This window comes from Megalopta genalis, unplaced genomic scaffold, assembly GCF_051020955.1.
Source record: "Megalopta genalis isolate 19385.01 unplaced genomic scaffold, iyMegGena1_principal scaffold0252, whole genome shotgun sequence".
Taxonomy (NCBI): domain Eukaryota; kingdom Metazoa; phylum Arthropoda; class Insecta; order Hymenoptera; family Halictidae; genus Megalopta; species Megalopta genalis.
The window spans coordinates 2647-74735 of NW_027476321.1; positions in this window are offsets into that span (position 1 = coordinate 2647).

Sequence of the window (72089 nt, forward strand, 5' to 3'; positions counted from 1 at the left end):
AGGATTAGCATCAAATCCATGCGACCGAAATTATTTAGATTCATATACTTGCGATATATGTGATATAGCTTCAAATGAAGGCAAACCAACGAGTTAGCTTCTAATCCATGCAAAACAAATACCTGCGAATATAAGTGATATAGCTTCAAATGCAGGCGAAACAAACCAGTTAGCTTCAAATCGATGCGAAACATATGATTTAGCTTCTAATCAATGCGAAGTAGAAGGCTTAGCTTCAAATCCATGCTAAAAATGAATTAGCTTCAAATACTTGTGATATACATGAGATAGCTTCAACTGCATGCTAAACAAACGAGTTACCTTCAAATCCATGCGAAACACATGATTCAGCTTCAAATCAATGCGAAGTAGAAGCATTAGCATCAAATCCATGCGACACAGATTATTTAGATTCATATACTTGCGATATAAGTGATATAGCTTCAAATGAAGGCAAACCAACGAGTTAGCTTCTAATCCATGCAAAACAAATACCTGCGAATATAAGTGATATAGCTTCAAATGCAGGCGAAACAAACCAGTTAGCTTCAAATCCATGCGAAACACATGATTTAGCTTCAAATTCATTCCAAACACATGGTTTAGCTTAATACTAATGCGAAACACATGGTTTAACATAATATTCATGCGAAACAAACTGTTCAGCTTCAAATACTTGTGATATACATGATTGAGCTTCAACTGCATGTGAAACAGACGTGTTACTTTCAAATCCAAGCGAAACATATGATTTAGCTTCAAATTCATGCGAAGTAGAAGGTTTATCTTCGAAACCATGAGAAACAAATGGTTTAGTTTCAAATAATTTTGATATAAATGATTTAACTTTAAATTCATGCGAAACACATCGTTTAGAATCATATTCATGCGAAGCACATGGTTTAACATAATATTCATGCGAAACAAATTGTTCAGCTTCAAATACTTGTGATATACATGATTGAGCTGCAACTGTATGTGAAACAAACGTGTTAACTACAAATCCAAGCGAAACACATGATTTAGCTTTATATGCATGCGAAACACGTGATTTAGCATCAAATCAATGCGAAGTAGATGGCTTAGCTTCAAATCCATGCGAACAGAATGATTTGGCTTCAAATACTTGCGAATATAAGTGATATTGCTTCAACTGCATGCGAAACACACAAGTGGTGCGACACAAATGTTTTAGCTTCAAATACTTGTGATATACATGATTTAACTTTAACTGCATGCTAAATAAACGAGTTATCTTCAAATCCATACGAAACACATCATTTAGCTTCAAATCAATGCGAAGTAGAAGGATTAGCATCAAATCCATGCGACCGAAATTATTTAGATTCATATACTTGCGATATATGTGATATAGCTTCAAATGAAGGCAAACCAACGAGTTAGCTTCTAATCCATGCAAAACAAATACCTGCGAATATAAGTGATATAGCTTCAAATGCAGGCGAAACAAACCAGTTAGCTTCAAATCGATGCGAAACATATGATTTAGCTTCTAATCAATGCGAAGTAGAAGGCTTAGCTTCAAATCCATGCTAAAAATGAATTAGCTTCAAATACTTGTGATATACATGAGATAGCTTCAACTGCATGCTAAACAAACGAGTTACCTTCAAATCCATGCGAAACACATGATTCAGCTTCAAATCAATGCGAAGTAGAAGCATTAGCATCAAATCCATGCGACACAGATTATTTAGATTCATATACATGCGATATAAGTGATATAGCTTCAAATGAAGGCAAACCAACGAGTTAGCTTCTAATCCATGCAAAACAAATACCTGCGAATATAAGTGATATAGCTTCAAATGCAGGCGAAACAAACCAGTTAGCTTCAAATCCATGCGAAACACATGATTTAGCTTCAAATTCATTCCAAACACATGGTTTAGCTTAATACTCATGCGAAACACATGGTTTAACATAATATTCATGCGAAACAATCTGTTCAGCTTCAAATACTTGTGATATACATGATTGAGCTTCAACTGCATGTGAAACAGACGTGTTACTTTCAAATCCAAGCGAAACATATGATTTAGCTTCAAATTCATGCGAAGTAGAAGGTTTATCTTCGAAACCATGAGAAACAAATGGTTTAGTTTCAAATAATTTTGATATAAATGATTTAACTTTAAATTCATGCGAAACACATCGTTTAGAATCATATTCATGCGAAGCACATGGTTTAACATAATATTCATGCGAAACAAATTGTTCAGCTTCAAATACTTGTGATATACATGATTGAGCTGCAACTGTATGTGAAACAAACGTGTTAACTACAAATCCAAGCGAAACACATGATTTAGCTTTATATGCATGCGAAACACGTGATTTAGCATCAAATCAATGCGAAGTAGATGGCTTAGCTTCAAATCCATGCGAACAGAATGATTTGGCTTCAAATACTTGCGAATATAAGTGATATTGCTTCAACTGCATGCGAAACACACAAGTGGTGCGACACAAATGTTTTAGCTTCAAATACTTGTGATATACATGATTTAACTTTAACTGCATGCTAAATAAACGAGTTATCTTCAAATCCATACGAAACACATCATTTAGCTTCAAATCAATGCGAAGTAGAAGGATTAGCATCAAATCCATGCGACCGAAATTATTTAGATTCATATACTTGCGATATATGTGATATAGCTTCAAATGAAGGCAAACCAACGAGTTAGCTTCTAATCCATGCAAAACAAATACCTGCGAATATAAGTGATATAGCTTCAAATGCAGGCGAAACAAATCAGTTAGCTTCAAATCGATGCGAAACATATGATTTAGCTTCTAATCAATGCGAAGTAGAAGGCTTAGCTTCAAATCCATGCTAAAAATGAATTAGCTTCAAATACTTGTGATATACATGAGATAGCTTCAACTGCATGCTAAACAAACGAGTTACCTTCAAATCCATGCGAAACACATGATTCAGCTTCAAATCAATGCGAAGTAGAAGCATTAGCATCAAATCCATGCGACACAGATTATTTAGATTCATATACTTGCGATATAAGTGATATAGCTTCAAATGCAGGCGAAACAAACGAGTGAAATTCAAATCCAAGCGAATCACATGACCCAGCTTCAAATCAATGCGAAGTAGAAGCATTAGCTTCAAATCCATGCGAAACGAATGATTGACCTATAAATACTTGCGAATATAAGTGATACAGCTTCAAATGCATGCGAAACAAACGAGTTTGCTTCAAATCCATGTAAAACACATGATTTAGCTTCATATCAATGCGAAGTTGGAGACTTAGCTTCAAATCCATGCGAAACAAATGAATTAGCATCAAATACTTGCGATATAAGTGATATATCTTCAAATGCATGCGAAACACATGGTTTAACTTAATATTCATGCGAAACAAATTGTTCAACTTCAAATACTTGTGATACACATGATTGAGCTTCAACTGCATGTGAAATAGACGTGTTACCTTCAAATCCATGCGACACATATGATTTAGTTTCAAATTCATGCGAAGTAGAAGGTTTATCTTCGAAACCATGCAAAACAAATGGTTTAGTTTCATATAATTTTGATATAAATGATTTAACTTTAAATTCATGCGAAACACATCGTTTAGATTCATATTCATGCGAAGCACATGGTTTAACTTAATATTCATGCGAAACAAATTGTTCAGCTTCAAATACTTGTGATATAAATGATTGAGCTTCAACTGTATGTGAAACAAACGTGTTAACTACAAATCCAAGCGAAATTCATGATTTAGCTTCAAATCAATGCGAAGTAGAAGGGTTAGCATCAAATCCAAGTGAATCACATGATTTACATTCAAATCAATGCGAAGTAGAAGGCTTAGCTTCAAATTCACGCGAAACGAATGATTGACCGTCAAATACTTGCGAATATAAGTGATATAGCTTCAAATGCAGGCGAATCAGACGAGTTAGCTTCGAATACATGCGAAACACAAGATTTAGCTTCAAATCAGTGCGAAGTAGAAGGCTTAGCTTTAAATCAATGCAAAACAAATGGTTTTGCTTCAAATACTTGTGATATACATGATTTAGCTTCAAATGCAGGCGAAACAAACGAGTTATCTTCAAATCAATGCGAAACACGTGATTTAGCATCAAATGAATGCGAAGTAGAAGGCTTAGCTTCAAATCCATGCGAAACAAATGGTTCAGCTTCAAATAATTGTGATATACATGATTTAACTTCAACTGCAGGCGAAACAAACGAGTTGACTACAAATCCAAGCGAATACATGATTTAGCTTCAAATCAATACGAAGTAGGAGGCTTAGCTTCAAATCCATGCGACACAAATGATTTAGCTTCAAATACTTGCGATATAAGTGATATAGCTTCAAATGCATGCGAAACAAACGAGTCAGCTTCAATTTATGTGAACCACATCATTTAGTTTCAAATTCATGCGAATCAAATGGTTTTGCTTCCAATACATGTGATAAACATGATTCAGCTTCAACTGCATGCGAAACAATGAGTTAGCTTCAAATCCAAGAGAACACATGATTTAGTTTCAAATCAAAGCGAAGTAGAAGGCTTAGCTTCAAATTCATGCGAAACGAATGATTGACCGTCAAATACTTGCGAATATAAGTGATATAGCTTCAAATGCAGGCGAAACAAACGAGTTAGCTTCGAATACATGCGAAACACACGATTTAGCTTAAAATCAATGCGAAGAAGAAGCTTCAAATACATGTGATATACATTATTTAGATTCAACTGCATCAGAAACAAACGAGTTAGTTTCAAATCCATGCGAAACATATGATTTAGCTTCAAATCAATGCGAACTAGAAGCCTTAGCTTCAAATCCATGCGAAACGAATGATTGAACTTCAAATACTTGCGAATATAAGTGATATAGCTTCGAATTCAAGCAAAACAAACGAGTTATATTCAAATTCATGCGAAACACATGATTTAGCTTCAAGTCAATGCGAAGTAGAAGCCTTAGCTTCAAATCCATGCGAAACGAATGGTTTAGCTTCTAATAATTGTGATATACGTGATTTAGCTTCAACTGCCTGAGAAACAAACGAGCAGATTTCAAATCCAAGCGAAACACATGATTTAGCTACAAATCAATGCGAAGTTGAAGGCTTATCTTCAAATCCATGCGAAGCGAATGGTTTAGCTTCAAATACTTGCGAATACAAGTGATATAGCATCAAATCCATGCGAAACAAACGAGATAGTTTCAATTTCATGCGAAACGCATGATTTAGCTTCGAATCAGTGCGAAATAGGAGGCTTAGCTTCAAATCCATGCGAATCAAATGGATTATCTTCAAATACTTGTGATATTCATGATTTAGCTTCAACTGCATGTGAAACAGACGTGTTACTTTCAAATCCAAGCGAAACATATGATTTAGCTTCAAATTCATGCGAAGTAGAAGGTTTATCTTCGAAACCATGAGAAACAAATGGTTTAGTTTCAAATAATTTTGATATAAATGATTTAACTTTAAATTCATGCGAAACACATCGTTTAGAATCATATTCATGCGAAGCACATGGTTTAACATAATATTCATGCGAAACAAATTGTTCAGCTTCAAATACTTGTGATATACATGATTGAGCTGCAACTGTATGTGAAACAAACGTGTTAACTACAAATCCAAGCGAAACAGATGATTTAGCTTTATATGCATGCGAAACACGTGATTTAGCATCAAATCAATGCGAAGTAGATGGCTTAGCTTCAAATCCATGCGAACAGAATGATTTGGCTTCAAATACTTGCGAATATAAGTGATATTGCTTCAACTGCATGCGAAACACACAAGTGGTGCGACACAAATGTTTTAGCTTCAAATACTTGTGATATACATGATTTAACTTTAACTGCATGCTAAATAAACGAGTTATCTTCAAATCCATACGAAACACATCATTTAGCTTCAAATCAATGCGAAGTAGAAGGATTAGCATCAAATCCATGCGACCGAAATTATTTAGATTCATATACTTGCGATATATGTGATATAGCTTCAAATGAAGGCAAACCAACGAGTTAGCTTCTAATCCATGCAAAACAAATACCTGCGAATATAAGTGATATAGCTTCAAATGCAGGCGAAACAAATCAGTTAGCTTCAAATCGATGCGAAACATATGATTTAGCTTCTAATCAATGCGAAGTAGAAGGCTTAGCTTCAAATCCATGCTAAAAATGAATTAGCTTCAAATACTTGTGATATACATGAGATAGCTTCAACTGCATGCTAAACAAACGAGTTACCTTCAAATCCATGCGAAGTTGGAGACTTAGCTTCAAATCCATGCGAAACAAATGAATTAGCATCAAATACTTGCGATATAAGTGATATATCTTCAAATGCATGCGAAACACATGGTTTAACTTAATATTCATGCGAAACAAATTGTTCAACTTCAAATACTTGTGATACACATGATTGAGCTTCAACTGCATGTGAAATAGACGTGTTACCTTCAAATCCATGCGACACATATGATTTAGTTTCAAATTCATGCGAAGTAGAAGGTTTATCTTCGAAACCATGCAAAACAAATGGTTTAGTTTCATATAATTTTGATATAAATGATTTAACTTTAAATTCATGCGAAACACATCGTTTAGATTCATATTCATGCGAAGCACATGGTTTAACTTAATATTCATGCGAAACAAATTGTTCAGCTTCAAATACTTGTGATATACATGATTGAGCTTCAACTGTATGTGAAACAAACGTGTTAACTACAAATCCAAGCGAAATTCATGATTTAGCTTCAAATCAATGCGAAGTAGAAGGGTTAGCATCAAATCCAAGTGAATCACATGATTTACATTCAAATCAATGCGAAGTAGAAGGCTTAGCTTCAAATTCACGCGAAACGAATGATTGACCGTCAAATACTTGCGAATATAAGTGATATAGCTTCAAATGCAGGCGAATCAGACAAGTTAGCTTCGAATACATGCGAAACACAAGATTTAGCTTCAAATCAATGCGAAGTAGAAGGCTTAGCTTTAAATCAATGCAAAACAAATGGTTTTGCTTCAAATACTTGTGATATACATGATTTAGCTTCAAATGCAGGCGAAACAAACGAGTTATCTTCAAATCAATGCGAAACACGTGATTTAGCATCAAATGAATGCGAAGTAGAAGGCTTTGCTTCAAATCCATGCGAAACAAATGGTTCAGCTTCAAATAATTGTGATATACATGATTTAACTTCAACTGCAGGCGAAACAAACGAGTTGACTACAAATCCAAGCGAATACATGATTTAGCTTCAAATCAATACGAAGTAGGAGGCTTAGCTTCAAATCCATGCGACACAAATGATTTAGCTTCAAATACTTGCGATATAAGTGATATAGCTTCAAATGCATGCGAAACAAACGAGTCAGCTTCAATTTATGTGAACCACATCATTTAGTTTCAAATTCATGCGAATCAAATGGTTTTGCTTCCAATACATGTGATAAACATGATTCAGCTTCAACTGCATGCGAAACAATGAGTTAGCTTCAAATCCAAGAGAACACATGATTTAGTTTCAAATCAAAGCGAAGTAGAAGGCTTAGCTTCAAATTCATGCGAAACGAATGATTGACCGTCAAATACTTGCGAATATAAGTGATATAGCTTCAAATGCAGGCGAAACAAACGAGTTAGCTTCGAATACATGCGAAACACACGATTTAGCTTAAAATCAATGCGAAGAAGAAGCTTCAAATACATGTGATATACATTATTTAGATTCAACTGCATCAGAAACAAACGAGTTAGTTTCAAATCCATGCGAAACATATGATTTAGCTTCAAATCAATGCGAACTAGAAGCCTTAGCTTCAAATCCATGCGAAACGAATGATTGAACTTCAAATACTTGCGAATATAAGTGATATAGCTTCGAATTCAAGCAAAACAAACGAGTTATATTCAAATTCGTGCGAAACACATGATTTAGCTTCAAGTCAATGCGAAGTAGAAGCCTTAGCTTCAAATCCATGCGAAACGAATGGTTTAGCTTCTAATAATTGTGATATACGTGATTTAGCTTCTACTGCCTGAGAAACAAACGAGCAGATTTCAAATCCAAGCGAAACACATGATTTAGCTACAAATCAATGCGAAGTTGAAGGCTTATCTTCAAATCCATGCGAAGCGAATGGTTTAGCTTCAAATACTTGCGAATACAAGTGATATAGCATCAAATCCATGCGAAACAAACGAGATAGTTTCAATTTCATGCGAAACGCATGATTTAGCTTCGAATCAGTGCGAAATAGGAGGCTTAGCTTCAAATCCATGCGAATCAAATGGATTATCTTCAAATACTTGTGATATTCATGAATTAGCTTCAACTGCATGCGAAACAAACGTGTGAGCTTTAAATCCTTGCGAAACTCACGATTTAGCTCCAAATCAAAGCGAAGTAGAAGGCTTAGAATCAAATCCATGCGACACAAATGATTTAGCTTCAAATACTTGCGATATAAGTGATATAGCCTCAAATGCAGGAGAAACAAAGGAGAGAGCTTCAAATCCAATCGTAAGACATGATTTAGCTTCAAATCAATGCGAAGGAGAAGGCTTAGCTTCAAATCCATGCGAAACAAATGGTTTAGCTTCAAATACTTGTGAGATACATGATTGAGCTTCAACTGCATGCGAAACAAACGAGTTAGCTTCAAATCCAAGCGAAACACATGATTTAGCTTCAAATCAATGCGAAGTAGTAGGCTTAGCTCCAAATCCATGGGAATCAAATGGTTTAGCTTCAAATAGTTGTGGTATACATAATTTAGCTTCATCTGCATGCGAAACAAACGAGTTAGCTTTAAATCCATCAGAAACCCATGATTTAGCTTAAAATCACTACGAGGTAGAAGGGTTACCTTCGAATCCATACGAAACAAATGGTTTAGCTTCAAATACTTGTGATATACTAGATTTAGCTTCTTCAGCATGCGAAACAAACGAGTGAGTTTTAAATCCATGCGATAGAAACGAGTTAGCTTCAAATCCATGAGAAACACATGCTTTGGCTTCAAATCAATGCGAAATAGAACTCTGATTTTCGAATCCATGTAAAACAAATGGTTTAGCTTCAAATACTTGTGATATACATGATTTAGCTTCAACTGCATGCGAAATAAAGGAGTTGGCTTCAAATCCATGCGAAACACATGATTTAGCTCCAATTCAATGCGAAGTAGAAGGCTTACTTTCGAATCCATGCGAAACAAATGGTTTAGCTTCAAATATTTGTGATATACATGATTTAGCTTCAAATGCAGGCGAAACAAACGAGTTAGCTTTAAATCCATGCGATAGAAACGTGTTAGCTTCAAATCCATGAGAAACACATGACTTAGCTTCAAATCAATGCGAAGTAGACGGCTTAGCTTCGAAAACATGAGATACAAATGGCTTAGCCCTCAAATAATTGTGATATACATGATGTTGCTTCGAAACAAACGCTTTAGCAAGAAATCCAAGCGAAACACATTACTTAGTTTCAAATCAGTTCGAAGTGGAAGGCTTAGCTTGAAATACATTAGAAACAAATGGTTTAGCTACAAATACTTTCGATATAAGTGATATAGCTTCAAATGCAGGCGAAACAAACGAATCAGCTTCAAATCCCAGCGTAACACATAATTTAACTTCAAATCAATGCGTAGTAGAAGAATTAGGTTCAAATCCAGGCGAAGCAAAGGGTTTAGCTTCAAATACTTGTTTTATATATGATTCAGCTTCAACTGCATGCGAAACAAGCGATTTAGCTGCAAATCCAAGCCAAACACATGATTTTCTTCAAATCAATGCGAACTAGGAGGCTTAGCTTCAAATCCAAGCGAAAATCATGATTTAGCTCCAAATTAATGCGAAGTAGAAGGCTTATTTTCAAATCGATGCGAAACGAATGATTTAGCTTCAAATACTTGCGAACATAAGTGATATATCTTCAACTGCATGCGACACAAACGAGTTTGCTTCATATCCAAACGAAACACTTTATATAGCTTCAAATCAATGCGAAGTAGAAGGCTTAGCATCAAATCCATGCGAATCAAATGGTTTAGCTTCAAATACTTGAGATATACATGATTGAGCTTCAACTGCATGCGAAACAATCGAGTTATCTTGAAATCCAGGCGGAACATATGATTTAGCTACAAATGAATGCGAAGTCGAAGGCTTAACTTCAAATCCATGGGAAACAAATGGTTTAGCTTCAAATATTTGTGATATACATGATTTAGCTTCAAATGCAGGCGAGACAAAGGAGTTAGCTTTAAATCCATGCGATAGAAACGAGTTAGCTTCAAATCCATGAAAAACAAATGATTTAGCTTCAAATCAATGCGAAGTAGAAGGCTTAGCTTCAAATCCATGCGACACAAATGATTTAGCTTCAAATACTTGCGATATAAGTGATATAGCTTCAAATGCAGGAGAAACAAAGGAGAGAGCTTCAAATCCAAGCGTAAGACATGATTTAGCTTCAAATCAATGCGAAGGAGAAGGCTTAGCTTCAAATCCATGCGAAACAAATGGTTTAGATTCAAATACTTGTGAGATACATGATTGAGCTTCAACTGCATGCGAAACAAACGAGTTAGCTTCAAATCCAAGCGAAATACTTAATTTTGCTTCAAATCAATGCGAAGTAGAAAGCTTATCATCAAATACATGCGAATCAAATGGTTTAGCTTCAAATTTATGTGATATACATGATTTAGCTTCACATGCAGGCGAAACAAACGAGTTAGCTTCAAATACATGCAAAACACATGATTTAGCTTCAAATCAATGCGATGTAGAAGGCTTAGCTTCAAATCCATGCGAAACGAGTGGTTAGCGTCAAAAACTTGTGATATACATGATTTTGCTTCATTGCATGCGAAACAAACGAGTTAGCTTCAAATCCATACGAAACTCATAATTTAGCTTCAAATCAATGCGAAATAGAAGGCTTAGCTTCAAAACCAATGCGAGACAAATGGTTTAGCTTCAATTACTTGCGATATACATGATTTATCTTCAAATGCAGGCGAAACAGACGAGTTAGCTTCAAATCCATGCGAAACAAACGAGATAGCTTCAATTCCATTCGAAGCGCATGATTTAGCTCCAAATCCATGCGAAATAGAAGGCTGATTTTCGAATCCATGCGAAACAAATGGTTTAGCTTCAAATACTTGTGATAAATGAATTTGCTTGAACTGCATGCGAAACAAATGAGTTAGCTTCAAATCCATGCGAAACAAACGAGTTAGCTTCAAATACATGCGAAACTCATGATTTAGCTTCAAATCAATGCGAAATAGAAGGCTGATTTTCGAATCCTTGCAAAACAAATGGATTATCTTCAAATACTTGTGATATACATGATTTAGCTCCAACTGCATGCGAAACAAACAAGTTAGCTTCAAATCCAAGCGAAACACATGATTTAGCTTCAAATCAATGCGAAGTAGAAGCATTAGCATCAAATCCATGCTAAAAAATGAATTAGCTTCAAATACTTGTTATATACATGATTTAGCTTCAACTGCATGCGAAACAAACGCGTTAGCTTCAAATCCATGCGAAACACATGATTTAGCTTCAAATTCATTCCAAACACATGGTTTAGCTTAATACTCATGCGAAACACATGGTTTAACATAATATTCATGCGAAACAAACTGTTCAGCTTCAAATACTTGTGATATACATGATTGAGCTTCAACTGCATGTGAAACAGACGTGTTACTTTCAAATCCAAGCGAAACATATGATTTAGCTTCAAATTCATGCGAAGTAGAAGGTTTATCTTCGAAACCATGAGAAACAAATGGTTTAGTTTCAAATAATTTTGATATAAATGATTTAACTTTAAATTCATGCGAAACACATCGTTTAGAATCATATTCATGCGAAGCACATGGTTTAACATAATATTCATGCGAAACAAATTGTTCAGCTTCAAATACTTGTGATATACATGATTGAGCTGCAACTGTATGTGAAACAAACGTGTTAACTACAAATCCAAGCGAAACACATGATTTAGCTTTATATGCATGCGAAACACGTGATTTAGCATCAAATCAATGCGAAGTAGATGGCTTAGCTTCAAATCCATGCGAACAGAATGATTTGGCTTCAAATACTTGCGAATATAAGTGATATTGCTTCAACTGCATGCGAAACACACAAGTGGTGCGATACAAATGTTTTAGCTTCAAATACTTGTGATATACATGATTTAACTTTAACTGCATGCTAAATAAACGAGTTATCTTCAAATCCATACGAAACACATCATTTAGCTTCAAATCAATGCGAAGTAGAAGGATTAGCATCAAATCCATGCGACCGAAATTATTTAGATTCATATACTTGCGATATATGTGATATAGCTTCAAATGAAGGCAAACCAACGAGTTAGCTTCTAATCCATGCAAAACAAATACCTGCGAATATAAGTGATATAGCTTCAAATGCAGGCGAAACAAACCAGTTAGCTTCAAATCGATGCGAAACATATGATTTAGCTTCTAATCAATGCGAAGTAGAAGGCTTAGCTTCAAATCCATGCTAAAAATGAATTAGCTTCAAATACTTGTGATATACATGAGATAGCTTCAACTGCATGCTAAACAAACGAGTTACCTTCAAATCCATGCGAAACACATGATTCAGCTTCAAATCAATGCGAAGTAGAAGCATTAGCATCAAATCCATGCGACACAGATTATTTAGATTCATATACTTGCGATATAAGTGATATAGCTTCAAATGAAGGCAAACCAACGAGTTAGCTTCTAATCCATGCAAAACAAATACCTGCGAATATAAGTGATATAGCTTCAAATGCAGGCGAAACAAACCAGTTAGCTTCAAATCCATGCGAAACACATGATTTAGCTTCAAATTCATTCCAAACACATGGTTTAGCTTAATACTAATGCGAAACACATGGTTTAACATAATATTCATGCGAAACAAACTGTTCAGCTTCAAATACTTGTGATATACATGATTGAGCTTCAACTGCATGTGAAACAGACGTGTTACTTTCAAATCCAAGCGAAACATATGATTTAGCTTCAAATTCATGCGAAGTAGAAGGTTTATCTTCGAAACCATGAGAAACAAATGGTTTAGTTTCAAATAATTTTGATATAAATGATTTAACTTTAAATTCATGCGAAACACATCGTTTAGAATCATATTCATGCGAAGCACATGGTTTAACATAATATTCATGCGAAACAAATTGTTCAGCTTCAAATACTTGTGATATACATGATTGAGCTGCAACTGTATGTGAAACAAACGTGTTAACTACAAATCCAAGCGAAACACATGATTTAGCTTTATATGCATGCGAAACACGTGATTTAGCATCAAATCAATGCGAAGTAGATGGCTTAGCTTCAAATCCATGCGAACAGAATGATTTGGCTTCAAATACTTGCGAATATAAGTGATATTGCTTCAACTGCATGCGAAACACACAAGTGGTGCGACACAAATGTTTTAGCTTCAAATACTTGTGATATACATGATTTAACTTTAACTGCATGCTAAATAAACGAGTTATCTTCAAATCCATACGAAACACATCATTTAGCTTCAAATCAATGCGAAGTAGAAGGATTAGCATCAAATCCATGCGACCGAAATTATTTAGATTCATATACTTGCGATATATGTGATATAGCTTCAAATGAAGGCAAACCAACGAGTTAGCTTCTAATCCATGCAAAACAAATACCTGCGAATATAAGTGATATAGCTTCAAATGCAGGCGAAACAAACCAGTTAGCTTCAAATCGATGCGAAACATATGATTTAGCTTCTAATCAATGCGAAGTAGAAGGCTTAGCTTCAAATCCATGCTAAAAATGAATTAGCTTCAAATACTTGTGATATACATGAGATAGCTTCAACTGCATGCTAAACAAACGAGTTACCTTCAAATCCATGCGAAACACATGATTCAGCTTCAAATCAATGCGAAGTAGAAGCATTAGCATCAAATCCATGCGACACAGATTATTTAGATTCATATACATGCGATATAAGTGATATAGCTTCAAATGAAGGCAAACCAACGAGTTAGCTTCTAATCCATGCAAAACAAATACCTGCGAATATAAGTGATATAGCTTCAAATGCAGGCGAAACAAACCAGTTAGCTTCAAATCCATGCGAAACACATGATTTAGCTTCAAATTCATTCCAAACACATGGTTTAGCTTAATACTCATGCGAAACACATGGTTTAACATAATATTCATGCGAAACAATCTGTTCAGCTTCAAATACTTGTGATATACATGATTGAGCTTCAACTGCATGTGAAACAGACGTGTTACTTTCAAATCCAAGCGAAACATATGATTTAGCTTCAAATTCATGCGAAGTAGAAGGTTTATCTTCGAAACCATGAGAAACAAATGGTTTAGTTTCAAATAATTTTGATATAAATGATTTAACTTTAAATTCATGCGAAACACATCGTTTAGAATCATATTCATGCGAAGCACATGGTTTAACATAATATTCATGCGAAACAAATTGTTCAGCTTCAAATACTTGTGATATACATGATTGAGCTGCAACTGTATGTGAAACAAACGTGTTAACTACAAATCCAAGCGAAACAGATGATTTAGCTTTATATGCATGCGAAACACGTGATTTAGCATCAAATCAATGCGAAGTAGATGGCTTAGCTTCAAATCCATGCGAACAGAATGATTTGGCTTCAAATACTTGCGAATATAAGTGATATTGCTTCAACTGCATGCGAAACACACAAGTGGTGCGACACAAATGTTTTAGCTTCAAATACTTGTGATATACATGATTTAACTTTAACTGCATGCTAAATAAACGAGTTATCTTCAAATCCATACGAAACACATCATTTAGCTTCAAATCAATGCGAAGTAGAAGGATTAGCATCAAATCCATGCGACCGAAATTATTTAGATTCATATACTTGCGATATATGTGATATAGCTTCAAATGAAGGCAAACCAACGAGTTAGCTTCTAATCCATGCAAAACAAATACCTGCGAATATAAGTGATATAGCTTCAAATGCAGGCGAAACAAATCAGTTAGCTTCAAATCGATGCGAAACATATGATTTAGCTTCTAATCAATGCGAAGTAGAAGGCTTAGCTTCAAATCCATGCTAAAAATGAATTAGCTTCAAATACTTGTGATATACATGAGATAGCTTCAACTGCATGCTAAACAAACGAGTTACCTTCAAATCCATGCGAAACACATGATTCAGCTTCAAATCAATGCGAAGTAGAAGCATTAGCATCAAATCCATGCGACACAGATTATTTAGATTCATATACTTGCGATATAAGTGATATAGCTTCAAATGCAGGCGAAACAAAGAAGTGAAATTCAAATCCAAGCGAATCACATGACCCAGCTTCAAATCAATGCGAAGTAGAAGCATTAGCTTCAAATCCATGCGAAACGAATGATTGACCTATAAATACTTGCGAATATAAGTGATACAGCTTCAAATGCATGCGAAACAAACGAGTTTGCTTCAAATCCATGTAAAACACATGATTTAGCTTCAAATCAATGCGAAGTTAGAGACTTAGCTTCAAATCCATGCGAAACAAATGAATTAGCATCAAATACTTGCGATATAAGTGATATATCTTCAAATGCATGCGAAACACATGGTTTAACTTAATATTCATGCGAAACAAATTGTTCAACTTCAAATACTTGTGATACACATGATTGAGCTTCAACTGCATGTGAAATAGACGTGTTACCTTCAAATCCATGCGACACATATGATTTAGTTTCAAATTCATGCGAAGTAGAAGGTTTATCTTCGAAACCATGCAAAACAAATGGTTTAGTTTCATATAATTTTGATATAAATGATTTAACTTTAAATTCATGCGAAACACATCGTTTAGATTCATATTCATGCGAAGCACATGGTTTAACTTAATATTCATGCGAAACAAATTGTTCAGCTTCAAATACTTGTGATATACATGATTGAGCTTCAACTGTATGTGAAACAAACGTGTTAACTACAAATCCAAGCGAAATTCATGATTTAGCTTCAAATCAATGCGAAGTAGAAGGGTTAGCATCAAATCCAAGTGAATCACATGATTTACATTCAAATCAATGCGAAGTAGAAGGCTTAGCTTCAAATTCACGCGAAACGAATGATTGACCGTCAAATACTTGCGAATATAAGTGATATAGCTTCAAATGCAGGCGAATCAGACGAGTTAGCTTCGAATACATGCGAAACACAAGATTTAGCTTCAAATCAATGCGAAGTAGAAGGCTTAGCTTTAAATCAATGCAAAACAAATGGTTTTGCTTCAAATACTTGTGATATACATGATTTAGCTTCAAATGCAGGCGAAACAAACGAGTTATCTTCAAATCAATGCGAAACACGTGATTTAGCATCAAATGAATGCGAAGTAGAAGGCTTTGCTTCAAATCCATGCGAAACAAATGGTTCAGCTTCAAATAATTGTGATATACATGATTTAACTTCAACTGCAGGCGAAACAAACGAGTTGACTACAAATCCAAGCGAATACATGATTTAGCTTCAAATCAATACGAAGTAGGAGGCTTAGCTTCAAATCCATGCGACACAAATGATTTAGCTTCAAATACTTGCGATATAAGTGATATAGCTTCAAATGCATGCGAAACAAACGAGTCAGCTTCAATTTATGTGAACCACATCATTTAGTTTCAAATTCATGCGAATCAAATGGTTTTGCTTCCAATACATGTGATAAACATGATTCAGCTTCAACTGCATGCGAAACAATGAGTTAGCTTCAAATCCAAGAGAACACATGATTTAGTTTCAAATCAAAGCGAAGTAGAAGGCTTAGCTTCAAATTCATGCGAAACGAATGATTGACCGTCAAATACTTGCGAATATAAGTGATATAGCTTCAAATGCAGGCGAAACAAACGAGTTAGCTTCGAATACATGCGAAACACACGATTTAGCTTAAAATCAATGCGAAGAAGAAGCTTCAAATACATGTGATATACATTATTTAGATTCAACTGCATCAGAAACAAACGAGTTAGTTTCAAATCCATGCGAAACATATGATTTAGCTTCAAATCAATGCGAACTAGAAGCCTTAGCTTCAAATCCATGCGAAACGAATGATTGAACTTCAAATACTTGCGAATATAAGTGATATAGCTTCGAATTCAAGCAAAACAAACGAGTTATATTCAAATTCGTGCGAAACACATGATTTAGCTTCAAGTCAATGCGAAGTAGAAGCCTTAGCTTCAAATCCATGCGAAACGAATGGTTTAGCTTCTAATAATTGTGATATACGTGATTTAGCTTCTACTGCCTGAGAAACAAACGAGCAGATTTCAAATCCAAGCGAAACACATGATTTAGCTACAAATCAATGCGAAGTTGAAGGCTTATCTTCAAATCCATGCGAAGCGAATGGTTTAGCTTCAAATACTTGCGAATACAAGTGATATAGCATCAAATCCATGCGAAACAAACGAGATAGTTTCAATTTCATGCGAAACGCATGATTTAGCTTCGAATCAGTGCGAAATAGGAGGCTTAGCTTCAAATCCATGCGAATCAAATGGATTATCTTCAAATACTTGTGATATTCATGATTTAGCTTCAACTGCATGCGAAACAAACGAGTTAGCTTCAAATCCAAGCGAAACACATGATTTAGCTTCAAATCAATGCGAAGTAGTAGGCTTAGCTCCAAATCCATGGGAATCAAATGGTTTAGCTTCAAATAGTTGTGGTATACATAATTTAGCTTCATCTGCATACGAAACAAACGAGTTAGCTTTAAATCCATCAGAAACCCATGATTTAGCTTAAAATCACTACGAGGTAGAGGGGTTACCTTCGAATCCATACGAAACAAATGGTTTAGCTTCAAATACTTGTGATATACTAGATTTAGCTTCTTCAGCATGCGAAACAAACGAGTGAGCTTTAAATCCATGCGATAGAAACGAGTTAGCTTCAAATCCATGAGAAACACATGCTTTGGCTTCAAATCAATGCGAAATAGAACTCTGATTTTCGAATCCATGTAAAACAAATGGTTTAGCTTCAAATACTTGTGATATACATGATTTAGCTTCAACTGCATGCGAAATAAAGGAGTTGGCTTCAAATCCATGCGAAACACATGATTTAGCTCCAATTCAATGCGAAGTAGAAGGCTTACTTTCGAATCCATGCGAAACAAATGGTTTAGCTTCAAATATTTGTGATATACATGATTTAACTTCAAATGCAGGCGAAACAAACGAGTTAGCTTTAAATCGATGCGATAGAAACGTGTTAGCTTCAAATCCATGAGACACATGACTTAGCTTCAAATCAATGCGAAGTAGACGGCTTAGCTTCGAAAACATGAGATACAAATGGCTTAGCCCTCAAATAATTGTGATATACATGATGTTGCTTCAACTGCACTCGAAACAAACGCTTTAGCAAGAAATCCAAGCGAAACACATTACTTAGTTTCAAATCAGTTCGAAGTGGAAGGCTTAGCTTGAAATACATTAGAAACAAATGGTTTAGCTACAAATACTTTCGATATAAGTGATATAGCTTCAAATGCAGGCGAAACAAACGAATGAGCTTCAAATCCCAGCGTAACACATAATTTAACTTCAAATCAATGCGTAGTAGAAGAATTAGGTTCAAATCCAGGCGAAGCAAAGGGTTTAGCTTCAATTACTTGTTTTATATATGATTCAGCTTCAACTGCATGCGAAACAAGCGAGTTATCTTGAAATCCAGGCGGAACATATGATTTAGCTACAAATGAATGCGAAGTCAAAGGCTTAACTTCAAATCCATGGGAAACAAATGGTTTAGCTTCAAATATTTGTGATATACATGATTTAGCTTCAAATGCAGGCGAGACAAAGGAGTTAGCTTTAAATCCATGCGATAGAAACGAGTTAGCTTCAAATCCATGAAAAACAAATGATTTAGCTTCAAATCAATGCGAAGTAGAAGGCTTAGCTTCAAATCCATGCGACACAAATGATTTAGCTTCAAATACTTGCGATATAAGTGATATAGCTTAAAATGCAGGAGAAACAAAGGAGAGAGCTTCAAATCCAAGCGTAAGACATGATTTAGCTTCAAATCAATGCGAAGGAGAAGGCTTAGCTTCAAATCCATGCGAAACAAATGGTTTAGTTTCAAATAATTTTGATATAAATGATTTAACTTTAAATTCATGCGAAACACATCGTTTAGAATCATATTCATGCGAAGCACATGGTTTAACATAATATTCATGCGAAACAAATTGTTCAGCTTCAAATACTTGTGATATACATGATTGAGCTTCAACTGTATGTGAAACAAACGTGTTAACTACAAATCCAAGCGAAACACATGATTTAGCTTCAAATCAATTCGAAGTGGAAGGCTTAGCTTCAATTCCACGCGAAACAGATGGTTTAGCTTCAAATTCTTGTTTTATATATGATTTAGCTTCAACTGCATGCGAAACAAACGAGTTAGCTTCAACTCCATGTGAAACAGACGAGTTAGCTTCAAATCCAAGCAAAACACATTATTTAGCTTTATATGCATGCGAAACACGTGATTTAGCATCAAATCAATGCGAAGTAGATGGCTTAGCTTCAAATCCATGCGAACAGAATGATTTGGCTTCAAATACTTGCGAATATAAGTGATATTGCTTCAACTGCATGCGAAACACACAAGTGGTGCGACACAAATGTTTTAGCTTCAAATACTTGTGATATACATGATTTAACTTTAACTGCATGCTAAATAAACGAGTTATCTTCAAATCCATACGAAACACATCATTTAGCTTCAAATCAATGCGAAGTAGAAGGATTAGCATCAAATCCATGCGACCGAAATTATTTAGATTCATATACTTGCGATATATGTAATATAGCTTCAAATGAAGGCAAACCAACGAGTTAGCTTCTAATCCATGCAAAACAAATACCTGCGAATATAAGTGATATAGCTTCAAATGCAGGCGAAACAAACCAGTTAGCTTCAAATCGATGCGAAACATATGATTTAGCTTCTAATCAATGCGAAGTAGAAGGCTTAGCTTCAAATCTATGCTAAAAATGAATTAGCTTCAAATACTTGTGATATACATGAGATATATTCAACTGCATGCTAAACAAACGAGTTACCTTCAAATCCATGCGAAACACATGATTCAGCTTCAAATCAATGCGAAGTAGAAGCATTAGCATCAAATCCATGCGACACAGATTATTTAGATTCATATACTTGCGATATAAGTGATATAGCTTCAAATGCAGGCGAAACAAACGAGTGAAATTCAAATCCAAGCGAATCACATGACCCAGCTTCAAATCAATGCGAAGTAGAAGCATTAGCTTCAAATCCATGCGAAACGAATGATTGACCTTTAAATACTTGCGAATATAAGTGATACAGCTTCAAATGCATGTGAAACAAACGAGTTTGCTTCAAATCCATGTAAAACACATGATTTAGCTTCAAATCAATGAGAAGTAGAAGGGTTAGCATCAAATCCAAGTGAATCACATGATTTACATTCAAATCAATGCGAAGTAGAAGGCTTAGCTTCAAGTTCACGCGAAACGAATGATTGACCGTCAAATACTTGCGAATATAAGTGATATAGCTTCAAATGCAGGCGAATCAGACGAGTTAGCTTCGAATACATGCGAAACACAAGATTTAGCTTCAAATCAATGCGAAGTAGAAGGCTTAGCTTTAAATCAATGCAAAACAAATGGTTTAACTTCAAATACTTGTGATATACATGATTTTGCTTCAACTGCATGCGAAACAAACGAGTTAGCTTCAAATCCATGCGAAACAAACGAGTTAGCTTCAAATCCATGCGAAACTCATGATTTAGCTTCAAGTCAATGCGAAATAGAAGGCTTAGCTTCAAACCAATGCGAAACAAATGGTTTAGCTTCAAATACTTGAGATATACATGATTGAGCTTCAACTGCATGAGAAACAATCGAGTTATCTTGAAATCCAGGCGGAACATATGATTTAGCTACAAATGAATGCGAAGTCGAAGGCTTAACTTCAAATCCATGGGAAACAAATGGTTTAGCTTCAAATATTTGTGATATACATGATTTTGCTTCAACTGCATGCGAAACAAGCGAGTTAGCTTCAAATCCATGCGAAACAAATGAGTTAGCTTCAAATCCATGAGAAACACATGATTCAGCATCAAATCATTGCGAAATAGAAGACTGATTTTCGAATCCATGCGAAACAAATGGTTTAGCTTCAATTACTTACGATATACATGATTTAGCTTCAAATGCAGGCGAACAGACGAGTTAGCTTCAAATCCATGCGAAACAAACGAGATAGCTTCAATTCCATTCGAAGCGCATGATTTAGCTCCAAATCCATGCGAAATAGAAGGCTGATTTTCGAATCCATGCGAAACAAATGGTTTAGCTTCAAAATACTTGTGATAAATGAATTTGCTTGAACTGCATGCGAAACAAATGAGTTAGCTTCAAATCCATGCGAAACAAACGAGTTAGCTTCAAATACATGCGAAACTCATGATTTAGCTTCAAATCAATGCGAAATAGAAGGCTGATTTTCGAATCCTTGCAAAACAAATGGATTATCTTCAAATACTTGTGATATACATGATTTAGCTCCAACTGCATGCGAAATAAACAAGTTAGCTTCAAATCCAAGCGAAACACATGATTTAGCTTCAAATCAATGCGAAGTAGAAGCATTAGCATCAAATCCATGCTAAAAAATGAATTAGCTTCAAATACTTGTTATATATATGATTTAGCTTCAACTGCATGCGAAACAAACGAGTTAGCTTCAAATCCATACGAAACACATGATTTAGCTTCAATTTCATGCGAAGTAGAAGTCTTAGCTTCAATCCAGGCGAAACAAATGGTTTAGCTTCAAATACTTGTGATATACATGATTTAGCTTCAACTGCATGCGAAACAAACGTGTTAGCTTTAAATCCATGCGAAACAAACGAGTTAGCTTCAAATCCATGCGAAACTCATGATTTAGCTTCAAATCAATGTGAAATAGAAGGCTTAGCTTCAAACCAATGCGAAACAAATGGTTTAGCTTCAAATACTTGAGATATACATGATTGAGCTTCAACTGAATGCGAAACAATCGAGTTATCTTGAAATCCAGGCGGAACACATGATTTAGCTACAAATCAATGCGAAGTAGGAGGCTTAGCTTCAATCCATGCGAATCAAATGGTTTAGCTTCTAATACTTGTGATATACATGATTTTGCTTCAACTGCATGCGAACAAGCGAGTTAGCTTCAAATCCATGCGAACAAATGAGTTAGCTTCAAATCCATGAGAAACACATGATTCAGCATCAAATCATTGCGAAATAGAAGACTGATTTTCGAATCCATGCGAAACAAATGGTTTAGCTTCAAATACTTGTGATATACATGATTTAGCTTCAACTGCATGCGAAACAATCGTGATATGTTTAAATCCATGTGAAACACATGATTTAGCGTCAAATCATGCGAAGTAGAAGGCATAGCTCCAAATCCATGGGTATCAAACGGATTAGCTTCAAATACTTGTGATATACATGATTTAGAATCAACTGCATGCGAAACAAACGAGTTATCTTTAAATCCATGTGAAACACATGATTTAACTTAAAATCAATACGAAGTAGAAGGTTTATCTTCGAATCCATGCAAACAAATGGATTAGCTTCAAATATTAGCGATATACATGATTTAGCTTCAAATGCAGGCGAAACAAACGAGTTAGCTTCGAATACATGCGAAACACACGATTTAGCTAAAATCAATGCGAAGAAGAAGCTTCAAATACATGTGATATACATATTTAGATTCAACTGCATCAGAAACAAACGTGTTAGTTTCAAATCCATGCGAAACATATGATTTAGCTTCAAATCAATGCGAACTAGAAGCCTTAGCTTCAAATCCATGCGAAACGAATGATTGAACTTCAAATACTTGCGAATATAAGTGATATAGCTTCGAATTCAAGCAAAACAAACGAGTTATATTCAAATTCATGCGAAACACATGATTTAGGCTTCAAGTCAATGCGAAGTAGAAGCCTTAGCTTCAAATCCATGCGAAACGAATGGTTTAGCTTCAAATCCATGCGAAACGAATGGTTTAGCTTCAAATAATTGTGATATACGTGATTTAGCTTCAACTGCATACAAAACAAACGAGTTAGATTCAAATCCAAGCGAAACGCATGATTTAGCTTCAAATACTTTTTTTATACACGATTTGGCGTCACATGTATGAACATCAAACAAGTTAGCTTCAAATCCAAGCGAAACACATGATTTAGCATCAAATGAATGCGAAGTTGAAGGCTTAGCTTCAAATCCATGCGAAACAAATGGTTCAGCTTCAAATAATTGTGATATACATGATTTAACTTCAACTGCAGGCGATACAAACGAGTTGGCTACAAATCCAAGCGAATGCATGATTTAGCTTCAAATCAATTCGAAGTAGGAGGCTTAGCTTCAAATCCATGCGACACAAATGATTTAGCTTCAAATACTTGCGATATAAGTGATATAGCTTCAAATGCATGCGAAACAAACGAGTCAGCTTCAATTCATGTGAACCACATCATTTAGTTTCAAATTCATGCGAATCAAATGGTTTTGCTTCCAATACATGTGATAAACATGATTCAGCTTCAACTGCATGCGAAACAAACGAGTTGGCTTCTAATCCAAGCGAATACATGATTTAGCTTCAAATCAATACGAAGTAGGAGGCTTAGCTTCAAATTCATGCGAAACGAATGATTGACCGTCAAATACTTGCGAATATAAGTGATATAGCTTCAAATGCAGGCGAAACAAACGAGTTATCTTTAAATCCATGCGAAACACATGATTTAACTTAAAATCAATACGAAGTAGAAGGTTCATCTTCGAATCCATGCAAACAAATGGATTAGCTTCAAATATTAGCGATATACATGATTTAGCTTCAAATGCAGGCGAAACAAACGAGTTAGCTTCAAATCAATGCGAAACAAACGAGATAGTTTCAATTTCATGCGAAACGCATGATTTAGCTTCGAATCAGTGCGAAATAGGAGGCTTAGCTTCAAATCCATGCGAATCAAATGGATTATCTTCAAATACTTGTGATATTCATGATTTAGCTTCAACTGCATGCGAAACAAACGAGTTAGCTTCAAATCCAAGCGAAACACATGATTTAGCTTCAAATCAATGCGAAGTAGTAGGCTTAGCTCCAAATCCATGGGAATCAAATGGTTTAGCTTCAAATAGTTGTGGTATACATAATTTAGCTTCATCTGCATACGAAACAAACGAGTTAGCTTTAAATCCATCAGAAACCCATGATTTAGCTTAAAATCACTACGAGGTAGAGGGGTTACCTTCGAATCCATACGAAACAAATGGTTTAGTTTCAAATACTTGTGATATACTAGATTTAGCTTCTTCAGCATGCGAAACAAACGAGTGAGCTTTAAATCCATGCGATAGAAACGAGTTAGCTTCAAATCCATGAGAAACACATGCTTTGGCTTCAAATCAATGCGAAATAGAACTCTGATTTTCGAATCCATGTAAAACAAATGGTTTAGCTTCAAATACTTGTGATATACATGATTTAGCTTCAACTGCATGCGAAACAAACGAGTTAGCTTCAAATCAATGCGAAACAAACGAGATAGTTTCAATTTCATGCGAAACGCATGATTTAGCTTCGAATCAGTGCGAAATAGGAGGCTTAGCTTCAAATCCATGCGAATCAAATGGATTATCTTCAAATACTTGTGATATTCATGATTTAGCTTCAACTGCATGCGAAACAAACGAGTTAGCTTCAAATCCATGCGAAACACATGATTTAGCTCCAATTCAATGCGAAGTAGAAGGCTTACTTTCGAATCCATGCGAAACAAATGGTTTAGCTTCAAATATTTGTGATATACATGATTTAACTTCAAATGCAGGCGAAACAAACGAGTTAGCTTTAAATCGATGCGATAGAAACGTGTTAGCTTCAAATCCATGAGAAACACATGACTTAGCTTCAAATCAATGCGAAGTAGACGGCTTAGCTTCGAAAACATGAGATACAAATGGCTTAGCCCTCAAATAATTGTGATATACATGATGTTGCTTCAACTGCACTCGAAACAAACGCTTTAGCAAGAAATCCAAGCGAAACACATTACTTAGTTTCAAATCAGTTCGAAGTGGAAGGCTTAGCTTGAAATACATTAGAAACAAATGGTTTAGCTACAAATACTTTCGATATAAGTGATATAGCTTCAAATGCAGGCGAAACAAACGAATGAGCTTCAAATCCCAGCGTAACACATAATTTAACTTCAAATCAATGCGTAGTAGAAGAATTAGGTTCAAATCCAGGCGAAGCAAAGGGTTTAGCTTCAATTACTTGTTTTATATATGATTCAGCTTCAACTGCATGCGAAACAAGCGAGTTATCTTGAAATCCAGGCGGAACATATGATTTAGCTACAAATGAATGCGAAGTCAAAGGCTTAACTTCAAATCCATGGGAAACAAATGGTTTAGCTTCAAATATTTGTGATATACATGATTTAGCTTCAAATGCAGGCGAGACAAAGGAGTTAGCTTTAAATCCATGCGATAGAAACGAGTTAGCTTCAAATCCATGAAAAACAAATGATTTAGCTTCAAATCAATGCGAAGTAGAAGGCTTAGCTTCAAATCCATGCGACACAAATGATTTAGCTTCAAATACTTGCGATATAAGTGATATAGCTTAAAATGCAGGAGAAACAAAGGAGAGAGCTTCAAATCCAAGCGTAAGACATGATTTAGCTTCAAATCAATGCGAAGGAGAAGGCTTAGCTTCAAATCCATGCGAAACAAATGGTTTAGTTTCAAATAATTTTGATATAAATGATTTAACTTTAAATTCATGCGAAACACATCGTTTAGAATCATATTCATGCGAAGCACATGGTTTAACATAATATTCATGCGAAACAAATTGTTCAGCTTCAAATACTTGTGATATACATGATTGAGCTTCAACTGTATGTGAAACAAACGTGTTAACTACAAATCCAAGCGAAACACATGATTTAGCTTCAAATCAATTCGAAGTGGAAGGCTTAGCTTCAATTCCACGCGAAACAGATGGTTTAGCTTCAAATTCTTGTTTTATATATGATTTAGCTTCAACTGCATGCGAAACAAACGAGTTAGCTTCAACTCCATGTGAAACAGACGAGTTAGCTTCAAATCCAAGCAAAACACATTATTTAGCTTTATATGCATGCGAAACACGTGATTTAGCATCAAATCAATGCGAAGTAGATGGCTTAGCTTCAAATCCATGCGAACAGAATGATTTGGCTTCAAATACTTGCGAATATAAGTGATATTGCTTCAACTGCATGCGAAACACACAAGTGGTGCGACACAAATGTTTTAGCTTCAAATACTTGTGATATACATGATTTAACTTTAACTGCATGCTAAATAAACGAGTTATCTTCAAATCCATACGAAACACATCATTTAGCTTCAAATCAATGCGAAGTAGAAGGATTAGCATCAAATCCATGCGACCGAAATTATTTAGATTCATATACTTGCGATATATGTAATATAGCTTCAAATGAAGGCAAACCAACGAGTTAGCTTCTAATCCATGCAAAACAAATACCTGCGAATATAAGTGATATAGCTTCAAATGCAGGCGAAACAAACCAGTTAGCTTCAAATCGATGCGAAACATATGATTTAGCTTCTAATCAATGCGAAGTAGAAGGCTTAGCTTCAAATCTATGCTAAAAATGAATTAGCTTCAAATACTTGTGATATACATGAGATATATTCAACTGCATGCTAAACAAACGAGTTACCTTCAAATCCATGCGAAACACATGATTCAGCTTCAAATCAATGCGAAGTAGAAGCATTAGCATCAAATCCATGCGACACAGATTATTTAGATTCATATACTTGCGATATAAGTGATATAGCTTTAAATGCAGGCGAAACAAACGAGTGAAATTCAAATCCAAGCGAATCACATGACCCAGCTTCAAATCAATGCGAAGTAGAAGCATTAGCTTCAAATCCATGCGAAACGAATGATTGACCTTTAAATACTTGCGAATATAAGTGATATAGCTTCAAATGCAGGCGAATCAGACGAGTTAGCTTCGAATACATGCGAGACACAAGATTTAGCTTCAAATCAATGCGAAGTAGAAGGCTTAGCTTTAAATCAATGCAAAACAAATGGTTTTGCTTCAAATACTTGTGATATACATGATTTAGCTTCAAATGCATGCGAAACAAAGGAGTTATCTTCAAACCCATGCGAAACACATGATTTAGCTTCAAATCAATGCGAAGTAGAAGGCTTAGCTTCAAATCCATGCGAAACGCATGATTTAGCTTCAAATACTTTTTTTATACACGATTTGACGTCACATGTATGAAACATCAAACAAGTTAGCTTCAAATCCAAGCGAAACACATGATTTAGCTTCAAATCATTGCGAAGTAGAAGGCTTAGCTTCAAATCCATGCGAAACACATGATTTAGCTTGAAATCAATGCGAACTAGAAGGCTTAGCTTCAAATCTATGCGAAACAAATGGTTTAGCTTGAAATACTTGTGATATACATGATTTAGCTTCAACTGCATTCGAAACAAACGAGTTAGCTTCAAATCTATGCGAAACACATGATTTAGCTTCAAATTCATTCCAGACACATGATTTAGCTTAATACTCATGCGAAACACATGGTTTAACTTAATATTCATGCGAAACAAATTGTTCAGCTTCAAATACTTGTGATATACATGATTGAGCTTCAACTGCATGTGAAACAAACGTGTTACCTTCAAATCCAAGCGAAACATATGATTTAGCTTCAAATTCATGCGAAGTAGAAGGCTTATCTTCGAAACCATGCGAAACAAATGGTTTAGTTTCAAATAATCTTGATATAAATGATTTAGCTTTAAATTCATGCGAAACACATCGTTTAGATTCATATTCATGCGAAGCACATGGTTTAACTTAATATTCATGCGAAACAAATTGTTCAGCTTCAAATACTTGTGACATACATGATTGAGCTTCAACTGTATGTGAAACAAACGTGTTAACTACAAATCCAAGCGAAACTCATGATTTAGCTTCACATCAATGCGAAGTAGAAGGGTTAGCATCAAATCCAAGTGAATCATATGATTTAGATTCAAATCAATGCGAAGTAGAAGGCTTAGCTTCAAATTCACGCGAAACGAATGATTGACCGTCAAATACTTGCGAATATAAGTGATATAGCTTCAAATGCAGGCGAAACAAACGAGTTAGCTTCGAATACTTGCGAAACACACGATTTAGCTTCAAATCAATGCGAAGTAGAAGGCTTAGCTTTAAATCAATGCAAAACAAATGGTTTTGCTTCAAATACTTGTGATATACATGATTTAGCTTCAAATGCATGCGAAACAAAGGAGTTATCTTCATACCCATGCGAAACACATGATTTAGCTTCAAATCAATGCGAAGTAGAAGGCTTAGCTTCAAATACATGAGAAACAAATGGTTTAGGTTCAAATACTTGTAAAATACATGATTTAGAATCAAATGCAGGCGAAACAAACGAGTTGGCTTCTAATCCAAGCGAATACATGATTTAGCTTCAAATCAATACGAAGTAGGAGGCTTAGCTTCAAATCCATGCGAAACGAATGATTTATCTTCAAATACTGGCGAATACAAGTGATATTGGTTCAAATGCAGGCGAAACAAACGAGTTATCTTCAAATCAATGCGAAACACGTGATTTAGCATCAAATGAATGCGAAGCAGAAGGCTTAGCTTCAAATCCATGCGAAACAAATGGTTCAGCTTCAAATAATTGTGATATACATGATTTAACTTCAACTGCAGGCGAAACAAACGAGTTGGCTACAAATCCAAGCGAATGCATGATTTAGCTTCAAATCAATACGAAGTAGGAGGCTTAGCTTCAAATCCATGCGACACAAATGATTTAGCTTCAAATACTTGCGATATAAGTGATATAGCTTCAAATGCATGCGAAACAAACGAGTCAGCTTCAATTCATGTGAACCACATCATTTAGTTTCAAATTCATGCGAATCAAATGATTTAGCTTCAAATACTTGCGATATAAGTGATATAGCTTCAAATGCATGCGAAACAAACGAGTCAGCTTGAATTCATGTGAACCACATCATTTAGTTTCAAATTCATGCGAATCAAATGGTTTTGCTTCCAATACATGTGATAAACATGATTCAGCTTCAACTGCATGCGAAACAAACGAGTTGGCTTCTAATCCAAGCGAATACATGATTTAGCTTCAAATCAATACGAAGTAGGAGGCTTAGCTTCAAATTCATGCGAAACGAATGATTGACCGTCAAATACTTGCGAATATAAGTGATATAGCTTCAAATGCAGGCGAAACAAACGAGTTATCTTTAAATCCATGCGAAACACATGATTTAACTTAAAATCAATACGAAGTAGAAGGTTCATCTTCGAATCCATGCAAACAAATGGATTAGCTTCAAATATTAGCGATATACATGATTTAGCTTCAAATGCAGGCGAAACAAACGAGTTAGCTTCAAATCAATGCGAAACAAACGAGATAGTTTCAATTTCATGCGAAACGCATGATTTAGCTTCGAATCAGTGCGAAATAGGAGGCTTAGCTTCAAATCCATGCGAATCAAATGGATTATCTTCAAATACTTGTGATATTCATGATTTAGCTTCAACTGCATGCGAAACAAACGAGTTAGCTTCAAATCCAAGCGAAACACATGATTTAGCTTCAAATCAATGCGAAGTAGTAGGCTTAGCTCCAAATCCATGGGAATCAAATGGTTTAGCTTCAAATAGTTGTGGTATACATAATTTAGCTTCATCTGCATACGAAACAAACGAGTTAGCTTTAAATCCATCAGAAACCCATGATTTAGCTTAAAATCACTACGAGGTAGAGGGGTTACCTTCGAATCCATACGAAACAAATGGTTTAGCTTCAAATACTTGTGATATACTAGATTTAGCTTCTTGAGCATGCGAAACAAACGAGTGAGCTTTAAATCCATGCGATAGAAACGAGTTAGCTTCAAATCCATGAGAAACACATGATTTAGCTCCAATTCAATGCGAAGTAGAAGGCTTACTTTCGAATCCATGCGAAACAAATGGTTTAGCTTCAAATATTTGTGATATACATGATTTAGCTTCAACTGCATGCGAAATAAAGGAGTTGGCTTCAAATCCATGCGAAACACATGATTTAGCTCCAATTCAATGCGAAGTAGAAGGCTTACTTTCGAATCCATGCGAAACAAATGGTTTAGCTTCAAATATTTGTGATATACATGATTTAACTTCAAATGCAGGCGAAACAAACGAGTTAGCTTTAAATCCATGCGATAGAAACGTGTTAGCTTCAAATCCATGAGAAACACATGACTTAGCTTCAAATCAATGCGAAGTAGACGGCTTAGCTTCGAAAACATGAGATACAAATGGCTTAGCCCTCAAATAATTGTGATATACATGATGTTGCTTCAACTGCACTCGAAACAAACGCTTTAGCAAGAAATCCAAGCGAAACACATGATTTAGCTTCAAATCAATGCGAAGTAGAATGGTTAGCATCAAATCCAAGTGAATCACAGGATTCAGATTCAAATCAATGCGAAACACATGATTTAGCTTCGAATCAATGCGACCTAGAAGGCATATCTTCGAAACCATGCGAAACAGATGATTTAGCATCAAATACTTGTGATATACATGATTTTGCTTCAACTGCATGCGAAACAATCGAGTTATCTTGAAATCCAGGCGGAACACATGATTTAGCTTCAAATCAATGCGAAGTAGTAGGCTTAGCTCCAAATCCATGGGAATCAAATGGTTTAGCTTCAAATAGTTGTGGTATACATAATTTAGCTTCATCTGCATGCGAAACAAACGAGTTAGCCTTAAATCCATCAGAAACCCATGATTTAGCTTAAAATCAGTAGGAGGTAGAAGGGTTACCTTCGAATCCATACGAAACAAATGGTTTAGCTACAAATAATTGTGATATACTAGATTTAGCTTCTTCAGCATGCGAAACAAACGAGTGAGCTTTAAATCCATGCGATATAAACGAGTTAGCTTCAAATCCATGAGAAACACATGCTTTGGCTTCAAATCAATGCGAAATAGAACTCTGATTTTCGAATACATGTAAAACAAATGGTTTAGCTTCAAATACTTGTGATATACATGATTTAGCTTCAACTGTATGCGAAACAATCGTGTTATGTTTAAATCCATGTGAAACACATGATTTAGCTCCAAATCAATGCGAAGTAGAAGGCTTAGCTCCAAATCCATGGGAATCAAATGGATTAGCTTCAAATACTTGTGATATACATGATTTAGATTCAACTGCATGCGAAACAAACGAGTTAGATTCAAATCCATGTGAAACAAACGAGTTAGCTTCAAATCCATGAAAAACAAATGATTTAGCTTCAAATCAATGCGAAGTAGAAGGCTTAGCTTCAAATCCATGCGACACAAATGATTTAGCTTCAAATACTTGCGATATAAGTGATATAGCTTCAAATGCTGGAGAAACAAAGGAGAGAGCTTCAAATCCAAGCGTAAGACATGATTTAGCTTCAAATCAATGCGAAGTAGAAGACTTAGCTTCATATCCATGCGAAACGAATTGTTTAGCTTCAAATACTTGTGATATACATTATGTAGCTTGAACTGCATTCGAAACAAACGCTTTAGCTTCAAATCCAAGCGAAACACATGATTTTCTTCAAATCAATGCTAAGTAGGAGGCTTAGCTTCAAATCCAAGCGAAACAAACGAGTTTGCTTCACATCCAAACGAAACACTTGATATAGCTTCAAACCAATGCGAAGTAGAAGGCTTAGCATCAAATCCATGCGAATCAAATGGTTTAACTTCAATTACTTGTTATATACATGATATTGCTTCAACTGCATGCGAAACAAACGAGTTAGCTTCAAATCCATGCGAAACAAACGAATTAGATTCAAATCCATGCGAAACTCATGATTTAGTTTCAAATCAATGCGAAATAGAAGGCTTAGCATCAAAACCAATGCGAAACAAATGGTTTAGATTCAAATACCAATGATTTACATGACTTTGTTTCAACTGCATGCGAAACAAACGAGTTAGCTTCAAATCCAAGCGAAACACATGATTTAGCTTCAAATCAATGCGAAGTAGTAGGCTTAGCTCCAAATCCATGGGAATCAAATGGTTTAGCTTCAAATAGTTGTGGTATACATAATTTAGCTTCATCTGCATGCGAAACAAACGAGTTAGCTTTAAATCCATCAGAAACCCATGATTTAGCTTAAAATCACTACGAGGTAGAAGGGTTACCTTCGAATCCATACGAAACAAATGGTTTAGCTACAAATACTTGTGATATACTTGATTTAGCTTCTTCAGCATGCGAAACAATCGAGTGAGCTTTAAATCCATGCGATAGAAACGAGTTAGCTTCAAATCCATGAGAAACACATGCTTTGGCTTCAAATCAATGCGAAATAGAACTCTGATTTTCGAATCCATGTAAAACAAATGGTTTAGCTTCAAATACTTGTGATATACATGATTTAGCTTCAATTGCATGCGAAATAAAGGAGTTGGCTTCAAATCCATGCGAAACACATGATTTAGCTCCAATTCAATGCGAAGTAGAAGGCTTACTTTCGAATCCATGCGAAACAAATGGTTTAGCCTCAAATATTTGTGATATACATGATTTAGCTTCAACTGCATGCGAAACAATCGTGTTATGTTTAAATCCATGTGAAACACATGATTTAGCACCAAATCAATGCGAAGTAGAAGGCTTAGCTCCAAATCCATGGGAATCAAATGGATTAGCTTCAAATACTTGTGATATACATGATTTAGATTCAACTGCATGCGAAACAAACGAGTTAGCTTCAAATCCATGCGAAACACATGATTTAGCTTAAAATCACTACGAGGTAGAAGGGTTACCTTCGAATCCATACGAAACAAATGGTTTAGCTTCAAATACTTGTGATATACATGATTTAGCTCAACTAAATCGAAACAAACGAATTAGCTTCAATTTCTAACGAAACACATGATTTAGTTTCAAATCAATGCGAAGTAGAAGGCTTATCTTCAAAAACATGCGAAAGAAAAGGTATAGCTTCAAATACTTGTGATTTACATGATTTAGCTTCAACTGCATCGAAACAAACAAATTAGCTTCAAATCCAAGCGAAACACATGATTTAGTGTCAAATCAATGCGAAGTAGAAGGATTATCTTCAAATCCGTGCGAAACAAATGGTATCGCTTCAACTACTTGTGATATACATGATTTAGCTTCAACTGCATGCGAAACAAACGAGTTAGCATCAAATCCATGCGTAACACATGATTTAGCTTCAAATCAATACGAAGTAGAAGGCTTAGGTTCAAATCCATGTTAATCAAATGGTTTAGCTTCAAATACATGTGATATACATGATTTAGCTTCAACTGCATGCGAAACAATCGAGTTAGCTTCAAATCCAAGCGGAAGACATGATTTAGCTTCAAATTCTTGCGAATCACATGATTTAGCTTCAAATTCTTGCGAATCACATGATTTAGCTTCAAATCCTTGCGCAACAAATGGTTTAGCTTCAAATACTTGTGATATATATGATTTAGCTTCAACTGCACGCGAAACAAACGCGTTAGCTTCAAATCCAAGAGAAACACATGATTTAGCTTCAAATAAATGCGAAGTAGAAAGCTTAGCTTTAATTCCATGCGAATCAAATGCTTTAGCTTCAAATACTTGTGTTATACATGATTTAGCTTCAACTGCATCGAAACAAACGAGTTAGTTTCAAATCCAAGCGAAACACATGATTTAGTTTCAAATCAATGCGAAGTAGAAGGCTTAGTTTCAAATTCATACGAAACGAATGATTTATCTTCAGATAATTGCGATATATGTTATATAGCTTCAAATGCACGCGAAACAATCGAGTTAGATTCAAATCCATCCGAAATACATGATTTAGTTTCAAATCAATGCGAAGTGGTAGGCTTAGCACCAAATACATGCGAATAGGATGGTTTAGCTTCAAATACTTGTGATATACATGATTTAGCTTCAACTGCATGCGAAACAAACGAGTTATCTTGAAATCCAAGCGAAGCACATGATTTAGCTTCAAATCAATGCGAAGTTGAAGGCTTAGCTTCGAATACATGCGAAGGGAATGATTAAGTTTCAAATACTTGCGAATAGAAGTGTTATAGCTACAAATGCAGGCGAAACAAACGAGTTAGCTACACATCCATGCGAATCACTTGATTTATCTTCAAATTCATGCGAAACACATGGTTTAGCTTAATATTCATGCGAAACAGATTGTTTAAATTCAGATACTTGTGATAAACATGATTCAGCTTCAACTGCATGCGAAACAATCGAGTTAGTTTCAAATCCATGCGAAACACATGCTTTAGCTTCAAAGCAATGCGAAGTAGAAGGCTTAGCTTCAAATCCATGCGAATCGAATGGTTTAGCTTCAGATACTTGTGATAAACATGATTCAGCTTCAACTGCATGCGAAACAATCGAGTTAGCTTCAAATCCAAGCGGAACACATGATTAAGCTTCAAATTCTTGCGAATCACATGGTTTAGCTTCAAATCCTTGCGAAACAAATAGTTTAGCTTCAAATACTTGTGATATATATGATTTAGCTTCAACTGCACGAGAAACAAACGAGTTAGCTTCAAATCCAAGAGAAACACATGATTTAGCTTCAAATCAATGCGAAGTAGAAGGCTTAGCTTTAAATCCATGCGAATCAAATGCTTTAGCTTCAAAATACTAGTGTTATACATGATTTAGCTTCAACTGCATAGAAACAAACGAGTTAGTTTCAAATCCAAGCGAAACACATGATTTTGTTTCAAATCATTGCGAAGTAGAAGGCTTAGTTTCAAATTCATGCGAAACACATGATTTAGCTTCAAATCAGTACGAAGTAGAAGGCTTAGATTCAAATCCGTGCGAATCAAATGGTTTTGCTTAAAATACTTGTGATATACATGATTTAGCTTCAAAGGCATGCGAAACAAACGAGTTAGCTTCAAATCCATGAGAAACACATGATTTAGCTTCAAAACACTGCGAAGTAGAAGACTGATCTTCGAATCCATGCGAAACAAATGGTTTAGATTCAAATACTTGCGATATAAGTAATATAGCTTCAAATGCTGGAAAAACAAACGCGCGAGCTTCATATCCAAGCGCAACACATGATTTAGCTTCAAATCAATGCGAAGTAGAAGGCTTAGCTTCAAAACCAATGAGAAACAAATGGGTTAGCTTCAAGTACTTGTGATGTACATGATTTTGCTCCAACTGCATGCGAAAGAAACGTGTGAGCTTTAAATCCTTGCGAAACTCACGATTTAGCTCCAAATCAATGCGAAGTAGAAGGCTTAAAATCAAATCCATGCGACACAAATGATTTAGCTTCAAATACTTGCGATATAAGTGATATAGCTTCAAATGCAGGAGAAACAAAGGAGAGAGCTTCAAATCCAAGCGTAAGACATGATTTAGCTTCAAATCAATGCGAAGGAGAAGGCTTAGCTTCAAATCCATGCGAAACAAATGGTTTAGCTTCAAATACTTGTGAGATACATGATTGAGCTTCAACTGCATGCGATACAAACGAGTTAGCTTCAAATCCAAGCGAAACACATGATTTAGCTTAAAATCAATGCGAACTAGAAGGCTTAGCTTCAAATGTATGCGAAACAAATGGTTTAGCTTCAAATACTTGTGATGTATATGATTTAGCTTCAACTGCACGCGAAACAAACGCGTTAGCTTCAAATCCAAGAGAAACACATGATTTAGCTTCAAATAAATGCGAAGTAGAAAGCTTAGCTTTAATTCCATGCGAATCAAATGCTTTAGCTTCAAATACTTGTGTTATACATGATTTAGCTTCAACTGCATCGAAACAAACGAGTTAGTTTCAAATCCAAGCGAAACACATGATTTAGTTTCAAATCAATGCGAAGTAGAAGGCTTAGTTTCAAATTCATACGAAACGAATGATTTATCTTCAGATAATTGCGATATATGTTATATAGCTTCAAATGCACGCGAAACAATCGAGTTAGATTCAAATCCATCCGAAATACATGATTTAGTTTCAAATCAATGCGAAGTGGTAGGCTTAGCACCAAATACATGCGAATAGGATGGTTTAGCTTCAAATACTTGTGATATACATGATTTAGCTTCAACTGCATGCGAAACAAACGAGTTATCTTGAAATCCAAGCGAAGCACATGATTTAGCTTCAAATCAATGCGAAGTTGAAGGCTTAGCTTCGAATACATGCGAAGGGAATGATTAAGTTTCAAATACTTGCGAATAGAAGTGTTATAGCTACAAATGCAGGCGAAACAAACGAGTTAGCTACACATCCATGCGAATCACTTGATTTATCTTCAAATTCATGCGAAACACATGGTTTAGCTTAATATTCATGCGAAACAGATTGTTTAAATTCAGATACTTGTGATAAACATGATTCAGCTTCAACTGCATGCGAAACAATCGAGTTAGTTTCAAATCCATGCGAAACACATGCTTTAGCTTCAAAGCAATGCGAAGTAGAAGGCTTAGCTTCAAATCCATGCGAATCGAATGGTTTAGCTTCAGATACTTGTGATAAACATGATTCAGCTTCAACTGCATGCGAAACAATCGAGTTAGCTTCAAATCCAAGCGGAACACATGATTTAGCTTCAAATTCTTGCGAATCACATGGTTTAGCTTCAAATCCTTGCGAAACAAATAGTTTAGCTTCAAATACTTGTGATATATATGATTTAGCTTCAACTGCACGAGAAACAAACGAGTTAGCTTCAAATCCAAGAGAAACACATGATTTAGCTTCAAATCAATGCGAAGTAGAAGGCTTAGCTTTAAATCCATGCGAATCAAATGCTTTAGCTTCAAAATACTAGTGTTATACATGATTTAGCTTCAACTGCATAGAAACAAACGAGTTAGTTTCAAATCCAAGCGAAACACATGATTTTGTTTCAAATCATTGCGAAGTAGAAGGCTTAGTTTCAAATTCATGCGAAACACATGATTTAGCTTCAAATCAGTACGAAGTAGAAGGCTTAGATTCAAATCCGTGCGAATCAAATGGTTTTGCTTAAAATACTTGTGATATACATGATTTAGCTTCAAAGGCATGCGAAACAAACGAGTTAGCTTCAAATCCATGAGAAACACATGATTTAGCTTCAAAACACTGCGAAGTAGAAGACTGATCTTCGAATCCATGCGAAACAAATGGTTTAGATTCAAATACTTGCGATATAAGTAATATAGCTTCAAATGCTGGAAAAACAAACGCGCGAGCTTCATATCCAAGCGCAACACATGATTTAGCTTCAAATCAATGCGAAGTAGAAGGCTTAGCTTCAAAACCAATGAGAAACAAATGGGTTAGCTTCAAGTACTTGTGATGTACATGATTTTGCTTCAACTGCATGCGAAAGAAACGTGTGAGCTTTAAATCCTTGCGAAACTCACGATTTAGCTCCAAATCAATGCGAAGTAGAAGGCTTAAAATCAAATCCATGCGACACAAATGATTTAGCTTCAAATACTTGCGATATAAGTGATATAGCTTCAAATGCAGGAGAAACAAAGGAGAGAGCTTCAAATCCAAGCGTAAGACATGATTTAGCTTCAAATCAATGCGAAGGAGAAGGCTTAGCTTCAAATCCATGCGAAACAAATGGTTTAGCTTCAAATACTTGTGAGATACATGATTGAGCTTCAACTGCATGCGATACAAACGAGTTAGCTTCAAATCCAAGCGAAACACATGATTTAGCTTCAAATCAATGCGAAGTAGTAGGCTTAGCTCCAAATCCATGGGAATCAAATGGTTTAGCTTCAAATAGTTGTGGTATACATAATTTAGCTTCATCTGCATGCGAAACAAACGAGTTAGCTTTAAATCCATCAGAAACCCATGATTTAGCTTAAAATCACTACGAGGTAGAGGGGTTACCTTCGAATCCATACGAAACAAATGGTTTAGCTTCAAATACTTGTGATATACATGATTTAGCTTCAATTGCATGCGAAACAAACGAGTTAGCTTCAAATCCATGCGAAACAAATGAGTTAGCTTCAAATCCATGAGAAACACATGATTTAGCTCCAATTCAATGCGAAGTAGAAGGCTTACTTTCGAATCCATGCGAAACAAATGGTTTAGCTTCAAATATTTGTGATATACATGATTTAGCTTCAAATGCAGGCGAAACAAACGAGTTAGCTTTAAATCCATGCGATAGAAACGTGTTAGCTTCAAATCCATGAGAAACACATGACTTAGCTTCAAATCAATGCGAAGTAGACGGCTTAGCTTCGAAAACATGAGATACAAATGGCTTAGCCCTCAAATAATTGTGATATACATGATGTTGCTTCAACTGCACTCGAAACAAACGCTTTAGCAAGAAATCCAAGCGAAACACATTACTTAGTTTCAAAGCAGTTCGAAGTGGAAGGCTTAGCTTGAAATACATTAGAAACAAATGGTTTAGCTACAAATACTTTCGATATAAGTGATATAGCTTCAAATGCAGGCGAAACAAACGAATGAGCTTCAAATCCCAGCGTAACACATAATTTAACTTCAGATCAATGCGTAGTAGAAGAATTAGGTTCAAATCCAGGCGAAGCAAAGGGTTTAGCTTCAATTACTTGTTTTATATATGATTCAGCTTCAACTGCATGCGAAACAAGCGAGTTATCTTGAAATCCAGGCGGAACATATGATTTAGCTACAAATGAATGCGAAGTCGAAGGCTTAACTTCAAATCCATGGGAAACAAATGGTTTAGCTTCAAATATTTGTGATATACATGATTTAGCTTCAAATGCAGGCGAGACAAAGGAGTTAGCTTTAAATCCATGCGATAGAAACGAGTTAGCTTCAAATCCATGAAAAACAAATGATTTAGCTTCAAATCAATGCGAAGTAGAAGGCTTAGCTTCAAATCCATGCGACACAAATGATTTAGCTTCAAATACTTGCGATATAAGTGATATAGCTTCAAATGCAGGAGAAACAAAGGAGAGAGCTTCAAATCCAAGCGTAAGACATGATTTAGCTTCAAATCAATGCGAAGGAGAAGGCTTAGCTTCAAATCCATGCGAAACAAATGGTTTAGATTCAAATACTTGTGAGATACATGATTGAGCTTCAACTGCATGCGAAACAAACGAGTTAGCTTCAAATCCAAGCGAAATACTTAATTTTGCTTCAAATCAATGCGAAGTAGAAATCTTATCATCAAATACATGCGAATCAAATGGTTTAGCTTCAAATTTATGTGATATACATGATTTAGCTTCACATGCAGGCGAAACAAACGAGTTAGCTTCAAATACATGCAAAACACATGATTTAGCTTCAAATCAATGCGATGTAGAAGGCTTAGCTTCAAATCCATGCGAAACGAGTGGTTAGCGTCAAAAACTTGTGATATACATGATTTTGCTTCATTGCATGCGAAACAAACGAGTTAGCTTCAAATCCATACGAAACTCATGATTTAGCTTCAAATCAATGCGAAATAGAAGGCTTAGCTTCAAAACCAATGCGAGACAAATGGTTTAGCTTCAATTACTTGCGATATACATGATTTAGCTTCAAATGCAGGCGAAACAGACGAGTTAGCTTCAAATCCATGCGAAACAAACGAGATAGCTTCAATTCCATTCGAAGCGCATGATTTAGCTCCAAATCCATGCGAAATAGAAGGCTGATTTTCGAATCCATGCGAAACAAATGGTTTAGCTTCAAATACTTGTGATAAATGAATTTGCTTGAACTGCATGCGAAACAAATGAGTTAGCTTCAAATCCATGCGAAACAAACGAGTTAGCTTCAAATACATGCGAAACTCATGATTTAGCTTCAAATCAATGCGAAATAGAAGGCTGATTTTCGAATCCTTGCAAAACAAATGGATTATCTTCAAATACTTGTGATATACATGATTTAGCTCCAACTGCATGCGAAACAAACAAGTTAGCTTCAAATCCAAGCGAAACACATGATTTAGCTTCAAATCAATGCGAAGTAGAAGCATTAGCACCAAATCCATGCTAAAAAATGAATTAGCTTCAAATACTTGTTATATACATGATTTAGCTTCAACTGCATGCGAAACAAACGAGTTATCTTCAAATCCATACGAAACACATCATTTAGCTTCAAATCAATGCGAAGTAGAAGGATTAGCATCAAATCCATGCGACCGAAATTATTTAGATTCATATACTTGCAATATATGTGATATAGCTTCAAATGAAGGCAAACCAACGAGTTAGCTTCTAATCCATGCAAAACAAATACCTGCGAATATAAGTGATATAGCTTCAAATGCAGGCGAAAAAAACCAGTTAGCTTCAAATCGATGCGAAACATATGATTTAGCTTCTAATCAATGCGAAGTAGAAGGCTTAGCTTCAAATCCATGCTAAAAATGAATTAGCTTCAAATACTTGTGATATACATGAGATAGCTTCAACTGCATGCTAAACAAACGAGTTACCTTCAAATCCATGCGAAACACATGATTCAGCTTCAAATCAATGCGAAGTAGAAGCATTAGCATCAAATCCATGCGACACAGATTATTTAGATTCATATACTTGCGATATAAGTGATATAGCTTCAAATGCAGGCGAAACAAACGAGTGAAATTCAAATCCAAGCCAATCACATGACCCAGCTTCAAATCAATGCGAAGTAGAAGCATTAGCTTCAAATCCATGCGAAACGAATGATTGACCTTTAAATACTTGCGAATATAAGTGATACAGCTTCAAATGCATGCGAAACAAACGAGTTTGCTTTAAATCCATGTAAAACACATGATTTAGCTTCAAATCAATGCGAAGTTGGAGACTTAGCTTCAAATCCATGCGAAACAAATGAATTAGCATCAAATACTTGCGATATGAGTGATATATCGTCAAATGCATGCGAAACAAACGAGTGAGATTCAATCCATGTGAACCACATCATTTAGCTTCAAATTCATGAGAATCAAATGGTTTGACTTACAATACTTGTGATATACATGATTTAGCTTCAACTGCATGCGAAAGAAACGAGTTAGCTTCAAATCCATGCGAAACACATGATTTAGCTTCAAATCAATGCGAAGTAGAAGGGTTAGCATCAAATCCAAGTGAATCACATGATTTACATTCAAATCAATGCGAAGTAGAAGGCTTAGCTTCAAATTCACGCGAAACGAATGATTGACCGTCAAATACTTGCGAATATAAGTGATATAGCTTCAAATGCAGGCGAATCAGACGAGTTAGCTTCGAATACATGCGAAACACAAGATTTAGCTTCAAATCAATGCGAAGTAGAAGGCTTAGCTTTAAATCAATGCAAAACAAATGGTTTTGCTTCAAATACTTGTGATATACATGATTTAGCTTCAAATGCATGCGAAACAAAGGAGTTATCTTCAAACCCATGCGAAACACATGATTTAGCTTCAAATCAATGCGAAGTAGAAGGCTTAAATTCAAATACATGAGAAACAAATGGTTTAGGTTCAAATACTTGTAAAATACATGATTTAGAATCAAATGCAGGCGAAACAAACGAGTTGGCTTCTAATCCAAGCGAATACATGATTTAGCTTCAAATCAATACGAAGTAGGAGGCTTAGCTTCAAATCCATGCGAAACGAATGATTTATCTTCAAATACTGGCGAATATAAGTGATATTGGTTCAAATGCAGGCGAAACAAACGAGTTATCTTCAAATCAATGCGAAACACGTGATTTAGCATCAAATGAATGCGAAGTAGAAGGCTTAGCTTCAAATCCATGCGAAACAAATGGTTCAGCTTCAAATAATTGTGATATACATGATTTAACTTCAACTGCAGGCGAAACAAACGAGTTGGCTACAAATCCAAGCGAATGCATGATTTAGCTTCAAATCAATACGAAGTAGGAGGCTTAGCTTCAAATCCATGCGACACAAATGATTTAGCTTCAAATACTTGCGATATAAGTGATATAGCTTCAAATGCATGCGAAACAAACGAGTCAGCTCCAATTCATGTGAACCACATCATTTAGTTTCAAATTCATGCGAATCAAATGGTTTTGCTTCCAATACATGTGATAAACATGATTCAGCTTCAACTGCATGCGAAACAATGAGTTAGCTTCAAATCCAAGAGAACACATGATTTAGTTTCAAATCAAAGCGAAGTAGCAGGCTTAGCTTCAAATTCATGCGAAACGAATGATTGAACTTCAAATACTTGCGAATGTAAGTGATATAGCTTCGAATTCAAGCAAAACAAACGAGTTATATTCAAATTCATGCGAAACACATGATTTAGCTTCAACTGCATGCGAAATAAAGGAGTTGGCTTCAAATCCATGCGAAACACATGATTTAGCTCCAATTCAATGCGAAGTAGAAGGCTTACTTTCAAATCCATGCGAAACAAATGGTTTAGCTTCAAATATTTGTGATATACATGATTTAGCTTCAAATGCAGGCGAAACAAACGAGTTAGCTTTAAATCCATGCGATAGAAACGTGTTAGCTTCAAATCCATGAGAAACACATGACTTAGCTTCAAATCAATGCGAAGTGGACGGCTTAGCTTCGAAAACATGAGATACAAATGGCTTAGCCCTCAAATAATTGTGATATACATGATGTTGCTTCAACTGCACTCGAAACAAACGCTTTAGCAAGAAATCCAAGCGAAACACATTACTTAGTTTCAAATCAGTTCGAAGTGGAAGGCTTAGCTTGAAATACATTAGAAACAAATGGTTTAGCTACAAATACTTTCGATATAAGTGATATAGCTTCAAATGCAGGCGAAACAAACGAATGAGCTTCAAATCCCAGCGTAACACATAATTTAACTTCAAATCAATGCGTAGTAGAAGAATTAGGTTCAAATCCAGGCGAAGCAAAGGGTTTAGCTTCAAATACTTGTTTTATATATGATTCAGCTTCAACTGCATGCGAAACAAGCGATTTAGCTGCAAATCCAAGCCAAACACATGATTTTCTTCAAATCAATGCGAACTAGGAGGCTTAGCTTCAAATCCAAGCGAAAATCATGATTTAGCTCCAAATTAATGCGAAGTAGAAAGCTTATTTTCAAATCGATGCGAAACGAATGATTTAGCTTCAAATACTTGCGAACATAAGTGATATATCTTCAACTGCATGCGACACAAACGAGTTTGCTTCATATCCAAACGAAACACTTTATATAGCTTCAAATCAATGCGAAGTAGAAGGCTTAGCATCACATCCATGCGAATCAAATGGTTTAGCTTCAAATACTTGTGATATACATGATTTTGCTTCAACTGCATGCGAAACAAACGAGTTAGCTTCAAATCCATGCGAAACAAACGAGTTAGCTTCAAATCCATGCGAAACTCATGATTTAGCTTCAAATCAATACGAAATAGAAGGCTGATTTTCGAATCCTTGCAAATCAAATGGATTATCTTCAAATACTTGTGATATACATGATTTAGCTCCAACTGCATGCGAAACAATCAAGTTAGCTTCAAATCCAAGCGAAACACATGATTTAGCTTCAAATCAATGCGAAGTAGAAGCATTAGCATAAAATCCATGCTAAAAAATGAATTAGCTTCAAATACTTGTTATATACATGATTTAGCTTCAACTGCATGCGAAACAAACGAGTTAGCTTCAAATCCATGCGATACACATGATTTAGCTTCAATTTCATGCGAAGTAGAAGTCTTAGCTTCAAATCCAGGCGAAACAAATGGTTTACCTTCAAATACTTGTGATATACATGATTTAGCTTCAACTGCATGCGAAACAAACGTGTTAGCTTTAAATCCATGCTAAACAAACGAGTTAGCTTCAAATCCATGCGAAACTCATGATTTAGCTTCAAATCAATGCGAAATAGAAGGCTTAGCTTCAAAACCAATGCGAAACAAATGGTTTAGCTTCAAATACTTGAGATATACATGATTGAGCTTCAACTGAATGCGAAACAATCGAGTTATCTTGAAATCCAGGCGGAACACATGATTTAGCTACAAATCAATGCGAAGTCGAAGGCTTAACTTCAAATCCATGCAAAACAAATGGTTTAGCTTCAAATATCTGTGATAAACATGATTTAGCTTCAAATGCAGTCGAGACAAACGAGTTAGCTTTAAATCCATGCGAAACAAACGAGTTAGCTTTAAATCCATGAGAAACCCATGATTTAGCTTAAAATCAATACGAGGTAGAAGGGTTACCTTCGAATCCATGCGAAACAAATGGTTTAGCTTCAAATACTTGTGATATACACGATTTAGGTTCAACTGCATGCGAAACAAACGTGTCAGCATTAAGTCCATACGAAACACATGATTTAGCTTCAAATCGAAGCGAAATACATGATTAAGCTTCCAATCAATGCGAAGTAGAAGGCTTAGCTTCAAATCCATGCGAAACAAATGGTTTAGCTTCAAATACTTGTGATATACATGATTTAACTTCAAATCCATGCGAAATAGAAGGCTGATTTTCGAATCCATGCGAAACAAATAGTTTAGCTTCAAATACTTGTGATATACATGAATTAGAATCAACTGCATGCGAAACAAACGAGTTATCTTTAAATCCATGTGAAACACATGATTTAACTTAAAATCAATACGAAGTAGAAGGTTTATCTTCGAATCCATGCAAACAAATGGATTAGCTTCAAATATTAGCGATATACATGATTTAGCTTCAAATGCAGGCGAAACAAACGAGTTAGCTTCGAATACATGCGAAACACACGATTTAGCTTAAAATCAATGCGAAGAAGAAGCTTCAAATACATGTGATATACATTATTTAGATTCAACTGCATCAGAAACAAACGTGTTAGTTTCAAATCCATGCGAAACATATGATTTAGCTTCAAATCAATGCGAACTAGAAGCCTTAGCTTCAAATCCATGCGAAACGAATGATTGAACTTCAAATACTTGCGAATATAACTGATATAGCTTCGAATTCAAGCAAAACAAACGAGTTATATTCAAATTCATGCGAAACACATGGTTTAGCTTCAAGTCAATGCGAAGTAGAAGCCTTAGCTTCAAATCCATGCGAAACGAATGGTTTAGCTTCAAATAATTGTGATATACGTGATTTAGCTTCAACTGCCTGAGAAACAAACGAGCAGATTTCAAATCCAAGCGAAACACACGATTTAGCTACAAATCAATGCGAAGTTGAAGGCTTATCTTCAAATCCATGCGAAGCGAATGGTTTAGCTTCAAATACTTTCGAATACAAGTGATATAGCTTCAAATCCATGCGAAACAAATGACTTAGCTTCAAATTCATGCGAAACACATGGTTTAGCTTAATATTCATGGGAAGCAGATGGTTTAGATTCAGATACTTGTGATAAACATGATTTAGCTTCAACTGCATACAAAACAAACGAGTTAGATTCAAATCCAAGCGAAACACATGATTTAGCTTCAAAATCAAGCGAAGTAGAAGGCTTAGCTTCAAATCCAAGCGAAACACGTGATTTAGATTCAAAATCAAGCGAAGTAGAATGCTTAGCTTCAAATCCATGCGAAACGCATGATTTAGCTTCAAATACTTTTTTTATACACGATTTGGCGTCACATGTATGAAACATCAAACAAGTTAGCTTCAAATCCAAGCGAAACACATGATTTAGCTTCAAATCATTGCGAAGTAGAAGGCTTAGCTTCAAATCCATGCGAAACACATGATTTAGCTTGAAATCAATGCGAACTAGAAGGCTTAGCTTCAAATCTATGCGAAACAAATGGTTTAGCTTGAAATACTTGTGATATACATGATTTAGCTTCAACTGCATTCGAAACAAACGAGTTAGCTTCAAATCTATGCGAAACATATGATTTAGATTCAAATCAATGCGAACTAGAAGCCTTAGCTTCAAATCCATGCGAAACGAATGATTGAACTTCAAATACTTGCGAATGTAAGTGATATAGCTTCGAATTCAAGCAAAACAAACGAGTTATATTCAAATTCATGCGAAACACATGATTTAGCTTCAAGTCAATGCGAAGTAGAAGCCTTAGCTTCAAATCCATGCGAAACGAATGGTTTAGCTTCAAATAATTGTGATATACGTGATTTAGCTTCAACTGCCTGAGAAACATACGAGCTGATTTCAAATCCAAGCGAAACACATGATTTAACTACAAATCAATGCGATGATGAAGGCTTATCTTCAAATCCATGCGAAGCGAATGGTTTAGCTTCAAATACTTGCGAATACAAGTGATATAGCTTCAAATCCATGCGAAACAAATGACTTAGCTTCAAATTCATGCGAAACACATGGATTAGCTTAATATTCATGGGAAGCAGATGGTTTAGATTCAGATACTTGTGATAAACATGATTTAGCTTCAACTGCATACAAAACAAACGAGTTAGATTCAAATCCAAGCGAAACACATGATTTAGCTTCAAAATCAAGCGAAGTTGAAGGCTTAGCTTCAAATCCATGCAAAACAAATGATATAACTTCAAATACTTGTAATACTCATTATATAGCTTCAACTGCATGCGAAACAAGCGAGTTAGCTTCAAATTCAAGCGAAACACATGGTTTGGCTTCAAATTCATGCAAAGTAGAAGACTTAGCTTCAAATCCATGCGAAACGCATGATTTAGCTTCAAATACTTTTTTTATACACGATTTGGCGTCACCTGTATGAAACATCAAACAAGTTAGCTTCAAATCCAAGCGAAACACATGATTTAGCTTCAAATCATTGCGAAGTAGAAGGCTTAGCTTCAAATCCATGCGAAACACATGATTTAGCTTGAAATCAATGCGAACTAGAAGGCTTAGCTTCAAATGTATGCGAAACAAATGGTTTAGCTTGAAATACTTGTGATATACATGATTTAGCTTCAACTGCATTCGAAACAAACGAGTTAGCTTCGAATACTTGCGAAACACACGATTTAGCTTCAAATCAATGCGAAGTAGAAGGCTTTGTTTCAAATCCATGCAAATCAAATGGTTTAGCTTCAAATACTTGTGATATACATGATTTAGCTTCAAATAAATGCGAAGCAGAAGGCTTAGCTTGAAGTACATGAGAAACATATGATTTACCTTCAGATAATTGCAATATAAGTGATATAGCTTCAAATGCAGGCGAAATGCGCGAGTTAGCTTCAAATCAATGCGAAGTAGAAGGTTTATCTTCAAATGCATGCGAAACAAATGGTTTAGCTTCAAATACTTGTGATATACATGATTAAGTTTCAAATGCAGGCGAAACAAACGACTTAGCTTCAAATCCATGCGAATCACATGAATTAGATTCAAATCAATGCGAAGTAAAAGGCTTTCCTTATAATCAATGCGAAACAAATGGTTTAGCTTCAAATACGTGTCTTATACATGGTTTAGCTTCAACTGCATGAGAAACAAACGAGTTATCTTCAAATCCAAGCGAAACACATGATTCAGCTTCAAATCAGTGCGAAGTAGAAAGCTTAGCTTCAATTCCATGCGAAACAAATGGTTTAGCTTCAAATACTTGTAGTATACATTATTTAGCTTCAACTGCATCCGAATCAAACGAGTTTTCTTCAAATCCAAGCGAATCACATGATTAAGCTTCCAATTAATGCGAAGTAGAAGGCGTAGCTTCAAATTCATGCGAAACGAATGATTGACCTTCAAATACTTGCGAATATAAGTGATATAGCTGCAAATGCATGCCAAACAAACAAGTTAGCTTCAAATTCATGCGAAACGCATGATGTAGCTTCAAATCAATGCGAAGTAGAAGGCTTATCTTCAAATTCATGCGAAACAAACGAGTTAGTTTCAAATCCATGCGAAACACATGATTTACTTTCAAATTAATGCGAAGTAGAAGGCTTAGCTTCACATCAATGCGAAACAAATGGTTTTTGCTTCAAATACTTGTGATATACATGATTTAGCTCCAAATGCAGGCGATACAAACGAGTTTGCTTCAAATCCATGCGAAACGAAAGGTTTAGCTTCAAATACTTGCGAATATAAGTGATATAGCTTCAAATGCAGGCGAAACAAACGAGTTAAGTTCAAATCCATGCGAAACACATGATTTAACTTCAAATCAATGCGAAGTAGAAGGCTTAGTTTCAAATCCATGCGGATCAAATGGTTTAGCTAAAAATACTTGTGATATACATGATTTAGCTACAAATGCATGCGAAACAATCATGTCGGCTTCAAATCCAAGTGAAACTCATGATTTATCACCGAATAATGCAGGCGAAACGATCGAGTTGTGAATGGAGTGAAGTATAAAAAGTTATTTATGCGATGCGGTTATTGCGTGGATCGGCGAGATTGTTCGTCGACTATGAAAAATGTTGTCGCAAATGGATCGAGATGAAGCGAGCATTGGAATCTGAATTTGCTAAAACTGCAGATAGGTACAAGATACATACAGAGTTGTCACGTAAAATTAAAAGATCGAACGAGTCGTATCAAGAATACATTTATCAAATGTTGAAGATTGCGAAGCAAGCGGACATGGAAGTATCAACAGTTATTAAGTATATTATTGACGGAGTTCAGGATTTCGAGACAAACAAAACGATATTGTACGGTGCTAGAAATATACGTGAGTTGAAAGAAAAATTCGAAATTTACGAAGACATGAAGGAAAAATCAGGAACGAAAAACAGGTGACCTGAGGAGAAGAAGAAGACGACCGTCCATGGAACCTCATCACAAGGTGAATCACAGCAAGTGGCACAGCAAGAAATACGGCGATGTTTTTTGTGTGGAAACCGATACCATACGGCTGCAAACTGCCCGACGAAAGAAAGAGGACCCAAGTGTGTCTGAAGCGTCGAGAAAGAAGCGAGTTAAAGAGGTGCAGGTTGGAAATTGTAAGTTGACAGCGTTAATAGATTCTGGAAGCGAACTGAATTTGATGCGAGCGGATTATTATGTTAAAATTGGTGCTCCTAGATTGAATAATAAGATTTTGCAATTTCGTGGTGTCGGAGCAGAGAACAACCACACATTAGGGGAATTTTCAACAACTATTGCAATAGATCAGATAACATATCGAATAAATATACACGTTCTACCCAATACCTTGTAGTCCCATAGTTTAATAATCGGTACAGAATTTTTAGATTCCGTAGAACTAAGTGCGAAAGGAGGAGAAATTTTTATTAAAAAAATAGATTTGCCGGAAATATTTAATGTCAATGTCGAGGCTATAGTTGACAATGTAGATTTATCACACATTGCGATTCCTGAACATAGAAAACTTATAGAAGATTGTGTTGCAAGTTATAAACCATCTAAAACGAAAGAAGTAGGGATTAAAATGAGCTTGATACTGCAAGACGAGATCCCAGTGTACGAGAGACCGCGAAGATTGTCTCCCGGGGATAAATCTGAAGTTGATAAACAAATAACGTCATGGTTGAAAGATGAAATAATTCGAGAGTCTTGTTCAGATTACGCAAATCGAATTGTACTAGTAAAGAAGAAGGATGGTTCAACTAGAATTTGTGTTGACTACAGATAGCTTAATAAAAATATTGTAAAAGATAGATATCCCCTACCTTTGATACGGGATCAATTGGATTTATTAGAAGGCGCAAAAGTATTTAGTACGTTGGATCTCAGAAATGGATTTTTTCATGTTCCTATTGATGAGAGTAGCAGAAAATACACCGCCTTCGTGACTCCCACCGATCATTATGAATTTCTAAAGGTACCGTTTGGGTTATGTAATTTGCCAGCCGTCTTTCAAAAGTTTATAAATGCAGTGTTCAAAGAGATAATTGCAACCGGGGTCGTTTTGACATACATGGACGATTTAATAGTACCTTCTTCTGATTTCTCACGCGGTATCGAGAATCTCAAATTAATATTAAATGTTGCTAGTGAGAATATGCATTATTGATTAATTGGAGCAAGTGTTGTTTTTTGCAGAAAACAGTAGAATATTTAGGTCACATTGTTGGAAACGGTAGCATTCGACCGTCAGAACGAAAGAGTAGTGCTGTTACGAATTTTCCGAGACCTAGATGTGCTAGAGATGTGCAGAGTTTGCTTGGTTTAGCGGGAAATTTCAGAAAGTTTGTGTACCAATACTCCGTTATTGCGAGACCATCGTCGAATTTATTAAGAAAAGATATCAAGTTCAAGTTTGAAGCGAGTGAACAAGAAGCTTTCGATAGGCTAAGATTAGCTCTAAGCGGAAAATCTGTACTAAAGTTGTATTGTGTGGGTGCAGAGACAGAAGTACATACAGACGCATGTAGTATGGGATATGGTATGATATTGTTGCAGCGCGATAGCGAAGCGAGTGGTAAAACTACTCCAGCCAAAGAAAAGTATACAAGCTACGAGCTTGAAGTTTTGGCAATTGTAAAGGCGTTGATGAAATTTCGTGTTTATCTACTCGGCATTTCATTTAAAATTGTGACGGATTGTCAAACGTTTGCGTTAACGATGAGGAAAAAGGACTTATGTGAGCGTGTGGCCAGGTGGGCGCTTCTCTTGGAAGAGTTCGACTACAGCGTGGAGCATAGAACGGGAAGAAATATGGCACATGTTGACGCGCTATGCCGAAACCCACTACCTACAATTATGCTAGTGGGAGAAAACGAACTGGGGATTATCGCAAATTTGAGAAGAGCGCCGGTACAGGACGACAACTTGAGGAAAATTCGAGATAATATTGAGCGGTTCGAAGGCGATGCGTACCCGTTGCGAAATGATATTCTGTATAGAGAGGTTGATGATACGCCGTTGGTAGTTGTGCTGAGGACAACGCACATCCAGATAGTTCGACAGGCGCACGAGCACGGTCATTTCGGTATTTCCAAAACAGAGGCGCTCGTAAAGAGAGATTACTGGTTTAAGGAGATACGAAAAAAGGAAGCAGCACGATATAGAGAGGGAGTGAAAAGGACACAGGCTCTCTGATCCGGGGTTAAAATTCTACCCGAAGTTTCTTGGACCATACCGTGTGACAAGAATACTGCGGAATGACCGCTACGAAGTGCAGAAGGTGGGTAATAATGAAGGGCCGCAGGAAACATCCACTGCAGCCGATTACATGAAGCTATGTGTACCGACGAAGAGGACGATTTTTCCGGTGAAAGTGAAAGTTCGTACAGTGGCGATGAGAACATCTGTGGGCAGATGTCCGGTCAGGACGAACGAGTGTAGTATCGTAATTTAGTGGGTACGTTTAGGATGAGGAGGAGTGTTAGGCTTAGGAGACCGTAGTTTTAAGACTTTGTATTTATGGTAGGCAATAGAAGAGAAACGTTGGCGAAGGCCGGGTCAGATAGGAAAAACCCTTGGCGACGGAGTGCCGGCGGATGCGATTGTCACGTTTTTGGAAAAGGCAGGCGTTGTGTCGAAGGAGCGTGTATGGAGTGGACAGGGTGTGTTCGAGAGTCGTCGAGAGAGGAGCGTTGCGAGTCGTAGAATTAACTGAAGTAGTTGTAATCCTAATTGTAGATACGGTACGCGATATTTCCTGTTTTCATCACGTTTAGTTCTTTCCTAATCAATACATATTCTATATTGTTTAAATATTGAACAAATTTCTACATTTCAATATTTTCTTCTTCTGAGACCGGAAACGGCGTCTGCTTCGCACAGATTCAAGAAAATTCACGCGTTTTCACCGCCGGTATCCCGCATCTGCATCGCAAATGCGGGTCGATAGACACTTTTCCGTGGCCGCGACACGGCGGTCGATGGAACTCCGATGGCGGCGCTAATTAGTTATCGCTCGAAATATTCGAAATAAGGAACGTCGCCGAGAATTCTCTATTTTCATCGGAAATATTGTTGCGCTTTTATTTTATTCGCACGGTAGAATCTGGATTATCCGAAGCTGCAATATCTGATTATTCTAAATACGACTGCATATTCGAGCCTGCACTACGATTTCTTTCTGCACTGAATTAACACTTCTTCGTTTTCATAATTTGTCTGATAATAATAATCTGTCATTCGTAAACTTTGATCACAGATGAATCAAATTTTGTTTCGATTTGCAAGAAATGAATAGCACAGTGGAGATTCTCTTATCTGAAGGTTTCTGTTTGTAATATTTGCATTTATGACAAAAGCAACTAGGTCGAATACAGCACGTTGTAAATGCAATACAAAAATTCAATAGTATTTATAATAACGTTCTCGTTAATATCAACTGAATGGAACTGTTGAGAATGAAAATAAATTTTTATTTAACTCCTGCTCGCTGCGATCGAGGTGGAGAATTTCTATTTTGCATTAAGATCCGCGGTCTACTCGTAATACAACCGGTGAATTTCCTCTGCGAGCAATCTGTGAGTCTTGACAATAACATTTTCCAGCGTTGCAGAATCTAATTCTAAAGGTCGGTATGCAGGTTGATAGCCATTTCTCCCGGTTTCCGCCGTGAACGCATTACAGTAAAATTTCCCCAATTTTTCATCAGCTTGTGAACAAAAGTGAAGAATTTGGAAGAAGGAGATTCGATTATTCGAGCCTCGTGGCTCGTTTTTGTAACAATAATAATATTTACATAATTATAAAAACGAGGTGCAAGGCTCGAATAATCGTATCTTGCCTTCCCAAATTGTCCATTTTTGTTTACAAGACGAAGGAAAATTAGGGAGAATTTACTGCAATAATCGGACGATCGTCCGCACTTGAATTACGGGAATCAATGAAACGTCATTGGGGCTTTTAATTGGGTGCCATAAAATAGCAAGTACGGGGATAGAATTGCAATATTTTTGTCGGATTTTTATCTGCGATATTTCGGCAAATTAGTCGTTACAATGTCGGGCGTTCTGTTGCGCGTGATGAACGCGGAGACGGATAATGAAACGGGCAACGAACAGTTGCGCAATGTGCACGTTGCGCGATCGTTATCCGCGTTCCTACGAAAATAAAGAAAATTCAGATATGATAGAGCGATTGTTTGAAAAATTTCGCGGGACGTGCGCGTTAATGCTTGTCAGGACTTATCGACACGCGGACGCCGTTGGATCAGCATCGACGTATGCAAATTTATTATATACGGTGTAAATATAAACGCGTCCACTTAACCATAACTGTACAGAGTATCGACACTTCTCAATGTCGTTTCGACAATGCTGAACTTTCCTGGCACGAATGTTTTACCGATAAATCAGCGATTGCATTGAACGCAATGCATTTCGTGCTGCTTGCATTTTGATAATTTATAGCATTGCTATCTACAGTGTTTACACTAGAAGTCAACTTCTACATAAGTCTCACTTCACTGCATAATTAAATCGCTGTATCTTCTTTACTAGATATCAGTTGTTATTAAATATATTAAGGTTTTAATTTCTGTCAAAAATATATAAGTTAAAATTTCAAATTGAACTTCTATTAAAAATTTATTATAATTTAAAATCTCTAATTATATTACCATTGTAAATGTACCAAGATATTAAATTTCTATTAAATTCTATTACAATTTAAATCTATATTAAAAATTCTTTATAATTAAATTTTATATTCGTAATTTATTATAATTCGTATCACCCCTATTTAAAATTAATTATTCTGAATCTGTGTTAAGAAACTAATGAAGCTTAATTTGCGAATTTGATGTGTCTGTGATAAGTACACCGATTGTGTTATTTTACGTTGCCACGCTCGGTTACTACTGGAAGCAAGCGACCACAAATGCATTTGTCGCTCAACGCACTCCTCTTTTTTTCAATTTCGAACCGCCCGTTGTAACATGTGACAACTCGTTTAGATGTTATGAGGATGCTTCCCGTTGTCCCACAGCAATTAAAGTATCGTGAATTTCCTTGCAATACGAGGATCGAAATTTACGGGCTTGTTTTTCCCGAACTGGGAGCACTATACCTGCGAATCGCCCTAACGTATTTACTGTGTATATGAGACTATGCATCATGTGTCTAGGCGTTGCCGGCCCGAGAATAACGCTCGCAGTTTCCCATTGATGTTTTCATGTTCGCACTTTATTTTCTTCTTTTCCATTGTGTGCTTAGCAGCGTCGGAGAACTGCATGTTGACGATTTCCCGAACTCACGGCAGATTTTTCATACCCACTAAATCACGTATACTGCTTCCGGTGCGGTCTTTTTGCATTTCACCGGTCACACAACTCCGTTCGAAATGTTACCCGGCGGATCTGACTTTTGTGAGTTTGTAGCTCGCGGTGCAGCATTATTATGATGCGGTTTTCAAGCAACTGTCACTCAAACACTAACAGCATTATCGAGACCTAAAAATTCGAGAATATAATTTGGACATTCTAGAACATTGTTTTCTTCGTTAAAATTTGATATCCGATATCCAAGTATATTAAATTAATTATTAATTTCTTTCGTTAATATTTACCATTTCGATGGAATATTTCCTACCCTTGATTTATAATTATTGAACAGCGAATATTTGTGCATATTTTCATTATAATTATTTCATGAAAATCGGAAGAAGAAAATTTTCTTTGGGAAAACAGAGAGCACAGAATAATAGAACAGTGCATATTCGTTAATATGCCCGGATTGCGTCATAAATACATAAAGATTCGCCGGCTACCAATTAAATCTCACAGACACAACATAATTATATTTGAGCTTGATATATCTGTTGAGCCGTTGAAGATCGCCGAAAACGTCTGACGACAGCGATGAGTCCGTGCACCTCGAACCAATATTTGCTCCCTTTTACTGGTTTCGCCAGGTATCTTTGCCGAAATATTGGAAGTCGGGACGTGAGATCCAGGCCACCGATACAGACGGTCTAGGTTTATTCGCGGATGTATTCCTACATTCGTATGCCGAATGCTGCATAAGTCTCGCGGTTGAAATTCCCGTGGGATGCCTTTTGGCTATTTTACCGATTTCCTAAAAATCGTGCAAGAATACAGTTTTCGCCGGGTGTAAGTAGACACCGGGCATGAGCATCGGCTGGTTGTCGTTCCAGTATGCAGAAATTGCAATTCGTTTGTGCGAAATCTAAAGCCGGATACCATCAATTTATTCATTTAGAACTGAAGTTTTTTGCGCATTTTTGTCACGTACCGTCGGCGTTGGCATTTTCAGATGATTGATAGGACATCAAGAAACAGTGTAGAAAATGATTGAAAACATTATATTTAGTTTTCATCCAATTTCCTACCCTGAGATATTTTTTATTTTGCACGTGATTTGATTTTGCACCTCTTTCCAGGAGTCTGACATATGGGGTTTGGTTACTTTAAAGTGCTGCAACTTCGCGAGAAAAAAATTAGAGATGAAAGATCAAACTTTACTCTACTCTAAACGGCATCCCCGGAAAAAATTTGACAAAGTCCGTGCACTTCGTCAAACTTGGCAATTTTCAATATGATAAACAGGGATTCAGATTTAAATAGTTACAGTGACGAGAGTGCGTAGAATATAAAATTGAGAAATATCGTCTTAAACTAGAGGTTTCAAGCTTTAATTTGAAATAAAAATCAATGATTTTTCGCGAAGTTATCGTCAGTCAAAGTTGTCCAATTCTCATCCGATATGTGCCTATGCTGTAATCTTTCGGAGCAGTTTATTACCATAAATCTCAGTTATTAGTATCAAATTCTACAAGCCAAAATTCTTGCAATTAGCATAAGTACATAAATACTAATTTCAGAACCTAATATTTCAAGATTGCCCGCCATTATACACACATTATCGCATTTTGTTTCGTGTTTATTTCATCGGGACTTCGGAATCGGTTCTCCCAGCCAACGATTGAATATCGAGTCGGGCAATCGTGGTATCCTTCAAATTTAAATTTGACGCTTAAGATGGGAATCGGGGGTAATAGAGATGGAGTTCGGGTGAAGTATGCGTTATGGAGGGCGGGGGAAGGGAGAAGTACGAGTAGGAAAACTGGCTGATTCATAATCGGGAATGGACTGCGGAACAGCTAATTCCGAAAAGTAGTTGCTCTCGGCGCGGCGGGAGCAATAAAGCTGTTGCGCGCAACTATTCCTCAGTTCTGCTTTACACAGTTGCCTATGCGATAACACGACCACGATAAATAAATGCTGGAATGATCGTTTCTGGGCTTTCGAATTCAGATATAATCGCGGTCTATAAATTCTCTAACTCGCCGCTTCGTTCCGCAGGATCCTTGCCAGAGGAAAAGGAACGCAACAGAAACTAGAGACTCTGTTCGGGACGTTATTTTCGATTATTTGTGGCCGAACCGTGCTTAAATAAGCAAACGGAAAGCGGTCGTACTTGAAAAGCGAGCTTCGGAATTATTCAAGGAAATCTCTTCAACGAACAATCGTTAAATTAATACACGGACTGTAGGTTTTATGTGAAACGAGTCTGCGAGAACGTTTAAGGAATTTAATCCCTAACTTAACCCTTAATTTAATCCTTAATCTTGAGTTTTTTCAAAAATGATTTTTACACTGGGGTCATGATAGACCCGACGGAAAAACTGTAAAAACGCTTTATTGATATTATATTCTTAGCTAATGAAATCATGTGAATTTAATTAAACTTTTACTACAATGAGAAATAAAAATACAATGACGGGATTATTCATCACTTCGATATTTCAGATAGAAAGTACTATTGAACTATTATCAACTTGTTAGTATTATTAAGAAATTAAGTGAATATCTATTTAGCTCCTGTATTATGTAATTAGTGCAGTCAATTTTTATCTGCATAAAATCTGCATAAAAATCTGCAGTCTAGTAATATATTATCTTATTTGCATACATGTTATTAGACAAAATTATTTGCTATTTTATGTTAATATATAACTAGTCTTTCTCTAGATTATTTCATTATTGGAGAGAGAGAGAGAGAGAGAGAGAGAAAGTAAGAAAGAAAGAAAGTGAAAGAGAGAGAAAGAGAAAGAAATCCATTTGAAATAACGTTCCATTTAATAAAATAGATATCATCGAAGCTATTGATATCGATTTCTCGCAGCAGAGGTTCGAGATACTGTTTCTCGTCTGAGGTACTGTCTATTTAGCTGGTTCCGTGTGGTTTTACAGGAATCCCTTAGGAGCGAGCCAGGTTCATGTCAGGCAAACTTGGAGCTAAGTTCGCGGAACTCGATCCCGCCAACGAATATTCATTAGGACCGTATTAATTATGGTCAGCAAAGTGTTTAACTAATTAGCGCTTGTTCGGATGCGGAACTGGGAAGATGAAATTGTACCGCCACCGTCGATATCAATTATCCTGCTGGAGACAGAATTCTTGATAAGATTATCGACACGTAACCGGTTTCATGTAACGCGCGGCGCGAAGATGTATCCGAAATTGAGGTGTTCGGAGAGCCTGCGTTGTTCAAGGGAAACTACGTTACACTCTGAAATGTCTTTATTCCACGTGGAATATCATTGGATCTATCGTCTGCAAAGAGATGAGCAAACGGATTACTGGATGCCGATGATTATTAACGGTGGAAGGTTTACGGGTGATTTTAATACGGAAGCATAATGAACGGTGGCAGTTTTTTTCTCGTTGCAGCGAATGACGAAAGTAGTGTAGAAAGTAAATTAATTCAACATCTGTCTGCATATTGGATCATTTTTTATTGCGTCAGTAGAAATCGACTTGCAAACAAAGGATGAAGAATATGTTAAAAAAAAATATGACTGAACTAATTACACTGCGAATTTTCTGCATTCGTGAATTACATTTTCAAACTAATATTAATTTTTATATCAATATAGCAATAGCATCAATATAGCCATTAATTATATTAATATTAATATATGCTATATTGATATAAAAATTAATATTAGTTTGAGTAGTAGTATATTACTAGTATATTAATATAAATATATTATATACTATATATAAATTTACTCATATATTAATATGTACTAGTTAATATATAAAAATCTTACTTTATACGTTAAATAGTTATCTAACTTAAATAGTTAACTAGGAATAGTTAATTAAGTCGGTAAGTGAGCTGTGAATTTTACTCGAACACAAAAGTGCATTATCAAAGGACAAACGCTTTGGTTTGGAAACAGCGAGGCAACTAGATGTATTCAACCCCTATACAGAAGTTTCGGGAAGTTTAAATACTTTATAACAGGGCTATCGATTAATTCTCTTTCAAATCCATGTTTCATTTCACCGTATTTCGAGAGACACGACCTTTTAAGAGTAACCAATCCTTTTCAACGGATTGTGTCGAGAGCAATGAAAACTGGAGTGCTTGATCTGTAGTGTGGTTCCAAAGAGGTCAATTGAATGACCTCTTGATGACAGTCGCAAGAATGATACCGTAGGATATCAACTGCGGAGAAGTGGCAAGCTTCATCAATATACATATTTGAGGATTCGTAGGAGACTCTTTCACTGCGTTAGAAACGCCGAGCATTGCCCGGGAAAAGCTAGGAATTCATCGGTATCATTTCGCTTACTCTCGACTATTCTCACGTCGTATCATTTGTGCCATAAATAACCGGAAAAATAATAACTGTATAATATATAATTAATAAATAATAAATACAATTAATAATAATAATATAATTAGTAATAAATAATATATCGAATTAACTGTATATCAATAATAAAACACATTACATTTTCTAATTGCAAAATAAACAAAATAAAACTGTATAAAAATTGAATACATCTCATTCGACAAATATAAATTTAATTGTGCCCGAAAACGAACCAAAGGCACAGCAAGTGGTCACCCACCGCACAGTAACCGGTTCCGCTAGCCTCCGAATATTTAAAATAGCGTTCACGTTCGCAAACCGATGCGTGAAATATCCGATGGTCAATCACCGTAATCCAATGAAAGCCCGCAACTTCATCAGCCGGCATTTTAAGCGTCATAACTACCTCCGTTAAAAAAGAAGAATTGACGTAACTCGCGGACGATGGGTAAGACCTTTTCGTGTACGGATGATACGTTGGCCGTAGTCTATCCCGTTGAAACGGGTCTGTTCCAAAGCGTCGACGAGCTCAAAGGCAGCCGCGCTCTCGGATCGGTCACGTAATTAAAATGGCACATAGACCGAGGCCGGACGAGAAAAGCCAGCGAAAGTAGGCTGGCCGCAGCAGTCCGATAACGATATTCGCATCCGGTTCCGTTCTACCCTCAAAGCAAGTAGGTTGCACCTGGCGGCGACCATCGACGCGAACGAGCTGGAAGCGGTTCCGCAATGCTTCTCGCGGCGACCTATCGCGATCATAAGCTGACTCCCTCGGTTGTCGCTACACGTGGAATCAAGTAGGCGCATGCACTGTCGTTCATACCTATTTGGATCCTTTTTATAAGCTTCGCTATTTTTGCCAGTGTTATTTGAATTTATTATACAAAAACTGTCGGTTAGAATGTAATGATTTACATAGACTTAGGATTAGCACAGGGTAATTCACGGCAACCCGAAAATTGGCATTTTCAGGAGAAATTACTGTAGTTATGATGACTCTCTTCGGCGGTCTTACCATAATAACCTTGTCAATTCGATGTTATTTAGTTCATCACCGCTAGATTACTGCTAAACGAAATTTGCAACCTCGAAACTCGAGTTTCCAGCACCAAAAACAGATTTCCGCTTCGCAATGCGACGTTTCGCGACTCGCGGCTCGTGCTGGTTATAATAAGTTCAGGGGCGTAAATTATGTCAAGTTGCGGGATCTCGGCAATCAGCCACAAAGCGTATTACAGGCGCGTTTATCTTCCGGATAAACTCGCGGATGTCAAGCGGGATCGGCGACGGTAAATATTGTACGGCCGCGTTTTCGGTGGAGCGCGCAACGTCTAATTGCGAGCGCGAATGTTGGATAATGCCGCGGATCCGGCCTTTTTGTTTCGCATCGGCTCGTTCCCGCTTCAATTCACCTTCATCCGCATCGATGCGCCCGACACCGGGATTTACAGTTAAACTAGCGAGCAGCCCGTTGTCTATGGGGGAGAGAAAAATGGAAAGCCCCGTCCCCTCTCGCTGTCAACCCTTGGGCATCGTTGAATTTTGCTTTTATTTTTCACGCTCCCGTACGATTTCGGCCAAAGGTGAACTTATCCGTTAATACCTGCGGAATAATGCGTCGAGTTCGTGCGAAAATGATTGCGGTTTACGAACGGTTTTTATCGACTTCTGTTGGTTTTTGCCGGTTTTTATCGGGCTCCGTTTGTTTTCGCCTTTTTTTAGCGATTCGAACTCCTAGCGGTTATTTTGAAGCGACGTTTTATCTGATTACCTTCGTAGCACGTTGATTTAAAGCGCGAAAAGTTCTAGCCAGTAGCAGCGTTTTGCTTTTCGATTCGACTGTCGGTATTAGATTGTCCTTGTAATTCTAGCGAAAATGGTGGAAGAGTTTATTTTTGCACGAGTTTGTTACATCGGTTTGGATTGGGGTGAAAAGCTGCAGAAACTGCTGGAAGTAATAACAAAGCGTTTGTTCGGTAAAAAAATCAAAGACATTTTTGTATTATTCGTCTAACAAATGATGCTGTTGTAAATGTTGTGTCATACTTAAACGAAACCAAATTGTTTAGCGAAATTATATAGTAATTTGAGAAGCCTTAATGAAGAGAATAATGTAAAAATGTAATGCGAAACTATTGTATATATTGCGTTATATGTAACCCTACACATATTATCCAATAAATGATCGCTAATTGCTATTAAGCAGATGCGACATTAAATTACAAAACAATGATTCCGTTGATAGCAAATACGTGTCTCTACTTCGAACAATATCAACTTTTTATTCTGATAATTTTCGGAATGTACGGTGTTAGAATTGTATAGTGTTTTGCCTATTAGTGTTCGTTTAAATAAACCATCAATGCTTCGAATCTGTTAATTGTCTAGGAACCGTTTTTATTCAACGCTGATTTGATTTCCATCGTGGAGAGCATTGGCACCGTAGTTGGTTTAAAAATGTCTCTGATCATTCTTTTCCCCAATTCGCGTGGCCATTGCGATATGTGCGCGTGTCGGAGAAAAAACGGTGAGAGCTAAATTTGCGAGAGAAGTTCAGTTGTTCGAGGAGCTCGGGAGAAAATATGCTGGTCGTAGTCGCGATAAGTCTGAGACTCGAAATACAATGAATCAGCGGTCGACGCGTCCGAGGCAGTCTTCGGGGAAGTTTTGAAATGCAGGTACTCGCTATTAGGGAATGTTTTCGAAGAGAAGTACATCGATGGAAGTTTAAGTTAAAGCGGTACAGCGATTGCATGTACCGCGGTAAACAATGTCAAGAATTGAGTCCCGAGATTGTCCGAACGTTGAAGAAACATCCGTAAAAGTTTCTAGCGCTCTGGCGAAACAATTTTATCGAAAGTAGGTCATCATCATCGTTAGTAGATCCATTTATATTCTTCTGTCATTATTGCTAGACTGTCGATTTTGTGCATCTACATATTAATAATAATAGTAATGAGTAACCGCAATTTGAAACTGTAAAATAATTGAAAGCATTTAACAGTATCGTAATACAATCGATTTACTAAAACAATCAAACGGAAAGGAATCGCTAAGTAATTACAATTTGTTGCGACAAATGCTGAAAGTTTTTATCGTGCATAACAATCCCCAGCAAAATTATTGTACATTATATATCTTTCCCACTTATCAAATAGATTCGATTTGATATGACGGGTGCCTCTTTTTGCCACAGATATAAATTAATAATATATCAAGTTTTAATATGAATGACCAAGGAAAGTTATTATGCATTGAAGTTCTCGGCAACGTCAGAGAAAGTAGTTCAGAGACAAAACGCCTGTACCAGAAAAAAGCTGTTCACAGCAAAGAAAAGCTGCACAAATAACCTCCGATAATTGCCAGCGGAAAGAACTTGTAAAATATTCATTCGACACTTCTCGGCCATTATTATCGTTCGGTTTATTCCTCTGTTAGGCCTGTAATTTTACCGGGCCCGGTTGACCCCGGAGATCATACTATTAAAACCATTTATCTGCTCTCCTCGGAAATTTCTCCGGGGATGAGTATTGTACTTTCCCAAAGTTATCTGGAGTTCCCAGCGGGGTCTTTCGACGGTCTCCTTTCTTTCATCTCGGTCGCATTTTTCAACGACTCTTATCAGTATTAAGTCGCGTTACTAATATCCCACGGTTCCTAGCTGTTATTCTTATGCAGTTACCGTTCGTATCTTCTTCACGAGGAAAATACTCCGTTTACGTGAGGACTCGCGACACCGTTGATTTATGGCGTTATCTTTTGCCAAGGAATTTTCAACACGGGTCGTGCGTTAAATCCGTAAGAATCCTCGGCCTGGGTATTTAATATTGATGTAATTTCTCTTTGCAAGTTGGTCTTGCGAAGTCTAGAATCAGATTACAACTCTCGGTTTCGGCTAGTATTCTAAAAACTCGGTTAAGTTACATTCGGCTGTAGCGTTGTATAATTTAGTAAAATGGCAATTCTAATATACTGGCGGTAATGGAATTGTAGTTAAATCTTATTTTTAATGATTAAATTATTCGTTGAAGTATATTTTGACTTCTAAATTCTTCTACAAACTGTCTCAAAATTATTGGCGCAGGGCGCTGAACACAGGCAGAAAGGCGGGTAGGATACGGCTTGCCGGGTCCTATTCTGCTGATTCCTTAAGTGCTAAGCGTTGTAGAGTAGCGACTACACGATCCCGAAGCGCTAGCCGACCAGTGCTGGAGATGCGGTGTCTCCGAACATGGTAGTAGCGTAGCTACGACAGGTCCTACCAGTCGGCCTTCTAAATACTGGTACCTCGGGTGTCGGCGTGCCCACGAGGTTCCGGCCATCTGGCTCGGGATACCTCGGGCCGGCAGTGGGTAGGTCCATCGAGGGGGCAGTGGTAAATGGCTAAAGCTGGCCAGAGGCTCCTTCCATTCCTCTCCTTACCTCTTCCTTCCCTCCTCCTTCCTTCCCTTCCTTCCCTCCCTGAAGTTGTTGGGGGCCTCGACGGGTGAGCTGCGGTATTCAGCTCGGGAACCGACCTGCTGAGCCGGTAGAGCATAGAAAGGGCTCGGCACCACCAGTTGTCTGCTGACGAGAGTCCGCGTCCTCGTAGTAACTGGTAGCTCCTGCATGGCTTGGCATGTGGGAGCGCGCTTATTGAGCGTATCTCAATTCCGCGCCCATGGGGGCCGTGTGGATAAGCCTTTGGGCAGGTGCTGCACGTTAAATCACTCGAGACTTCTGTCTCAAAATTATTGTACAAGCGGGAAATAAGGGGTTCGCGTCATTTGAAACAACTTCTTCCTTAGCGAAAATTCAATCCACGGCTTGGTTTATGAGTTATTATCAAAAAACACTGACCAATCGGAGAGCGAGTGTGACCGCCGATCCGCCCTTGCGCAGCGGCAGTGGTCGTGAGAGTGGGGCGTCAGCCGTACGCGATCTCTCATTGGCCAGCGTTTTTCGTTAATAACTCGTAAACGAAGTCGCAGATTGCATTTTCGTTAAGGAAAAAGTTGCTTCAAATGACCCCAGGAATCCCTCATTTCTCGATTGTGCAATAATTTTGACATAACCTTGTACATGATCGTATGCAGAAAGTTCCTTCATTTAAACGCGGCGTTGAAAAGATTAGCAGAGTGATTATATGAATAGAAATAGAAACGTGATAGACAGAAATAAAGTAGAAATAAAGTAGAAATAAAATGAGAAAATGCTATTGTAACTAAGACAATTTACAGGTTCCCTCGCGTTTGAAAAGTGTGCGCATGCCATAAAGGCATAAAGATCCGCGGTCCAGTTGTAAGATGAAATATGAGCTCGTTTATATTGGCTCCGATTACGGTTTCTGTAGATGCCAATTATTACATCGGGACTCTATATCGATTCCATATCGGATTAAACATTCTATCTTCCAGTTCGGTTCTTTCCGCGTGAAACGAACTGTAACGAAGGAAATTAGCTTTCGCGTGCTAGTTTCATTTAACGCATTAATTTATAAACAGAAGGGGGAGCGCAGCTTAAAATTATTGAGTCGGAGCAATTTCGATTCGAAAGAGAATTATAATCCACAAAGGTGGGAACGGTTATTTTCTGGATTCCGGTTCATTTTGTTCCCGCATCGTTCAGAACGGAATTCAAACGTGATTGGCAATACAGTAATTACTCATTGGAGTTACAATAAAATTACAAGAGACGATAAGCGATGATAATTAACAAAGTTAATCGTTGAACAGAACCGGCGACGCATTATCGCTGCGACGAACAAAAATATTCTACGGTCGACCGCCAGAACCGTTGCAAAATTGATAAATATAATGTTGCATTTACATCAAAATGTAAATGGAGAGACAGGTCAAAATATTTTGCACGCGTCGTCGTAAACATGTCACCAGGGTTCTTTCTATCTTTCACGTCGAATCGAAAATAGCAATGATTTTTGCAAAATGCGTAAAGAGCGAAACAATATATTAAGAGCATATACCGTAAATGAGCATATAACGTAATGTTGTTCTACTTGTTGCAACGTATTTATAATGACGAAACAATTTCGTGGTTAAACATTTGTATATTTTATTAAATTGAATCAAAAATATTATAAAATATTAAATTCAGTTCTATGGAAAAATGCAGCTACTTATTTCTTGAAAGCGATATTATTCTTTAATTTTCATTTGATTCCAGCGATCGTCGTTATTCGATCATTTCGCGACAATTAAATATTCGCGCGAGTCGAATTATTTTCCCATTAACGTTCCCGAAGCAAGTATGTCATTCCCGTATACACCGTGCCTCGGGAAGCCCGGATTGCTTTAACGTGCCATTTCTTTACGTGAAGTTATTACGAAAAAACTGAGTGTGCCTTTTTGAAGCACTATAAATCTCTGTCCGTGTGAGCAGAACAGTAAAACGGCCCTCTATCAACGATTAATTGCAATAATGGCGTGTCGAGTGTAAGAGATTTTGCCGGAATCTGTGCTGTACCTGCGAGAAGATTAAATGACAATCCCCGGTTGATTAGGTCCAAAATATTGCAACGAAGTTTACATTTTGTCACAATTATGCCTTATCAATGAACAGTCGAGCCGACTCTCATCGCTACTCCGAGAAGAAATATTTCCAGTATTCCGATAAATCCTGGCCCGCGAAGGTTTACCAACCATTAATAACGGTACTAATCACTGCTCCCGCAGACTCTATCGCGTTGCCGAAAAGTGAAGGATGGTGTAGCCCCTGTAAGCTCGGCAAATGGAGGCACGTACTACACAATCGTGTTTACTATCTAGGTTGGATCACGATTTCGCGCATGAATCGCAGCATCTGGCGCATTTTAAATGCGGATCACTAATCTAGCTGGGCATGCGAATTCATGGTAATTAATTTTCGATTATACAAACATAGCCGGCATACGGGCCGGCGCAATGGCAGGCTTACATCCCGCGCGAGTCTCTGCCCTCGGAGGAATCATCGGACCGCGCATATTTGTGAATATTCAGCCGGCGCGATGCGCGCGGTCAATCGATAATAGGAAACAGGCACGAGAACGGCTTTCCGTGTGGATATCAATCCGTCGCGGCCACGCAAATATTTATCAGAATTGCCTAGTAAAATAAATTCCGGCGCCGGACCGTGCACACATGCGTCACCGACTACCGAACCGCCATAAATCCGTAGCTCTCATCGTCCAAGTATCAACCATTCACGGTGTTCGGGTTAACGACACGGCGAAAGAATCGTTCGGACGGCAAACCGTCGGCTGAAATATTCTATGGATCGTGCCGTGTACGCTCGTTTTTATAATCGGCTTCGAATACTCGATGTAGCGTCTTCGTTTGCAGTAGCAACGGACCACGTTTCTTTTTATTGGGTCTTCCGGAAAGTTCTGTCCGATAGTGTCACTTCAAGTTTCAATCCATATGCACATGTTGATTTGAGACATATATGACTATCTCTCATTATCATTGCATTTACACACATGTACTCTCCTAAATAAACTGAAACAAAGATGTCTCATGTCATTATTAAGCGAGACGCGATCGTGAAAACATGGCTACCGATGATACTGCCAGACCACATGCTGCTTTGGCGACTCGTTAGAAAATCGCAGAGCTAGGCAAATTCTGTCACATCTACCATACTCCCCAGACCTAGCACCCTCTGATTGTCACTTGTTTCTCTCTTTGCAAAACTTTGTACAGGAAAAAAATTCAAAAATGTAGCTGATGTCAACCAAGCACTAGTTGAGTTCTTCGCCTCTAAAAATAAATCATTTTTCAAAACTGGCATTTACAAGTTGCCATCGCGCTGGCAAGAAATCATAAGTAACGATGGAAAGTATATTCTACAACTTTCCGGTAGACCTAATAATCATTTCGCGCGAACTTGTTAGACGTTTTACGACCGTTTCGAATTCAGATCGATAGTTTCACGATATTTTTGTGACTGAGAACGATAATAGGATAGTTTAAAAAGATTCGCGCGTTATTTGTACCTAAGTAAAGTTATCGACGAAGATACTTTGTTGTAAGACGTGTTTTCTGAGAGATATTTATTTCGCATAAAAGTCTGCAAACATTGTATGCGTGCGAGAAGCGTTCTCCTACATTTTTTTTCTCCTCAGACACATCTAAATCGTACATCATGTATAAACACATTGTGTAACGCGAAACACAGCGTAAATCGCCTGTCCGCCGGAATGCATGCCGGTTACACGTCCCCGTAAAAATACGAGATATACGGAAAGATACAAATTGCGCTGCCCTGTTTCTCGGTGGATTAATCGCAAAGAGTCGGCGTAATGCGCGGATATGACTCGTGTAGCCGTTACAGCTGCACGGCACGTAGTTTCCGAGTAAATCGAGTTTTAATGTTCGAACATGAGCTTTTTTCTTTTTTCTTTTGTCATTCCAAGCAATAGCAAAATCATTTAAATAAAATTCGAGTCGATTGGTCCAGTTCTAAAAAAGTTATTGTGTTTTAAAAGTTGTACGAACGTTAATGGCGATACAGTGACTGCCGTTAATGTTTGGAGAACTCTTCCGAAAGTTCTGATTGTTCTGATTGTCGCGAATGTTCTACACCAGACGTCTTTAAGACGTCTTAAAGACGTCTCTGTGCTTTTCTGGGCTGGAGTCCACTTGTACACCATTTTTCATGGACACTCTGTATGTACGTATGAAATGCGGATAAGTGAACTTTCATTTTGTCGGTGTAGAGATCTGCTATAGTTGTTCTTTACTCGCATTGGCTGCAGAGATCGTCAAATATGATGCCAAGTTATTCTTAGTTACGTCATATTAGAACTAATTAGAAAAAAAAATTGTTACTATAGAAGCAGCTGGTCAAAATACAACTATACAAGATACAATTTATTATTAATAGTCCTATGATAAACCTAAAAAAATATTGCTACTCTTAAAGAAACTGGTCAAGATACATCAAAAAATTAAAAGTTATATACACTTACTTAACTAAATAATAATAATAATATTTATTTGCTGAAAGGAGCAAATGTCAGGTTAAACAATTTATTAATACAAAAAACACTACAATATAATAGACCTGCCACGCATTCGAGCACACGTCGAATTTGTCAAAGCTGGCCGAGCTTGTACATGAGGTGCGACCATTCTCACCTGAGTAGGAAATGGAACTGCTCTATGTACCGTCGCCCTCGGTTCTTTAACAGCAGCCGCAGCAAAACGTTCTCTCTTTCTCTGCACTATGCGCTGCTTGTAGTGTCTCGCGGTTCGTCTGAGTATAGGATCATCCTTACAGACATTCAACCACTTACCTGACACTCGAGCAGCGCAAAGCAGAGATCGAGGATCCAACGTGCGTACGATCAACTACGACACCTCCGGCGGAAGTTCGGAAATAAAATCCACCTTGGTAGGGTCGAGCCATCCGACCACATTAAGGAATTTCCTGAAGTACTCCATGTTGCTGATGCAGATACAAGGCGTATATATAGGTACATATATATCCCTGGTCACGCTTCACGCTTCGCGTGGTGGACTGGACATACACTTTCCACATAATTCTATCGAATTGTACTTAATTTAGGAGAAACTTGCATTCAGGCATACTGTGAAATGAGAATGCAATTTTTGCAGGGTTACTGTTACTATTGGTAAAAAGTATTCTATTCGATAGAACGGACGTCTGGCTTTATAATTACTATAATTATACAGTGTTTAATAGCTTATTATATTATTATAATATAGTATATTATTATATATATGTTTATATCTATCATTGGCCCCTGCTCTTGCCTCTCTTGTCACCTGTTAGCGCGCACATGAACTTAACGAGATCCATGTCCAATTCTAACAAGTTACTCCTCTGCGCGCAGGTCCTAGCAAAAGAAACGCTCGCCGCTAACGCAGAGGGATGCCATTGCCCTGTTTTGCCGCCCATACTGATGTGCGTTGCCCAGTCTCCGCCGCGAGGAGGCGGGGCTGGTCTTTGGAGACCAAATTCCACGACAATGTTCCTTCCAGAATCTCGAGAGGTTTCGACGGTACTTTCGAGCGCGGCTTATTATCGTGTCGATGTAAATGGCCGTTCGCCGCGCCAGCGAGAACCAAAGCGAACGGAACCGATATTCCGGTTTGGTGACGCCGTCTCGCAAAGCTTATCATCCCTTATACCAAGGCGGCTTCCGGGTTCCCCGCCGATTCTATTCTGTTTCCCTTTTGTTTCCACGCCGTTTATCGACCTGCCGCGGATATCTATTCTCGTACACGCAGCGCGCAGCTCAGCTGTTCCGCTCCAGGAACATGGAACGTGCAGGGTCTTCGACGACTAGGATTACTGTTGGTAACGAAACGGCCGTTTCGGAGCTTTACGGAAAGAGGCATACGGATGACTTTTTTCCTCTGCCGATACATTCGTCTCCCCCCCCTTTTTTACGTTTTTGTTTTTTAGGGTAAGTACGTCATTCACTGAGCCTATTACAGCGACGACCGATGTTCTAAAAAATCCGCAGTACTTTTTATCTGTGTTGCTCGTCTTGAACATTTCGATTGTACATCGATGTCTTTTGTATATGTACATATATCGATTCAAGTATAGAGAGAACGCGAAATATTTAATAAAATATGCAAGACAGTTTTTGAGCGAGGTACTGTGTCCATCAAAGTGATGTTCGAAGTTTTCGACAAATTGAACGGTTTTTTTACCTATATCTCACTTTTTGATACATTTCAATTATTCGTTGGTGTCTTTTGCATTAGTACAAATTTGATCATTATTGAAATATAGAAGGAACACAAGATGTTTGGCAAAATACACAAAAGAGTTTTCGAGCGAACTACCGTGTCCACTAAGCAGTTAACTACTGCGTGATAATTATGTTTGTATTTGTCGAATAAATCATATTAAATTCTCGCATTCTTTTATTTTGTTCAATTTCCAATAACAAAAATGTAACGCATCTTATTGGATAAATACGGAATTAAATATACCTGTCAATTAGTGTAGGATAATTAATTTTCTATTTACCGAATATGTCATATTAAATATTCGTATTTTTCTTATTTTGTTCAATTTCCAATAGAAAAAATGTAACGCGTCTAATTCGATAAATATAAAATGAATTATCCCTGTCAACGAACCAAAGGCACAGCAATCGGTCACCCCACAGTAACCGGCTCCACTTCCCTAACATTCGGCGGATACCGTCTGGAAACTGTGAACGTGACGCGGTTACACTCACCGAAGTTAGCTATTATTTCTTTTTTATCCCTGAGCCATTCCTCTATTTCCCCACGCGATACCGAGTGTGTTTACTGGTACTTTCGAGGCCGGAATGCGCGACTGGTATTTCGGTATCATCCGCGAAGGATGCGGAATGATCGCGGAATGTGAGAATCGTCTGAATCTCGGAAACAGCGTTTTCGTCATGTTCGCGACATAAACCTGGTCGAAGAAGAGACAGAGGCGAGCCAAACTTTCTCGAGATGATGGATTTCCGTGGCGTACGCGCGGTCCCGAGTTTTGCTGGGACAAATTCCGCGCGTATACGCAATCGCCGTAAACGGCTCGAACGCAATTAGAGCCAGACGTTTCGCTTTGACTGAAGTCCTAACGGCACCGCATCCGACGAATCAATCCGGAACAGTAATTAAGAATGGCATCGTGGGACACCTTTGTGCGTATCGTCCTCGGCGGTCGTCCATCCTTTATAGTTTTCCCGTTAATTACGCGTGCCTGCCGCGACTCCAAGCTCACCGTCGCGGAGCTACGTCTACGACGGAAGCAATAAAATTGTAATCACGGACGTCGGTCTCGCAGTCGGGCAATAATACGATTCTTACGTTGCTCGAGGAAATTGCAGTGGATCCGTTGGACGCTGAGTATCCCCGGTGAGATTTATTCAACGTTTTCGACACATTTTTCTTGTACCGGATGCTCGGCGGAACGCGTTCCCCGCTACTCACAATGTGTTTAACGAGCGCAGAGTGTTAGTCGCTAAGGTAACTAGGTCGAGATGATCGAGTTAAGTCTAAAAGCGGCATTCGGCGTGGAAAGGGAAGGGAACGATAAGCATTTTATCTTTTGCACTGTGGAAAATGTTGAGTGACACGTGTACAAGCTCCCGATACCTTCCGGCGAACGTGTTTCGCGGTGGAAATAAAGCAATTGTCGTTGCACAAACTGTGCTCGCGCCGTTTAGGTAGATCTTTGATCATTCCGTTCGTACAGAAAATGGTTTCATTGCTTTTATAAAGGTGCTTACGGATCATTCGCGTTCAGGACTGCCATCGGAGGTAGACGAAAACGAAGTTCGAAATTTAAAAAATTTTTAAAATTGATAAAAATACAAAATTCATCGGTCCAAGCGATTTCTGAAATGTCCAATGTCTCGAGGTCAACCTAGAAACATATTGAAGATTCAAATAGACCACTTTATGGAACTGGTAAGATATTAAGAAAGATATTTGTAAGTATTGGACGGAACTGGCGCTGTCGTTGATCTTTTTTTATTCGATACGAACAAATAATTGCGCCAGCTACAATTGAGCCGTTTATTTTGAAAGTGGCACAAGTTACTTTTTCAAAAAAATCGAGTTAATGGCAACACTAATTACAATTGAACGGTATCTTTTCATTAAAAAAAAAGTGACTTATGCCACTTTCAAAATAAACGGCTCAATTATAATTTGTAATCTCTTATTGACTGCTTGCATTCTTTGTTCTTCACATAAATTTCATTTCAGCTGTTAGCAAACAGTGAAACGAAATATGTACGTACTAGGATCGATGCTCCCTGGAAGTAGAAATATCCAGTGACTGTCAGACACGGTACAAATAACGATCTCAATAAATTTTCGTGCTCGACTCTTTTGCTCGCGTACAGTCATTCGATTTATACCGTATCTCTGACTATGAAAGTTCATCGACACGTTTGGTCGAACGAAAGGCCAAATATTTTTGCGTTCTGGTGTTCACGCCGTGACTTCCGGCCAGGGAAATGCCATAACGACGTATCTTCCTTCGGCTAAAAATCGACAAGAGGTCCATTTAGGACGAAAAGGTTTACTTTTGTAATATTCTGATATAAAAATAGTTTATTATCTAAGAATTTCATATTGAGTTCTCTGATGGATGATAATATATTTAAATAATACAATGATTAGATGATAAAACGTTTCGATAGCAGAATATTGGAATAATAAATGGTCTGATAAGACAATACAAGATGTATAAATTATAAAAGAGTA